The sequence below is a fragment of the Ovis canadensis genome, chromosome 18 (assembly GCF_042477335.2).
Source record: "Ovis canadensis isolate MfBH-ARS-UI-01 breed Bighorn chromosome 18, ARS-UI_OviCan_v2, whole genome shotgun sequence".
NCBI classification, from domain to species: Eukaryota; Metazoa; Chordata; class Mammalia; order Artiodactyla; family Bovidae; genus Ovis; species Ovis canadensis.
In genome coordinates this window covers 73029781-73101869 of record NC_091262.1, presented here as the reverse complement: position 1 = coordinate 73101869, position 72089 = coordinate 73029781, and the positions used below count along the sequence as shown (strand labels likewise).

The 72089-nt window shown below is 46.5% G+C and overlaps 1 protein-coding gene across 1 annotated transcript in view; it reads left to right on the top strand.

Moving 5' to 3' along the window:
- GSC (goosecoid homeobox) overlaps positions 1–605 on the top strand; it is a 1716-nt gene extending 1111 nt beyond the window's left edge. Inside the window, exons 2-3 of the mRNA XM_069559427.1 lie at positions 1–67; positions 393–605. The exon at positions 1–67 is cut by the window's left edge and continues 193 nt beyond it. Of these exons, the coding sequence (XP_069415528.1) occupies positions 1–67; positions 393–548 (223 nt within the window). The 3' untranslated portion in view covers positions 549–605. The remainder of the gene's footprint in view (positions 68–392) is intronic.
- Positions 606–72089: the final 71484 nt, after the last annotated feature.

The following is a 72089-nucleotide window of genomic DNA, read 5'->3' as shown; positions in this document are numbered from 1 at the left end:
GTACCCAGACGTTGGCACCCGCGAGCAGCTGGCCCGGAAGGTGCATCTCCGCGAGGAGAAGGTGGAGGTAGGCTCAGGACCCCGCCGGGGCGCGCCCTCTCCAGCGAAATAAGCTCCCCCACTCCAGCCGGGTATGCTCGGCTCTCCCTGGGTCTCCCGGCTCTTTGGAAACATCCCCGGGGAGGCCCGGAGGCTGCGGGAAGGCGTTTTAGGCCCAGGAAGTTGAATGAAAATACGGAAGCGAGAACGGGCCCCCATCTGAGAGCGTGCGCGCCGGGTCCCCCCCGGTTCCCTGGGCGAGCCCGGGGGGTGAGTGGGGGTGCCCGGGCCTGGCGGGGGGCGGGGGCACGCCTTCGATCCTCACCGTTGTTTTGTTCTCCCTGGCGCAACAGGTCTGGTTTAAAAACCGCCGCGCCAAATGGAGGCGGCAGAAGCGGTCCTCTTCGGAGGAGTCGGAAAACGCTGAGAAGTGGAACAAGACGTCGTCGAAGGCGTCGCCCGAGAAGAGGGAAGAGGAAGGTAAAAGCGATTTGGACTCGGACAGCTGACGGCCGCGGGCCGGCCGTGGCCCTTGCCTAAACTCGAAGGACTTGCACACCAGACGATGCTACTTTCTTGCACACGCGCTGCCTTGCGGGAGGAGGGGGGTGGGGGTCGAGGAAGAGGAACTGTAAATAGTGTACCGTCCGAAGGGTGGGCGCCTGGGGTCGGGCCGCCCCGGGGCTTGCAGCCCCGAAGTCCAAGGCCGCCGGCGACTCGCTCCCCACCGTAGTATTTATAGTTAAATTAACGGTGACAGTACAATAAAGTGACGGCGATGTAGACGGGCCGCATTCTGTATTTCCTACCCTACCGCCAGCACCATCCGAGGCCCCCGCCCCCCACACACAAAAAATGTAGTTAGTCGGTAGCTTCCAAAGGAAAACTGGACAGCTGTGATCTGCCTCCCAAAAAAGGGAAAAAGACAAAAGAGAGAAAAACAGAAAGTCTGGGTACGATGGTCGCAGGACCGGGTGTCCTGGTTTACGCTTCCTGCGGAGGTTTCCGGGTATGGTGGAGAGGGGCATTGCCCGCTGCCTAGAGGAGGTGTTGTCCCGGAGAGGAAGCAGCCTGGGGTCCTGTTCTCGCCCTCGGGGATAGTCAAGACCTTCTCTCTCCTCGATGCCGATAGATAGGGCAGCGGGTAAGAAGGATCCTCTCGAGCTGAGGGATCCCAAGTGCGTCTCCAGAGCCCGTTTAGCCCTTTCAGCCAGCCCTGGAGTTCCCCAGAAATCCCCAGAAGTAAGGCGGCGGGTCCGCGTGGAATTAGGCACGGCTTCTCCCGAGAAACTTTCCTGGATCTTTCCTGGCCGCTCTCGCGGCTCCCTTCCTCCCTGTTCAGTGTTTTTCTCTCACAACCCGGCCGGGAGGCTGGGAGCTGTGCGCCCCAGAGCTCAGTGGGGACCTCCGCCGCGCGGCCCTTCGCTCTTCCCAATGGGAGTTTGGGACGACTCTATGCTCCTAGCCTCAGTTGGTCACAGACTACTGGGCTCAAGATGAGCCTCTGACTTTCTCTGCCGGCTGTCTTGGGTCTACGCCATGGGGCCAGAAAAGGAAAAGCCCGCGAGTGGCTGGAGCCGGCGCTGGTCAGCAGCTTGGGAAGGCCTAGAGAAGCTTGCTGGTACCAGGGAGGCGCTAGGGATGAAGATGAGAGCCTGCCTTCTGTATGGCTCTCCAGACCACGGGAAGGATGGAGTGGAGGCCGAGGGCCAGCAGGAATAGCTTTTAACGTGTTAAACTTTATTGGTTTTGAGCTAAATGCCTTTTATAGAAAAGGAAGCTAAGGTTCAGAGTGGTTGCCTGCTGCCCAAGAGGTGAGTTTGTCCCTTCTCCTGGGAGGCCTCCAACAAGGTCCCTTCACCGCAAGGCTGTGCGTCCTGGCTGGGAGCACAGCACGTGCAAGAGTTACAATTTTTCTTTTCTTTTTTTATTTTGCAAGAAGCAGTAGTTTTCCCCAACTTTTGGGGGGAAGGTTTAAAAGACAGAAGTGACTCCTGGAGCAGGTGAAAGCACTTAGGATATATGGGCTCCCAAGCATCACCTTTCAAATAAAGAGAATCCCTACTATGAAGGGGCGGGAGGGTGGCAGGGAGCAATATGGAGACCAGGTCTGCCTCAATATTGCCTTGGTTTTTCACCAGACTATTATTTGTGACTTTGGGCAAATGATGAACCCCTCTGCACCTCACCTTCCATGACTGTGAAATGGGCACAGCAATGGCACCTGCTTCCTGGGGTGTGTGTGTGCGTGTGTGTGTGGACATTGGCCACTATCTCATTAAATTACAGGGACAGCTTTTCCAACTACTTTTTTTTTTTTAAATGTGATTATGACTTATAGTGTGTCAAACCTAGCACTTCAAGATTTATGTACGTTATCTCATTTTACCTTCCAAGTATTCTGAGATGGGAAATGTTTTCACCATTTTACAGAGGAGGAAGTTACGGTTCAGAAAAGTTAACTGCTTTTAACAACATTCAGCTTGTAAGAAATAAACAGGGGTGTGTGGGGGGATAATTGTCTCTTTGCTCTTATACTATAATGGTAAATGTTCCCACTAATACCAGTTCTGGTAAGAAATACTCAGGCTGTCCCATTCATTTCAAATGAATCCCCCAGTGGCCATTATTGTACCTCCTTAGACATCAGACTCCCGGGGGAGCGCCCTGCCTGTGCAGAGGCCCTTCAGTGTTCCTAGATGCTGTTCCCTGCCCTATTTGGAGAGGGAGGAGCCCTGCCTTCCACCCTTCCTCCAATACTCCCTTAGTCTAGAACATTTGGAAACACAGCAGAAACAGGCAGTATCATTCCACCCTGAGAAATCTGACATCTCCAGAACCGTATAATCACCTGTCTATCTTTTTCCATGACTTGTCCTTGGCCTTCTTATAAATGGGACCTTTTCATTTTTAAAAAAATTATATTTGTCTAGTCTGGAGAAGTGTTCACAACAAGTAACAGGAGGGGGTTGGAGGGAAGCGTTAAGTTCTCAGATACACCTCCCCCAGGAGTACTTGGCAAAAAGCCACAGCTAGTGGGGTGTGCAAGGAGGGGGCAGGGTGGGGAGCCAGAGAGCTGCTCCCAGCTTGGCTGGGGCAGGGCCAGGATGGCAAGAGAGAGCTACATGTCCAGGTCTTCATGCAAGAGGACCCTGCAAAGCACTTTAGTACTGTCCCAGCTCTGGAAATAAACAACACATATCTGGAGTGAAGAGGCAAATGTCGGGATGTCTAATTAGTCCTGCCACCTCCTTCTGCATTCCCTGGACAGCGATGGGCCTGACCTTTGCCTTAGCCTGCTGTCGGGGTCAGGGAGGGCCACACAGTGTCTCAGAGTGGAAGGCCTTCAAGAGCTGTCTTTGGACTTTGCCATTGTCTCGGATGGAAATTCAGATCCCTGTATTAGAAAAGTGATGTGTATGTATTGAGGTGGGCAGGAGGTAAACCAGGTGATGCCAAAGTGGTTCCCAGTCCACACAGCACATCTTCAGTTGAAGGTGTTCTCCCCATTTCACAGTTGAGCAAATTGAGGCACAAAAGGCCAGGGTAAGAACTGCCACCTGCAAGGGCCAGGGCTCTTTTCTATAAATCAGGCTGCCTCAGAGAAGCTGGGCTGTTCTTTTTGGTGAGAAGCTGCATTTAAGTGAAAGCAGTTGCCCCCAGGGGACACAGGAATTCATCTACTGCAAAGTGCCAGACAGGCTCTTGCAAAGAACAATGACGACCATTTAGAACCCCTAACGTAGGTCTGGCGCTTTCCACTGTCAAGCTCTTCTACACACCTCTTAGGCCCTCAGTAGGTGGGGGTCACAGCCCATTTTGCAGATGGGAAATGGAGGTTCAAAGAGAATAAATGCCTTTCCCTGGACACTTAGTAAAGGGCAGAACAGACCTGAGCAGACCTCTCCCACACCTCTTGGGATTAGTGGCAAGATATGGGGTGATGACTTCCGGTACCCCAAATCACCTGAGCCAAAGAGGATCTTAGCTGTAAAACACTGACCAGTAAAAGACCATGGAGTGGGTGGCGGAAGGTGTGAGGAGTCTTAAATTCTGCTTGTGTTTCAGAGAGGGTCCGTCCAGCTTAGCTGTGGGGTGGGGGAGGGGGAAGGGCTCAAACAATTGCCTTGCAAACCGTACCCACGGAGAGTATATCTCAATGACAGTTCTTCAATCAAGTTTGCCTTTTACTGACTTTGGAACTTTGAGTTAACATGCTGCGTCTAGTATAAAGGATGTCATTTTAATGGGTGTGCATGAGATCCAAGTTGGCAGATTCCTCTTTCATTTCTTGGCGTATGGGAGAAAACGGGGACTGAGAGGTGGGAGTGACGGGGAGCACTCTTTCTGAATTTTGCAAGGTTTTAAGTAAAGTAATTCAGGCCCCCACCCAAAGAGCCCCTGGATCTGTCACCTCAGGCCCCCCAAATGAACTCTTCTTTGTTCAGTGCACATCCAATTAGTGGGCTCTTTAAGTGAAAAAGATGCTAGCTTTCACCTGTATGAAGATGGAATTCCAGCCCAGGGCAACAAGAAGTGGTGAGTGGACAGCTGGGTGGCTGACCCTTGAGTCACACTGGGCCAAGCCTCCAAGTGGATGGGACCGTGGGTTCGCCAAGTGACCTGGGACAGGTTCCTTCCTCACCTGCAAAGGGGGCTCCGGTAGAGGATTAGAGATAATGCAAGAACCCAGCAGAGTGTCTGACACATTTATTATTGTGTGTTTTGAAAAACCACCTAAGTAGATTGGAATTAGAAATTCAGGAATGCACCTTGTTTTTAATTGTTGCTGGTTTAGGAGTTTATGTGTGACCACAGGACACAAATTCTAATGAAATTAAATGTGATTGCCCTGGATTTAAGACAAGGAAGTATCTGATAAGGTATAATAGGTTACATTCTGCCCAAGAGCTTTAGGAAAAGGCGACTGACAGCGGAGAAGGGGCGAATTGGGAGTGGATTCAATTTCCAAGTTTTGTGAAATGACCTTGAAGTTTTTCAGAAGGAAAACGAAAACCAAACACAGCAACTGGTGCAAAACTCCTTGAGAATTCTGGGAGAAATGGATCCAGCTGGATCTTTGCGCTGTGGGGGTTTCTCACTTGCTGGAGGCGGGGGTGGGGAGGGACCTGGGGTATCCCCGAGGTCCATCCTCTGAGTCATGTGGCAACACGGAAGACCTCTGTCACGGTTTTAAATCTGGGTAACATAAAAAGCCATTGTCTTTACCGTCCAAATGACCCACAGAACAAACAGGATGAATTATGGCATGTTGTGGTATTTTCAAGTGGCTCTATAATTTTTGGATTCCAGGAGCTCTCATTTGTTCTCAAGTGTCCAGCCCTGGGAAGCATCAATGAAGAGAGATCTTAAGAATTCCTCTCCCTGCCTCCTCCCCTTAGACATTCACTCCGCTTACACTTTCTGTTTTCCTAATTTTGAGATCCTCCGGAGTCTGCTGACCAGATCAAGTGGCTGGGTTCAATCAGATGAACTTCGTTTAGCTGGGGGTTCGCACACCCTCCCTTAAGCTGAGCGGATTTATAGAAGCTGTAGTTAGTGAGATAATGTTAGCAGGGATGGACAGTTTTAACCTGTCCGTATCATTTCCTCACTGATTTACTAGCAGCATAATGCTGAGCCCAGGAGAGGCCTTGGCCTGGCTGTGTGATGAGCGGGACTGACCCGGAGGGGGCCTGCATGGGTAAAGGAGACACCTTCTCCTTGTGGACCTGGGGGAGGCTGAGCATGCTTCCTTGGCGATTGCCATGGCCCCCCATCCCCCTACTCAGAAGTAACACAGGGGAGCTGGTTTAGAGTTGGGAGGAAGGCACAGAAATATCTAAAAAGTAAGAAATATTTGGAGAAAAGACCCGTGTTTTCCAGCAGCCTTCAGTGAGAAACACGGTGTGTCATAGGTGTGGTGTCGGCCGGTGCAATGTCCACAGGCCGCCTAGCACACAGTGGCAGCGGTCCCACGAGGCTGCAGGGCTGCCCAGAGGATGAACAGGCTGCCACAGGCATCCTTCCTGGGAGGGACAGCTTGTGGTCTTGGGAGGCCTGTCCCAGCCAGGTAGGAGCTTGGTTGCAGAAATAGCCCTGGGGCCAGCGTAGTCTGAATCGCAGCAGCCAGCGTGTGACCAGCCAGCCTCATGGTGACTGTGTCTGTTTTATTTGTGTCCTAAAGACATTCTTGACGTCACCCGGCAAGACCAAGCGCTGCTTCTCTCCAGATGGAGTAGGGCTAATCCTCCTTTGAAAATCCTCAAAGTGCTAACTCTGGGACCAGAAAAATCAAACTGCCCTTCTCCAAGAAACAGGGAGGCTCAGAGCATTTGGAAAGATCCCCCCTCTGTGAAGAAGACTCAGAACTCTGTGAAGTCGGAATCCCAGCTGCTCGTTTCATCTGAAGATGTTTCGACCGAAGGCCAGATGGCTGGGACATTAGGGGATGTGCCTGTTCAACATTGTTTTGTCTTTGAGGAATAAATATTTAAATCTGAAACCAAGTGAATCACTTTCTACTCAAGTGGGCAGGGATGGAAAGGGGTGTGTGTGTGTGTGTGAGGATGCCCCCTCCGCCTCCACCACCCATCCTAACCATAACCAGGCGTGAGTGATCTCTGCCTCGCTTGGAACCTTCAAAGAGCTGTCCCGTTCTGCTGGTGCAGGATGTCAGAAGCGGGGTGGTGCTAGCTATCTCTGTTTCAGGGTTGCCGTTTTTGTTCCGTGTCTGCTTTGGCTGCAAGAAGATTCCTAGTGTGCATGTTTTGAAATGGAGACCCCATCCTTTTGTCCTTAGCGTGGTACTAAGGACAACCTGCCCCCTCCCCACTTGGTTTCGTTTCGGTTTCAGCCTCTATGGTAACTGGACTCTGATATAAATGTGAGCGGATGGAAACGAAACCCTTTTCTTGACTACAATTAAAGCTCTGAAAAGATCATAGGTCTTTATGGTTTATTTTTGTCTTTATGGAAGAGGTTCCTATGTAGTTTTTTTTTTTTCTGCTTTTTTGTTTTATTTGTTTTTGTAAGGGGGGGATATTTCTGCAGTGCTTGGAGGGTGTGGTAAAAAAAATGCATCTTATGTTTGGGGGAGGAATGACAGTTTCATAATCGTGTCCTTATCTGATCCCTTCTTAGCCTTATGAGGCTGGGTGGAGGTGGCTGCTGTCATCTTGTTATATAAGGACAGCTACCTCGATGGCTGTTGCCACGTCCAGCGCTGTTCTGACTGCCTAATCGCCTGTGTCTTATTTAATCCTGTTCCTGCCTTTGTGAAGTTGACATTATTGTCGCCATTTTGCAGAAAGCGAAGTGACATTGTCCATCAAGTAAGGTTGCATCTGAGACTCCACGTCCAGTGCTGTCTCCACACTGCCAGGCGACCTCCCTTAGGAAGGACCCACCAGGAGGTCTGGGTTCCAGTTTCTCTCCGGTCACCAGCAGGCAGTGTCACCTGTGAACTGCAGCCTCCTCATGTCTGATGTGGGAGGCTAACCAGGTCCTGCAATGCATGAGAGTCAGCCGGGGTATTGCAAACACAGATGACTGATACGGTGAATGCATCAGCCCATTAAGACTAGAAGCGCATGAAAAGTATTATTTATTGGAGACTTTCAGCAATGACAGTAAGAAAGATAATGGCCTCCATTCAGTGCACAAACATGAAAAGTGTGCCCCGTCTGAGCCAGGCACTGGTCCAGGTGCTGAGGATACTGGAGGATCCCGGAGTTCCTGGTACGTGGGGGAGACGTTTAGTCCCAAGCAGACAGGCTGTGATTTCAGATTTCAGAGGTGAATGCTGGGAAGAAAGTCAATACTGCTGCAGAGATTCAGGGAGCTGGGGTTGAGGCAAGGTTTGGGATGTTTTACTGTGTGGTCTGAGGTCTGTGTGAAGAGAGGATTCAATGTCGTCTCAAGTAACTCTTCTAGAAAGCCAGGATGGTTAGGACTTCCCTGGCAGTCCCGTGGTTAAGACTCTACCTGCCAATGCAGAGTACATGGGTTTGATCCCTAGTCTGGGAAGATCTCACATGCTGCAGGGCAACTAAGCCAGTGAGCCACAGCTTCTGAAGCCCAGGCACCCGGGGCCTGTGCTCAGCAACAAGAAGCCGCTGCAATGAGAAGCGCACCCACCACAACTAGAGAGTAACTCCTGCTTGCCACAACAGGGAAAGCCCACACACAGCGACGGAGACCCAGCACAGCCTCCCACCAAAAAAAGAGCTGGGGTGGACAAATCGCAACCAGAGGATCAGTCTGGCCCACTGTCTGTTTTGTCAATAAAGTTTTATTGGAACACAGTCATGCCCATTCATTTATGTGTTGCCTACATTTGCTTTCCCCCCAATAATGGCAGAATTGAGCAGCTGCAGTGGACACTGTAGGGCCTGCAGTACTGAAAATACTTACGTCTGGTCTCTCATAGAAAAAGTTTGCTCCTTGTTGGTCTAAAGTTTAGAATTTCAACCAGAAATGGAATCTGCTGTTAATAAGAGACAGAGGCAGGGTTTACACCTGTTTGCCTAATGCTTTGTTCTTTTTCTCAGGAGTCTTAGCACAGTGTGAGGCCCACTGTGATGGGGTGGAGGTGGGATATGAGGCAAGATGTGGAAAAACATAATATGGCACCTGCTGCCTGGGAGCTGCTGTCTTGAGGATGCAGTCTGTGCAAGAAATGACTCCAGGGCAATAGAAAAAAAGGATGTAGGGAAGCACTCTGTTACGTGACTCTGACTTGAAGACCAACAAGAGAGACGACTGCAATCCCAGAAGACTTCCTGGAGGAAGTGGGAATTGCAGGCCAGTTAGTATTGATATTTGGCCAGACTGAGCAGAGGCACAAAGACAGGCAGATATGGCAGCAGTAAGGAGACCACCCTGCTCAGACCAGAGAGGAGGCTGTCACACTCCAGCATTTTCATGTGCAGACTGGCTCCTCCTGCACGCATCCAACCAACTTGCCAGTCCGACTGAGTGCCGGGCCCCATGCTGCATTGACTCACAAACGTGAACGAAGTGGTGTCCATCCTCAGGCAGGAGAAATAGAGTGATTCAGCAAGAGATGGCCAGTGCTGGGGTGGAAGGTGGGTGGGCAGAAAGGAGGGGTCCTAGAAGGCTTTTGGTGGTGGATGGCTGGAGCTGTCTGGGTGGAGGCACCTGGTGATTTGCAGTGGGACAGGGTGGGGGTGTTTCAGGAGAGGAAGCAGCCTGACCAAAGGCTTGGAGGGGAGTAGGCAGGGTGCCACCAGCGATAGCACTTGGCTGGGCACAGCAAGGAATGAATGGAGTCCACAGTCCAGCACCGTGTCATGTTCAGTTCACAACGTATGGCCCCACCCCTCCCCACCTGCAGAACAGGCTTCTTCCCACTCCCAGATGTCGGGAGAGAGTCAAGGAGATGACCAGGGTTCTGCAAACACAGCATTCACGTCCACCATCAGCCACAGGCTTTCTGGTCCAGAGACCTCTGCGCACTACATCCCATCAGCATCTGCTCAGCGTCCTCTCCACCTGCTCTCATGGAAGGAGAGGAAAAACATCTCACTCAGGGCCTTCTGCAAAGATTTTTTTTTTTTAGATTGGGTTTTAAAATACAGTGATTTGTGGCTAATAGTCCAGTTCATCAAAGTGATTTTTCCAGATGCTGTAATTCTTGGGCTGCTGACCCATCAAGGCTGCCCCTACTCCCATTCCTGAGCTCCTAGTCCCTCTATGACCGTAGATTCCAATCCTCATCCCTGGGCACTGGCCCAGGCCTGAGTGCGGCAGCTTCCAGTTTCTAGAAGCCCCTTCACAGCTATTCACTCCCTGGCTTTACAGCAACCAAGGGAGGTGGGCATGGCAGGGGTTGTTCTTCCCATGTGACAGAGGAAGGGATTACCAGGCCTTGGGCAAGTGCTCCTGGGGACGGGGAGGAGCCAAATCCTCTTCTGGACTCGACAATCAGGCAGAGAGGGTGGGGCCGCCCCCAGAACAAAGCCAGAGGACGGTTGGCAAGGATTTCCCAACCCCTGCCCTGTTGCTCTTTCTGGGGGATGGAGGGCAGCTCTCACGCCCGAGAAACGGGGCTGGGCACGGGGTGATGGAGGCCAGGAGCACGTCTGCACCTGGGTCCTGTGAGCTGGGCCCTGGCAGTGCCCATCCCACTCAGCCCTCTTGGTCCCTCTCGTTGCCAACGACTCCAAGTTGGGTGGGACTGAGCCTGGGGGTGGGAGGAATGGGAGAGGACTGGGTCGGCCTCTGCCACCTCCTGGTTTGGTGACCTCGGCCACCACACTCAACCTCTGGGTCTCAGTGTCCCCGTCTGTTAGGGAGAGCCACTCATCCTGCCTGTCCACCTGCCAGGCTTGTCGAGAGGCCCACCCGGTGTGATGGACGTGAACCTGCTGGGTGACATTGCCGTGATCACTTGTTGATCAGTGTCCCCGGCAGCTTGAGGACTTTCAATTCGACCTGGCGGTGTTCCTCTCAGCTCCGACGTTCCTTGCCTCTTATTTTTTCGGCTTCTCCCACATCCAGACAGCTTCATGACGTGTCTGGTTTTCACCTGGCCTGTCCCTGGTCTGGCCTGAGATGCGTGGTCCCTGACAATGTGGGCCACAGAGCTAACTATCCCTTGTGGGCCATCTATTAAGAGCGTGTGTCCTCTGAGGAAAGCATAGGGCTTCTAGAAGCATTTGGCTTCCTTTTTCCTGTACTGGGTTGAAATGTGTCCCCCTCTCCCCCCCCCCCCCAAAAAAAAAAGATACATCCAAGTCCTGACCCTTGAGACCTGTGAATGTGACGTTATTTGGAAAAGGGGCTTTTGTGGATGTAATTAAGATAAAGATCTCGGTATCATCTTGGATTTCACATGGATCCTAAGCCCCATGATAGGTATCCTTATAAGAGAAAGGAGACGGGGATTTGACGTAGGGGAGAAGACACACCAGGAAGAAGGCCACTGAAGCAGAGGCAGATCGGGTGATGCTGCCACAAGCCATGGACATCTGCAGCCACCTGGAGCTGGAGAGGGCAGAGAAGGGATAATCCCCCATACCCCCCACCCCCACCCCAGACCTTTCAAAGCTACCTTGGTCCTGCCAACACATCGGTTTTGGATTTCTAGCTTCCAGAGCTATAAAGATAATACACTTCTACTGTTTTAAGTCACCAAGTTTGCGGTAATTATTGCAGCAACCCTAGGAAACGAATATCCTGCTTTGCCCTGAAATGATGTCCCTAAACCCAACTCCTTCTATAGTTATTCATAATGATGCAATGACAGGACAGGGACTTATTCTTTCCCACCCCCCAGCTGAAGCATTTCAGTTCTTGTTCGTGTTCAGTCATTCAGTTGTGTCTGACTCTTTGAGACTTCAGCAAAGAAGTCCGACTCTATGTCTGACTTCAGCACACCAGGCTTCCCTGTCCTTCACTGTCTCCTGAAGTTCCCTCAAACTCATGTCCATTGAGTCGATGATGCCACCCAACCATCTCATCCTCTGTCACCCCTCTTCTCCTCCCGCCCTCAATTTTCCCAGCATCTGGGTCTTTTCAAATGAGTCAGTTCTTCACATCAGATGGCCAAAGTATTAGAGTGTCAGCTTCAGCATCAGTCCTTCCAATGAATATTCAGGATTGATTTCCTTTAGGATGGACTGGTTGGGTCTCCTTGCAGTTCAAGGGACTCTCAAGAATCTTCTCCAACCCCACAGTTCAAAAGCATCAATTCTTCAGCGCTCAGCCTTCTTTATGGTCCCACTCTCACATCCATACATGACCAGTGGAGAAACCATAGCCTTGGCTAGACGGACCTTGGTCAGCAAAGCGATGTCTCTGCTTTTTAGTAAATTGTCTAGGTTGGTCATGGCTTTTCTTCCAAGGGGCAAGTGTCTTAATTTCATGGCTGCAGTCACTGTCTGCAGTGATTTTGGAGACCAAAAAATAAAGTCTGTCACTGTTTACATTGTTTCCCCATCTATTTGCCATAAAGTGATGGCATCGGATGCCATGATCTTAGTTTTTTGAATGTTGAGTTTTAAGCCAGTTTTTTCACTCTCCTCTTTCACCTTCATCAAGAGACTCTTTCTTTAGTTCCTCTTCGCTTTCTGCCATAAGGGTGGTGTCATCTGCATATCTGAGGTTATTGATATTTCTCCTGGCACTCTTGATACCAGCTGGTGCTTCATCCAGTTGGCATTTTGCATGATGTGCTCTGCATATAAGTTAAATAAGAGGGTGACGATATACAGCCTTGAAATACTCCTTTCCCAATTTGGAACCAGTCCACTATTCCATGCTTGGTTCTAACTCTTTTTTTCTTGACCGGCATACAGGTTTCTTAGGAGGCAGGTAAGGTGGTGTAGTGTTCCCATCTCTTTAAGAACTTTCCACAGTTTGTTGTGATCCACACAGTCAAAGGCTTTAGTATAGTCAATGAAGCAGAAGTAGATATTTTTCTGGAATTCCCTTGCTTTTCTCTTTGATCCAGCAGATGTTGGCAGTTAGATCTCTGGTTCCTCTGCCTTTTCTAAATCCAGCTTGTACATCTGAAAGTTCTCAGTTCAGGTGCTGTTGAAGCCTAGCTTGGAGGATTTTGAGTATTACCTTGCTAGCATGTGAAATGAGTGCAACTGTGCGGTAGTTTGAACATTCTTTGGCATTGTCCTTCTTTGGGATTGGAATGAAAACTGACCTTTTCGAGTCCTGTGGCCACTAGTGAGTTTTCCAAATTTGCTGGCATGTTGAGTACAGCACTTTAATAGCATTATCTTTTAGGATTTGAAAGAGCTCAGCTGGAATTCCATCACCTGCACTAGCTTTGTTCATAATGTTGCTTCCTAAGGCCCACTTGACTTCACACTCCAGGATGTTTAACTCTAGGTGAGTGATCACACCGTTGTGGTTATCTGGGTCATTCAGTTCAGTTCAATCGCTCAGTCGTGTCCAACTCTTTGCGACCCCATAAATCGCAGCATGCCAGGCCTCCCTGTCCATCACCATCTCCAGGAGTTCACTCAAACTCACGTCCATCGAGTAGGTGATGCCATCCAGCCATCTCATCCTCTGTCGTCCCCTTCTCCTCCTGCTTCCAATCCCTCCCAGCATCAGAGTCTTTTCCAATGAGTCAACTCTTCTCATGAGCTGGCCAAAGTACTTGAGTTTCAGCTTCAGCATCATTCCTTCCAAAGAAATCCCAGGGTTGATCTCCTTTAGAATGGACTGGTTGTATCTCCTTGCAGTCCAAGGGACTCTCAAGAGTCCTCTCCAACACCACAGTTCAAAAGCATCAATTCTTCAGTGCTCAGCTTTCTTCACAGTCCAACTCTCACATCCATACATGACCGCTGGAAAAACCATAGCCTTGACTAGATGGACCTTTGTTGGCAAAGTAACGTTTCTGCTTTTCAATCATTAAGACCTTTTTAATATAGTTCTTCTGTGTATTCTTGCCACCTCTTCTTAATCTCTTCTGCTTCTGTTAGTTCCATACTGTTTCTGTCCTTTATTGTGCCCATCTTTGCATGAAATCTTCCCTTGGCATCTCTAAGTTTCTTCAAGCTTTTCAGTGTTTCACTTAGTTTTAGGAACTGTGAGAAGACAGCAAGCAAAACTCTGAGCACTCCTTGAAGTTAAGAAATTTTCATTGCTGTTCTTCTGAAAACATTACAGGATGACATTAGAAGGAAATGCTTTGAAGCTCAGGGGATTGAGTGTGTGACTGCCAAGAAAGAAGTAGAAAGGCCAGTACCCAGTTGATCAGGCTGGTCCGGCCCCCAGATGTGCCTCTGAGCATCCATCCATGCTGTTCCCTCCATCAAGGATTCTTCTTTTCCCTATGATGCTGCCTTTGGAAAATTCTATCATCTTCCAGAAGCTCTCAGGAGACAGTCATATGAGCAGGGAAATAAACACTGGCCCCAGACTCAGAGCCTCACTGTAGCAAGAGAATGTGACCAGGCTCTTTGGAGGCTCAGCATCCTGGTCCCGTGTGTGAGCTTAGATTAGACTCCCACCTCTCTGAGCTTTGCTTTCCCCTTCTCTCAATTCAATCCAGTTCAACAGGTATTTATTTAGCATCTAATGTATATCAAGGAGGGTGCTTGCTGGTGGAGATTAAAGAGCATACAAGCTAGTTATGTAGTTATTGCTTCTACTCTCAGGGCACAGAGATGAGTGTAGAATGAGGGGGTGAATGAGGGAATAAGTGAGTGCCTGCCTTTCACCACTGGCTTGTGGCTGTTCTCGCCGGGCCCTGCTGTGTGGTGGAGCCACCTGCGTGCACGTTAGCCTTTCCTTCCACTTTCCTGCGCTGGAGGCAGCACCAAATGCAGAGTGAGGAGCAGACTGACCAGAAGCAGCTACAAATGCCGCAGAACTGGGACTGTTACTGAGTGACTGGGCTCATGCAATGAGACCAGGAGTTTGGGTCTTCGCAGGTCATCAGGGTACCCAAGGGTGTTATGATCATCCTTCCTGGACTCTTGAATGTTCAGCGAGATAAAATCCCCCTTCTCCCAATCTCAGAGAACTGCCACTTCTTTGTGCTGGGGTGTGTTACATCAACTGTTTGCAGTCATCACGCCGTGGGCTGGGGCTCACAGAGTATCTTGCTGCTGTTCCCTACAGATCCGACTCAATGTCCCACTGACTTTGACGTTGGACTGACTTATTTCTCATTCTGGCACAGCCAGGTGTGAGCTTTATGACTTGGGCAAGTCACCTTGCCTTTCTGAGCTTCGTTTTCTTCATGTGGAAGGAAAGAATGGATGTCATACACTTGAGCCAGGGTCTACAAGGAGCAAATCCTCAAGAAATGGGAGCTGTTGTCATCAGGCACTTTGTGCTATGACGTAGGCACTTTGTGTTATTTGCTACTTCTGATCTCACTGGTCTGTGGATCTAAGATTAGGGATTGAACTGGTTGGGGACGGGGACGCATACCAGCTTTCTGTGGCTGTCGTAACACATTTCTGTAAATGTGGTGGCTTAAAACAACAGAGATTAATTCTCTCGTGATTCTGGAGGCCACAGTTCTGAAGACAAGGCGCTGCAGGGACTCTGAAGGCTCTTGGAGAGGCTCTGTTGCCTGCCTCTGCCAGCTCCCAGTGGCTCCAGCCAGTCCTTGGTTTGTGGCTGCATTAACCCCAATCTTGTCTCCATTTTCACAGGGCCACCTCCCCCATAGCTCTCTCTGTGTTAGATCTCTCTCTGCTTGTCTTATATTTAAAGGACACTTGTCATTGGTTTTATTCTTTTTAAAATATTTGTATTTATTTATTTGGCTGCATTATGCAGGTGCAGTGCATAGCATGCAGGAACTGCGATCTTACATGCGGCATGTGGGATCTAGTTCCCTGACCAGGGATTGAACCCAGGTCCCCTGCATTATGAGTTCAAGGTCTTAGCCATGGCACCACCAGAGAAGTCCTCATTGGTCATTAGTTGGAGGCCACCTGAAATCCAGGGTGATTTCATCTTTAAATTCTCAGCTTAATTATATCTACAAAGACCCTTTCAAATTAGATCATATTTATAAGTTCTCAGGATTAGGGCATGGACATATCTTTGGGAGAGCCACCACTGAACCCACTCCTGGAGGGAAGGAAAAGGAAGGATTGCTGTGAACCCACTTCTACTTCCACATCATTCTGAGGTCTGCAGCAGACCTCTTGCCCTGGCACTCGCTGTCCAGTCATGCTGAGGCTCACTTACATGTGCCTGTGATGCTCTGGGGTGGGGCCTGAGCGCTGTCCCTGCAGGTTCCAGGGAGATGAAAACCCTGGAGGCAGCAAGTGACAGATGAGGCTCAAGACGCCCTGTTTTGGTCCCCATAACAAAATATCATGGACTGGGTGGATTAAAGAATAGAAATTTATTTATTCCAGATCTGGAGGTTGGCGGTCCAAGATTAAGGTGCTGGCAGGGTTGGTTTTCTTGGCTTGCAACTAGTCACGTCCTCTCCTTGTCCTCACATAGCCTTTCCTCTATGTGCAGACCCTCCTGGTGTCTCTTCTTCTGCCTATGAGGACGCTAATCCTACCAGATCAGGGCCACACCCTTATGACCTCATTTAACCTTTACTACCTCCTTGAAGGCCCTTTCTCTGGATACAGTCACATACTTAGGATTAGGGCTCCAACACTGAATTTGAGGGGATACAATTCAGTCCATACCACCTCTTTGATTAGCTTCATCAATGGAACCAACATTTTGACCAATCTGGCCTATTGGATGTTGGATTTCCTAGGTTACACATGAATTTTCCCAGTTTTTTTTTCTCCTTAATGTTGGAGTATTGTTTAATATATGTTTAAATATTTTAAAATATTTTTTTAAATATTAGAGTATGATAGCTCAGTGGTAAAGAATTTGCCTGCCAATGCAGGAGATATGGGTTTGATCCCTGGGTTGGGAAGATCCCCTGGAGAAGGAAATGGCAACCCACTTCAGTATTTTTGCCTGGGAAATTCCATGGACAGAGGAGCCTGGCAGGCTACCGTCCATGGGGTCACAGAGTCAGACACGACTTAGCAACTAAACATTAGCCATATGGTTGGTTTGCCATGTGTTAGTTTCAGGTATACAGCAAAATGATTTAGTTGTACATATATATGTATCTTCCTGTATTATTAATCAATACTGCCCTTCGGAACTTCTGCCGTCTGTAACATTTCATTAAGACCTTCACGAGTTTCTGCTTAATAACATCCTAGTAACAGTCCCACACACTGAACACTGAAAGCAGGTCAGAATTAGGGACCATGCTGGACATTTATGCTCTATAAGTCCAGGCCTCACGTCACCCTCCCCCTATCAGCAGAGACGATTATTCCATTTGATTGATGAGGAGCTTAAGACTCAGAAATGGGAGCTCTCCCAGCTAGGAAGTATCAGGGAGTCACCAAGAAGCCCAGTCTATCTGACTCTGGCAGCTGTCTTCCCTACTTCTCCCCACTCCGCTATTTCTTACCTCTCTTGTTTCAGAGAAGAATCTTCAACACCTAACTTGGGCACTGCCACCCTTCCTTTTACCCCCCAAAAGGCCTGCTTTTCCCCATCCTGCAGAGTCTTCATCTCTCTTTGGAAGGCTGCAGGCCTGGCCAGATAAATTGCAGTCTTTAATAATCCAAAATCCAGCTCTGCGGGGACGTCCGCTGGCTCAAGCAGGCTTCTCACTGCCTGCTATTACGTTCAGTGCTTGAGAGAAAAACCTTCCCCACACATAGCAACGGTTTCCAGGCCAAGTTGAGCTGAGGGCTTCCAAGTAGAGGGGTCATTTGGATACTGACCAGCATCTTCATGGGATGGAGGTGACCGCCAGCCAGCCAGCAGGCCATGAAGAGTGGGTGTGTCTCTTTGCAGCGAAGCAGGGTTGACCTCAAGGATGCTCATTCTTTCCAACGCGTGGGGCGTTCTCGTCATGGCCGCTGGAACTCTAGATGCATTTGCCTGCTACGAAGAGCGGCTTGTCCCCAGAAGCATCCGTTGCCAGAATGACAGAATGCTCTCCGGTTGGCTTTTGCTTTTGTTTGCATCCTCGCTGGAAATGAACGGCTTTCAATCATTTTGATCCCCTTCATTTGAATTGTTGAGGCCACCTCTCTCTTGCTGTCTTGAGGGGCTGATCTGCATTTGGTCCAAGTGTTGTGCTTGCTGACAGACGTCACTAGGAGTGCTTAGCAGGCAGGGCAGGACAAGGTGATGGGAAGAGCTCTCATCTGCGGATGGAGAGCCAGGCTGACTGGCTCTGCTTCCCGAAGCCCCTTGAGCCTGGTGCCACAGGCAAGCATCTTAACCTCTCAGGGGCATGGTTACCTCCAGCAGAAAGCAGAGTTAATGACTCACGTGTGTTTGTTCTTTCCATGGTGAAGTACTGCAATCTTGGAAGCACAAAACTTTCCCCTGCCTTTTCCCTCTGAGAAGGAGGGCTGAGTGGACTCTTCAAATGAATTGGATGTGAAGTGGCAGAATATGATGTTGATAACAGTCCATACTTTTGCCTGTGGACTATTGCGTCCAAGTATTCTGTTTCTAGACCCACCATGGAACATCTGGGAAGTCAGATGCAGCTGTAGGAACATGGTCTGCATTCTTGAAAAGAAAATAACCACCCTGCATGGCTTGGCAATTATGAGCAAGGCATTTTCCCATTTATTGCTGATGACGATGGCGGAAATGTAGCGAGGAATATTCCAGATAGGGAACGGAGGCTTGGGGAGAAGGGGCAGGTCCTGGATCTCATTGGAAATGGCTGTGTCTGTGAGGTGAGGGCAGCTGAGCTTGGAGTCCAGGGCAGGGGCGTCCCAGGCGTGGCCAGAGCGTGGGTAGAGGGGGTTGGGCAGGCAGGGATGAGAAGCGATCCAGAGCCTCAGGTCGCGAGGGGCAGAGAGGCCGCGGTCAGGACGCCTTCAGTCCAGGGCCAAGCTGGCCAGAACAGCTTTTGCACACTGGGTGTGGGATGCGCCGAGGCCAGAGCTTTGGGGCCTCGATGTGAGCTGGGTAAGAGGTCAGCATCCAGCCCCTGGCGGCAGTCAGGGGACAGGCCTGCGGATGGGAGATTCCGGGTCTGAGACGCACTCAGGCAGCACACGGAGAACCCTGGATTGACATCCGTGTGCCGCTAAGACGCCACTGGGGGCTGTGTGAATGCAGAGTCCCCGCCGGGACGGTGCTATTTTTAGCTGACACTGGGACGAAGGTTCCTGATGAAATGTGACCACTTCTGGTCCTGACCGTAGTGGCTGCTGTTCCCTCCCAGGGGGCCACCCAGTCCTGCCGCCGTTCAGGCTCGCTCCCAGGACCCTACACTGTGCCCTCGCTTCTCTCCTCTTTTTAAAAAATAATTTTATTTATTTGTTTCTGGCTGTGCTGGATCTTCACTGCGGCATGAACTTTTCTCTAGTTGCGGGGAGCAGGGGCTACTCTTTTTGAGGCATCCTGGCTTCTTCTCTTGTGAAGCATGGGCTCGAGGACACATGGGCTTCAATAGTTACAGTTCCCGGGCTCTGGAGCGCAGGTTCAGCAATTGTGGATCACAGGCTTAGTTGCTCCATTGCATGTGGGATCTTCCCAGACCAGGGATCGAACTCGTGTCTCCAACATTGGTAGGCAGATTCTTTACTGCTGAGCCACCAGGGAAGTCCTCTCTGTCCTTTTTGAATCTTTCTCCTTGCTGGTCTCTCCCACCCTCTGTTCTGTCTTCTCTTTTCATGCCTGCCCCTCCTCCAAAGCCTGTGCTCTTTGCTAGGAGCTGGGGCTTCAAAGATGAACAGGGCAGAGCTCCAGACAAGGCAGGACACAGACTCTGAAACAGGAATTCCATGAAGACAGTGATCAAGGTCGAGCCAGCCATTGGTGCAAGGCCCATCAGGGGACTCAAGGGACCTGGGGAATGACATCTTCCCCAGGAGGATTGGCTTCGCCTCAGCTTTCACATCTTTGTCCTGAACCCATTGATACCAGCTGCTCTGGGGGTTGCCCAGGACTGAACTGGATGCCACAGAGAAATAGAGCTCCCATCCCAGCCCCTGAGCAGGACACACGCCCAGCTCATGCTGGCTGCTCTATCATCCTCATCATTGTTGTTCTAGCTGGGAAGGGAAAGAGATGGAATCAGGAAAGACTTCAGGCTTAATGCAGGTTTTAAAGATTCATGCCTGAAGCCTTTCCCAAGGAACCACATTCCGCACAAAGGAGGGTGTCCAAGCGGAATTTAGAGAGGCTGGTGTGAGGGAGCCCAGGGGCCACAAGAGACGAGCTGAATCCAGGGGTGGGGGCCGCAGGGCGAGATTAGTGGGGCTTTAGTGAGACAATGCTCATTAGCAGGGGCTCATCCTCAGTTTTTCTTCTCCTTGTAATGATGCTCCCTGCGTCCTCCCTAAGACAAAGATGTTGCTGGATCCTACTAAGGAGGTTGACTGTGCTTAAGTTACTGACAGCTCTATTCATGGTTTAGGACATACAATTCTGTAGGTCACTTGGGAAGAGCTCCTAGGTTTTCAAGACAGTGAATTTTTTTTTAGATTGCCGTGTAATTGCTTTGTGTTAGTTTCTGCTGTACAGTGAAGTGCACCAGCAGTAGGTATACATATATCCCCTCCCTCTTGAGCCTCCCTCCCACTCCCCCATCCCACCCCTCTAGGTCATCACAGAGCACTGTTTGAGCTCCCTGCGCTACACAGCAGCTTTCCAATAGCTGTCCGTTTTACACACAGTAGTATATATATGTCAATGGGACGCTCTCAGTCTGTCCACCCTCCCCTTCCCCCACTGGGCCCACATGTCTGTTGCCTATGTCTGTGTCTCAATTCCTGTTCTGCAAATAGGTTCATCAGCACCATTTTTATAGACTCTGTATGTTGCTGTTGTTCAGTTGCTAAGTCATGTCCAACTCTTTGAGACTCCATGGAGGACAGCATGCCAGTCTCCTCTGTCCTTCACTATCTTCTGGAGTTTGCTCAAACTCATGTCCATTGAGTCAGTGATACTATCTAACCGTCTTATCCTCTGCTGCCCCTTTCTTCTTCTGCCATCGATCTTTCCCAGCATCAGGGTTCTTTTCCAAAAAATCGGCTCTTTGCATCAGGTGGCCAAAGTATTGGAGTTTCAGCATCAGTCCTTCCAATGAATGTTCAGTGTTGATTTCCTTTAGGATTGACTGGCTTGTATCCTTGCTGTCCAAGGGACTCTCAAAAGACTTCTCCAATACCACAATTTGAAAGCATCAATTTTTTGGCACTCAGCCTTCCTTATGGTCCAACTCTCACATCCATACATGACTGCTGGCAAAGGAGAAAGGAAAGATATGCCCATCTGAATACAGAGTGCCAAAGAATAGCAAGGAGAGATAAGAAAGCCTTGTTAAGTGAACAATTCAAAGAAGTAGAAGAAAATAGATTGGGAAAGACTAGAGATCTTTTCAAGAAAATTAGAGATACCAAGGGAATATTTCATGCAAAGATGGGCACAATAAAGGGCAGAAACAGCAAGGACCTAATAGAAGCAGAAGAGATTAAGAAGAGGTGGCAAGAATATATAGAAGAACTATACAAAAAAGATCTTAAAGACTCAGATAACCACAATGGTATGATCACTCACCTAGAGCCAGACATTTTGGAGTATGAAGTCAAGTGGGCCTTAAGACACATTGCTACAAACAAAGCTAGTGGAGGTGATGGAATTCCAGCTGAGCTCTTTCAAATCCAAAAGATGATGCTATTAAAGTGCCATACTCAATATGCCAGCAAATATGGAAAACTCAGCAGGGGCCACAGGACTCAAAAATGTCAGTTTTCATTCCAGTCCCAAAGAAGGGCAAAGCCAACAAATGTTCAAACTACTGCACAATTCCACTCATTTCACATGCTAGCAAAGTAATGCTCAAAATCCTCTAAGCTAGACTTCAAAAGTATGTGAACTGAGAACTTCCAGATGTATAAGCTGGATTTAGAAAAGGCAGAGGAACCAGAGATCAAACTGCTGACATCCAATGGATCATTGGAAAAGCAAGAGAGTTCCAGAAAAACATCTACTTCTGCTTCATTGACTACACCAAAGCCTTTGATTGTGTGGATCACAACAAACTGTGGAAAATTCTTAAAGAGATGGAAATACCAGACCACCTTACCTGCCTCCTGAGAAACCTGTATGCAGGTCAAGAAGCAACAGTTAGAACCAGACAAAAAACAATGGACTGGTTCCAAATTGGGAAAGGAGTATGTCAAGGCTATATATTGTAACTTTGCTTATTTAACTTCTATGCAGAGTACATCATTCAGAATGCTGGGCTGGATGAATCACAAGCTGGAATCAAGATTGCTGGGAGAAATATCAATAACCTCAGATATGCAGATGACACTACCTTAATGGCAGAAAGTGGAGAGGAACTAAAGAAAGAGCCTCTTGATGAAAGTAAAAGAGGAGAGTGAAAAAGTTAGCTTAAAACTCAACATTTAAAAGCTAAGATCATGGCATCTGGTCCCATCACTTCATGGCGAGTAGATGGGGAAACAATGGGAACAGTGCAGACTTTATTTTCTTGGGCCCCAAAATCACTGTGGATGCTGACTGCAGCCATGAAAATAAAGACAGCTGCTCCTTGGAAGGAAAGCTATGACACACCCAGATAGCATATTAAAAAGCAGACACATCACTTTGCCAACAAAGGTCCATCTAGTCAAGGCTATGGTTTTTCCAGTAGTCATGTGTAGATGTAAGAGTTGGACTGTAAAGAAAGCTGAGTGCTGAAAAATTGATGCTTTCTAACTGTGGTGCTGGAGAAGACTCTTGAGAGTCCCTTAGACTGCAAGGAGATCAAACCAGTCAATCCTAAAGGAAATCAACTCTTGAGTATTCATTGGAAGGACTGATGCTAAAGCTGAAGCTGAAGCTCCAATACTTAGGCCACTTGATGCAAAGACCCAACTCATTAGAAGAGACCTGATCCTGAGAAGGCTTGAGAGCAGGAGGAAAAGGGGTGACAGAGGAAGAGATGGTTGGATGGCATCACTGACTCAATGGATATGAATTTGAGCTAGCTCTGGGAGATAGTGGAGGACAGGGAAGCCTGGTGTGCTGCAGTCTATGGGATTGCAAAGAGTCAGACAAGGCTGAGTGACTGAACAACAGCAATGTTGAGAACACATATGATCTACTCTCTTAACGAATTTCCCATATACAGTACAGTATTACTAACTATAGTCACCATGCTGTACAGTAGGTCTCCAGAACTACTCATCCTGCATAACTGAAACTTTGTACCCTTTGACTAACATCTCCCCATCCCCCCCCCCCACCCCCAGTGCTTGGCAAACACCATTCTACTCTCTGCCTCTATGAGTTTGACTATTTTGCATTCCATTTATCAGTAAAATCATGCAACTATTTGTCTGCATCTGGCCTATTTCCCTAAGCCTATTGTCCTCATCAAAGTTTTCCCAAGTGACAAAATTTCCTTCCTTTTTTAAGGGTGAATAATATTCCATTGCATACACATACCAAATTTTCTTTATCCATTCATCTATTGCCAGACACTTAGGTTGATTCCATATCTTAATTAACATGAATAAGCATCTCTCCCCATTTTTAACAATAAATTAACAATGTCTGTGCTTCTTCCTTGTGGGGCTATTGGGAGAAAGCCATGTATTGTTTAATATGAAAGTATCCTTTGTCCCATGGTTATGTAATTGCATAATTGCTGTGTTGATTTCTTATGCTCTTTTCTTTCCCCTCCTCTCCCTCCTCTTTCTCCCTAAAATACAACTTGTTTCCTCATCATGATAATAAAAAATGTACACTCTCATTGTAGGGAAAAAAAAAGAAAGAAAGCCAACACCAAAAGAAGACAGTAAAACATCCTGAATCCTGCTGTTAGCACTGTGTCATGAACTGGTTGGAACCTCAGGTTTTCTTTCCTTCCCCACCGCCCCCCCCCCACACCTACATTCACTTTTTTAAAAAACAGAAATAGAATCATTCAAGGGACATCTTGGTGCCAAGTGTTTCCTCCCCTGGGGACTGAGTGTGAGGGGCGTTTGGAGGTAGAACCATCAGGGACCCAACATTTTAGAGCAGAAATGAAGAAGGGTGAGGGCAGAAGCAGGCTGGACATCTCACACTGTCCTCCCTGTCCTTTGTGGGCTTTCCTTCCTCCCTCCTTGCAGGTTCCTTTGGGGGCCAAGGGACTGCTGCTGGGTGGGTGTGGGGTGCAGAGCAGCCCCCCACCCCCAGCCTCTCAACATGCATCTACTCAGCCTCCCCACCTGTGAGGCAAAGCTCCACCTGCCTCCCTCTTACCTCCAGACTCTGCCATCGCTCTGTGACGTTTTTTTCACCAAGAGCACTCACTCAAGTTAACTTAACCCACTGAGACTGTAGGGACATCCACTGGTCGGGAGACCCTGCAGGGGACCGGACTTGAGCAACAAAGTCCCCTCCTTCCTGACTGTGCTGAGGATCTGTCAGAGGCCACGGGCCCTGCTGGTAGAGCTTTATTTCGACCTCCTGTCCAGGCTGCTAGAAGAGAGGAGGTGGGGTCCCAGGGGCAGCTGGTTGTTGGGAAGGGGGATGCGCTTTCCAGGAAGGTGGTTTCTCGGGGAACTGCCCATCTTATTGGCTGGTCCCCTTCCCAAACTCACCAATCAGGTAGCCAGGGCTGATATGCCAAAAAAGATTCAACAACAAAGACAAGGCATGAAACATACCCTTTCCTCTTCTTTCCAAGAGGCAGTGTAGCCTTACCACTCGAGGCATGGTCCCTGGGTCAGCAGCATCATCGGAGCTTGTTAGACACGCACCCCCACCTGAGACCCACAGAGTCAGATGCTAGATCCCCAAGGATGCCTGTGCGCATTCAAATTCTGTCCTGGAGGAAGCAGATGACTCCCACGTGGAGAGGAGTAGGGACTCGTGGATGATGAGAAATGTGAGTTCCCCAAGGGTGGGGCTGGTCTGTTTTGTATTGTTATTAACAGCTTTATTGAAGTGCAGTTTGTATATTATAAAATACATCCACTTTAATTGCATAGTTCAATGATTTTTAGCATATTTACAGAGTGGAGTCATCATCACCACAATCTAATTTTAGAATGTTTCCATCATCCCCCTAAAGAATTTTTGTGCCCGGGTAGTCATTTGTAGTCCCAGCCTTAAGCGAACATGAATTCACTTTCTATATCCTTAACATTTTTTGGCATTTCATATAGGTAGAGTCATACAATGTGTGTTGTTCCCCCCCCCCATCTTTATTGAAATGTAATTGACCTATTTTTATATGTTTATATATTGCAAAAATGATTGCCCCATAGCATTATTAGCTAATACCTCCATCCTAACACTTAATTACCCTTTCAGCTTTGTGGTGAAGATGAGATCTGCTTTGGCAGCAGCTTTGAAGTATGTAATGCAGTGTTGTTAACTATACCTATGATGCTGTACCTCACATCCCTAAAATTTATTCATCTTATAACTGGAAGTTTGTACCTTTAACCAATATCTCCCCTTTTCTCCCACCTCTCAAGGGTTTGGTTTGGTTGTCCATTGCTTTATCCTTAAACAGTGTGGATGGAAATCAAGGCCAGTTGGTGTATTTTGGTGGAAAGGGCAGGGAGGGGCAGGATGTGGAGTCAGAAGCAGAGATTAGCATCCCTGCTGAGCTGCTTGCCAACTGTGGAAATTTGTACAGACATTTAATACCCGTGGGGCTCAGCATTCCTGTCTGTAAAGTGGGATTATCTATGACTGCCTTGATGGGTTGCTGTGAAAAGAAAGTGAGATGGTACGGCAGCTGAGAATACCTAGCTCAGTGACTGGATGGGGAATACACACACTATGCTCTCTATAAACCCTGTGCCCGAGGGAGAGTGACTCTGTGTTTCTTTCTCTGTGTGTGTGAGACTAGGTATGTTTCTGTTTGTGTGTTTGTGAAGCTGTGTATGTTTCTTTTTTATAATTATTCTATTTTATTTAATTTTTTGCCATGCCACATAGCATGTGGGATCTTAATTCCCTGACCAGGGATTGAATCCACAACCCTGCATTAGAAGTGTAGGGTCTTAACCACTGGACCGCCGGGGAAGTCCTGAGAGTTTGTGTGTTTGGTATGTTTCTGCATGTGTGTTTGTGCGTGCGGTGGGAGATGGGAGGGTGGAAGGAGTAGGGGCCAGTCAGAAAGTAGAAATGCCGGAGATTTGGGTTTGGGGAGCCCATCACATAAACTCAGGTCTTCTGGGTGACCTTTGGGTCCAGCTGCCTCTTTGGGAATTATGCTCCAAGATGGTTTTCATATTTGGAGGTTTCTTTCCCGTTCTGGTTTTCGTCTTCTCTCCTCGACCACAATTCGGCCACTGCTGCCGCTGTTGCAAATCTATACACAGGATCCTGACTGTTTCACTGCCTGGATCTCAGGGACAGAATTTTTCCCTCTGTTTATCCAGCAGTCACACCTGATTAATCTAAATCAATTTGCAAGCGTCTTTATTTACATGGAAAATCCTTTGGATAAACAAGAATTTTGTGATACAGTACACACTAGAACAACAACAACCAAAAAAAAAAAAATCCCACTCCCTTAAAAAAAAAGTTTCCTGACCTGCAGACACCCAGGCCATCGCAGACCGTTTTCAGCCTGGCCAAGTGGCATCTGTGTGTGCTTGGCCTGATGCAAGCGTAGAGGGAGTCCTTGTTTATTTATTTGGCTGAGTCAGATCTTAGTTGTTGGGGCTCAGTTGCAGCACACGCGCTATTTCGTTGTGTCAGGCAGGATCTTGTTGCAGTGTGTGGTATGCCCCTTGCATTGCAAGGCAGATTCTTAACCACTGGGTTACCAGGCAAGTCCCTCAGAGTGCGTCTGTTACAAGTTTCTCTAGAAACTGCTCCCCTTACTTCAGATTGTCAAGGTCATGATAAATCATCAGAAACGGGGTAGTAGTGCTATTTATTTCCCTACCATGTGAGCCGCTTTGGAGGTCAGAACTCGGGGATCCTGGCATAAATCAGTTTCCTAGGGCCCAGTAACAAAGTGCCACAAACTGGTGGCTTGAAACAACAGAAATGTGTTCTCTCATAGTTCTGGAGACTGGAAGTCCAAAATCAAGGTGTTGGCAGGGTCGTGTTCTCAGCGGCTCTGGGTTGGGGGGGTGGGTGGGGTCCCTCCTTGCCTCTGCTAGCTTCTGGTGCTGGCCAACAATCCTCAGCATCCCTTGGCTTATAGTCACAGCCCTCTACTCTCTGCCTCCATCCTGCGGTGGTCCTCTCCTGTGTCTCTCTCTCTGCATCTCTCCTTTTCTTATAAGGACACCAGTCCTATTGGGTTAGAGGTCTGTCCTATTCCATTATGGTCTCATCTTTGCTAATTACATTTCCAATGATGCTATTTCCAGAAAGGTCACACACTGAGGTCCTGGAGAAGAACTTCAACATATCATTTGAGGGGACACAGCTTAACCCATAACAGAAAGAGGTTTGGAGCTGGGACATCTGGTTTCACATCCCAGACATGACTTTTGCTGACTGTGGGCAGATGATTTTCTCCCTGAGACTTAATTTCTGTCTCTGGATGATGACTGTAACAGGCTGTGCCTGGCAGGACTGACCTGTGATCAAGTGAGAAGGTGTAAATTGCCCTGCCTAGATTTTCCTCCATAGCATTGCTTCTGTCTCCTTCTTACAAGCCAAATTGGGAGGTATTGGGTTGACCAAAAAGTCCTTTGGGGTCTTTCCATACGATCGTACAAAAAACCTGAGTGAACTTTTTGGCCAACCCAATAGAAAATATTTGTCTTTTAAGCTTCCAATGAGAAAAGTTTACAGAATTTGAAAGAGGTTCTGTTGCTGATAAAATCTGTGCTTACATTTTCAGAATGTACAGTGCCATGTGGATTGGATGGTAAGGAGAGTCAGTCCTTAAACGCCATCCTAAACTGACAACCATCCATCCACTTGTTGCAGATGACACAGGAGCCTACTGAATTCAGTGTGTTTCCAGAGTTCTTTAGTCTGCTAACATCTGTGCACATAAAGATGTGACTAAATACAGGGCTTTTAAAAAATGAAAGCAGTGAGATCCCTCATTATTCAGATCTGGAAGTCAGTCCTGCCTCTGTACTCCCCCTGAACCTTCAATACATTCTATCGGGCAGTGAGATGGTACTGAAACTGTGACTCTTTCTCCCCATAAACTGTGAGCCCTGAGAGCAGGGTGACAGTGCTGTGTATTTCCCTACCTAGAATGTTCCAGTTATTTATTGCTGTATAACAAACCACACTATAACTTAGTGGTTTACAATAACATGCAATTATCTCTAAGGTCCTGGGGATTGAGTGGGCTCCACTGGGCAGTGTTCACTCAACACAGTCATGATGGGAGGAAGGCTGGGGCTGGATTCATCTGAAGGTCACCCACTCCCATGTCTGCCTGGGAGGCTCAAATGCGTGGGCTGGGCAGCTGAAGCACCTTGGGCATTTCCATCTCTATGTGGACTCACATGTGTTTTCTCCCGCATGGTGACTTCAGGGTAGCTGAAGTCCTTTGGTAACTCAGGGACCCAAAAGAACATGCCTGAAAGAGACAGAGCCAAGCAGAGTCTGTATTACTTTTATAAATGGGCTTCCAGGGTCAAGCTGGGTTCCTTCTAAAAGAGTCACAGAGGCTGGCCCACAGTCAAGAAGGCAATCAGGCCTTTTTATTTATTTTTAACATTTATTATTTATTTATTTGTTTCTTGGCCATGCTGCATGCCGCAAAGCATGCCGAATCTTCATTCCCCAACCAGGGGTCTGACCTGTACCTCTGCAATGGAAGGACAGAGTCTATTGTGGTTTTTTTTTTTTTAATTGGAGGATAATTGCTTTACAATGTTGTGTTGGTTTCTGCCATACAACAGCATGAATCAGTCATAACTATATATATATATCTCCCCCTTCTCTTGAGCCTCCCTTCTACCCCACTGCCATCCCACCCCTCTAGGTTGTCATAGAGCACCAGGCTGGGCTGTCTGTGTTATACAGCAGCTTCCCACTGGCTATCTAGTTTTACGCATGATAGTGTATATATGTCAATGTTACTTTCTCAATTCGTCCCACCTCTCCTTCCCCCACTGTGCCCACAAGTCCTTATATCTGCATCTCCATTCCTTTCCTGCAAACAGGTTCATCAGTACCATTTTTTCTGGATTCCATATACATGACGTCTGTTTTTCTCTTTCTGCCTTCACTCTGTATAACCAGGCTCTAGGTTCATTCACCTCACTACAATTGACTCAAATTTGTTCTTTTTTATGGTTCAGTTATTCCATTGTATATACATACCACAACTTTATCCATTCATCTGTCAATGGACATCTATGTTGCTGCCATATCCTGGCTATTGTAAATAGGGCTGCAATGAACATTGGGGTACATGCACAGAGTCTTAACCACTGGATTTCTAGGGAAGTCCCCAAACCTGCCTTTTAATGAGAAAAGCATCAAAGAATTGACAGACATGTTTTACAACCTTTATGGAATAGATAGGGGGGTTGCTGTCTTATTTTTTAATTAAAAAAAAAAGTGACAATAATGCTTCTTAAGCAGTTCCAAATCCAAGCATTAGGTATAAATTAAACTATTATTGAAATTCTAAAGATGCTGATCCATGTTAGCATGCTGGATTTTTTTTTTTTTCCCAAGAAAATCAGAATTGGGCAATTAGTTAGATCTTAACCTCTAAGTCTTAGTAAGACTTCCCTGGTGGCTCAGATGGTAAAGCTTCTGTCTATAATGTGGGAGACCCGGGTTCGATCCCTGGGTTGGGAAGATCCCCTGGAGAAGGAAATGGCAATCCACTCCGGGACTATTGCCTGGAAAATCCCAGGGACAGAGGAGCCTGGTAGGCTACAGCCCATGGGGTCAAAGAGTCGGACACGACTGAGCGACTTCACTTTCATTTTCTTTCACTTAGCCTCTAAGGAGGCTTCTCTGGTGGCTCAGATGGTAAAGAATCCGCCTGCAGTGTGGGAGACTTGGGTTTGATCCCTGGGTTGGGAAGATCCCCTGGAAGAGGGCATGGCAACCCCTCCAGTATTCTTGCCTGGAGAATCCCCATGGACAGAGGAGCCTGGTGGGCTACATACAGTCCATGGGGTTGCAAAGAGTTGGACACGACTGAGAGACTAAGCGCCCACAGCCTGTAAGGAAATTATCAGACACACACACAGAGTTATGTATTATAACTGGCACTCATGGGCCATTTTCACCACTCAGTGAAAGGTCTAATTTTATTGCAAATACTTGAAGGATTAATCTAATATGAAATTGCTACAACTACAAGCATACACGTTTTGTTTTTTACCTTATCTCAAGTTTCTCTCTCTCTCTCTTTTTTTTTTTTTGTCATTATACAAGAGGATGATTACTAGCGTAGGGGCAGACCTCACAGATAGCACACAGTAAGTAGGTGCTCAGTACCTGTCTGCTGAATTGACTTGCTGTAAAACAGCATCCATGAATTCCAATCTATACTGAGGCAGACATTGTTTAAGTGATGCCCATAGAAACAGCTGGTCCTCAAGTCTCCAAGTCTGCTTTATCATAGAGCTGGATTGAGAATAATTACAGTGTATTAATATTAAATTTCCCTCAGAGAAGCACAATAGCTCTGAGCGTCATGCATGCATGCGTGCTAAGTCACATCAGTTGTGTCTGACTCTTTGCATCCCTATGCACTGTAGCCTGCCAGGCTCCTCTGTCCAGGAGATTCTCCAGGCAAGAATACTGGGGTGGGTTGCCATGCTCTCCTCCAGGGGATTTTACTGACCCAGGGATTGAACCTATGTCTCTTATCTCCTGCATTGGCAGGTGGGTTCTTTACCACTAGTGCTACCTGGGAATCATAGGAGACTTATTACAGGCATTTAACCGTACACATTTTGAGAATCAGTTAACCTTCTACAACAATGTGTTGTCCCCAAGTCTGCTGTGGGTATGAGGCCAGCAGGGATGGCAGCAGGAAAAGAAGATAACTTTGCAATGGGGAGAACAAGGTCAACCTGGAAGCCAGAAGGATAGGCTGGATCTCCAAGGAGGCTGCGTCTTATTGGATCTCCAGCTGGTCTGTTATTTCCTCCAAGCCCGTGACCCTGATGCCTTAAGACAGGAGTCCCCAACTTCTAGTATCTAATGTCCGATGATCTGAGGTGGGGCTGTTGTAGTAATAATAGAAATAAAGTGAAAGTGAAGTCGCTCAGTTGTGTCCGACTCTGCGCCCCATGGACTGTAGCCTACCACTCTCCTCCGTCCATGGGATTCTCCAGGCAAGAGTATTGGAATGGGTTGCCATTTCCTTCTCCAGAGGATCTTCCCAACCTAGGGATCCAACCCGGGTCTCCTGCATTGTAGGCAGACGCTTTACCGCCTGAGCCACCAGGGAAGTCAGTGCACAATAAATATACTGTGCTTGAATCATCCTGAAACCCTGCCCCACTCCCCATTCGTGGGAAATAGTCTTTCATGAAGCCTGTCCCTGGTGCCAAAATGTTGAAGACCACAGCCTTAAGGTGAGCCACAGAAGAGCTGGTGCTTCCCCACAGAAGCACAAGGCCCAGGTGGACACGAACAGGTTCATTCACATAAAGTGACCCAGGAGTCGGGACCCTTGAGCAGAAGCTGCGGGAGCTCCGGGCATGAGTTCTGCTTCCCCCACGAAGGGAGCCAGGAGACCCGTGGCGATAGGTGTGAGCCCGACACCCGTTATGGGGGCTGCGGGTGCAGACTTCTTCATGTTCAATGGGTGGCATCTGCTTCCTGGGCGGGGAAGAGGATACGCATGCTCACGGTTGGTGGACATGCAATTGCTACACCCTCTCCGGGAGTAACTTGGGAAAATGTATTAAAATTAGGCACACAAGGCCTTTGACCCAGAATCTCACTCCCAGGAATCATTATATTAATGATGTATGGATACATGTTCAATGTTGAATAAATTGTGAATAATTCATACTAATGGATCATTCTAAATATTTCATTAAAAATAGTGAATTAGCACAATTTCTGGGAGCCTAGAGTAGTCTGCATGAGATATTAAAAGAGAAGCTGGAGCAGACTGTGTATGCCTTGGACCCACTGTTCCCCTAAAATAATAACAAATATCTTGTGTATGTATATATACACATGTGTGTGTTCTTATATGTTTAAGAAATGATTTTGCAAGCATCAGGAAATATGGAAAAGGTAAGTGCTAGGTTGCTAAAATTGGTTAAGTGGGGTGGGTTGGGGTGAGGAATTGGACAGGGGGACACATAAAGAGAAAAAGGCAGATATAAGAGTGGGCCAAACACAGATCTAACATCATTTGATGGTTATCTTTCTTAAATCATCAATCAAAGTTGTTTATGTGTGTTTATATGTAATTTATCCTTATGAATACTCTACTTTGAGGTGTATTTAGCTTATTATTAATGTAGACATTTCATCCTTCTTAGGTTTACTTTTTGTATGAGAAATTATTTTTCAACCATTCACTTTCTTCTTTTTTTTTTCCACTCACTCTCAAGCTGTCTTTATAATTAAGGTGCATCACTTGTAGACAATATATAGTTGGGTCTCTTTTACCCATTCTGAACATACTGCCTTTTCTTTTTAAATGTGTTCATTTATTTCTTTGGTTAGATAGCGTCACAGATTCAGTGGACATGAATCTGAGCAAACTCCAGGAGACGTACAGGAGAGGGAAGCCTGGGGTGCTGCAGTCCATGGGGCTGCAGAATGGGCACGCCTTAGTGACTGAACAGCAACAGCAACATGTATTTATTTTAGGCTCTGCGGGGTCTCTTGCTGCACGATGGTTTTCTCTGGTTGCAGTGACTGAGGGCCACTCTCTAGTTGCAGTGTGCAGGCTTCTCATTGCGCTGGCTTCTCCTGTTACAGGGCACAGGCGCTAGAGTGCAGGCTCAGCGTTGTGGGGCACAGGCTCAGTTGTCCTGTGGCATGGGGACTCTTCCCGGACCAGGGATCAAACCCATGTCCCCTGCTTTGGAAGGTGAATTCTTAACCACTGGACCTGCAGGGAAGTCCTCACCAATCAACTTTTTAATTGGAGTGTTTAGACCATTGACATTTAATAGGATTATTAATAGGATTGGATTTATTTTATTTATTATGTGTTTTCTGTTTGTCCCATTGCTACTTTTTAATTAATTATTAAGAGTAATTTTAAACTTACAGAGAAGCTACAAAGATAGCTACAGATGGGATGTTTTATGACAGCTGGCACCCTGATCTTGGACTTTCAGCTTCCAGAAATGTGAGAAATCAATTTTTACTGGGTGTAAGCCCCACAGTTTATGGTATTCAGTTCCAGCAGATTGAGACACTAGTACAGAGAGTTCTGGTTCCCCTTAGTGTTAACATCTTACACCCTACCTTACCATGATACATTTGTCACAAGCAAGAAACCCACATGGGTACGTTACTGTAAACTCAACTCCAGACTTGACCTGAATCCCATCAGGTTCCCACTAGTGTCCCTCTCTCCAGCCCAGGGTCCACGCTGCATTCTGCCATCACGCCTTCTCAGGCGCCTTTCGTCTGCGGCAGTTTCTCAGTCTTTCCTTATGTTTTATGACCTTGATTGACAGTTTTGAGGCGTTCTGGTCAGGTATCCTGTAGAATATTTTCCGACGTGGACTTGTCTGATGTTTTTCTCATGCTTAGACTAGGGTTTTGAAGTCTTGGAAAGACTACCATGGCTGTGAAGTAACTTTCTCATCACATCGTATCAGGGGGTTCAAGACACCAACATGACGCATCACTGCTGATGCTGACCTTTAACCCCTGGTTAAATCAGGTGGTGTCTGCCAGGCTTCTCCACTGTACAGGTAATATTTTCTCTCTTTATGCTCTTCTCTTTGGAAGCCAGTTACTAAATCTAGCCCAGCCTCATAGGAATTAATCTCTTACCTCTTAGAAAGGGAGCACCTACATATATGTGTATATATGGAACACCTGTATATATGTATATATATATAATATTAACTTTTTTGTAAGGAAGATTTGTTTCTTGTTCCTATTTATTCCATCATTTGCTTATATTATATAATGATATATGCATGTATATTTATTTTATACTTTGTATTATAATTCAACTCTATGTTGTTTACTTTGCTGTTCAAAGTGTTCTAGGTTTGGTCACTGGGAGCACTTCCAAGTGGGTTCCCGTGCCCCCTTGACTCATCCCTATTCTCAAGTTTTATGATTAGATCTACCCTGAACTTTTCAACTTTTCATATATATGAATCAGTAAGAATCCCCTCCCCACTTTTTATTGCTTAACCTAGTTGAGTTGTATATCTGCCAATGGCAAGCAAAAAGTGACCCGATATAACATATACTCTATATATCTGCTATGTAGCAGATACAATATATACCAGACTCAGATATAATATGACTATTATAATTATTATTGAGGATTATTAAGCAAATATTGAAGTAGAAAAATGATCATATCTCAAATTTAGGACAGTAGAGTTACTGGTCTTAGACAGAGAATTGAACTTTGAGTTTCCTGGCAGCCAAAAATAGAAATGTGATGAGTTGTATAATGTTTCTCCGATTAAAGGAAACATACCAATCTCCTAAGAGAGATAAAGTTATCCTTGATTCAATCATCCCAAATATTTTCTCTTGAGAATCCTTACTCGTGAGAATTTGAGCAGTGTGTGTGCATGTGTGTGTGCACACACAATCTCTTAGCTGTGTCTGATTCTTGTGACCCCATGGAATGAAGTCCGCCAGCCTCCTCTGTCCGTGGAATTTTCCAGGCAAGAATACTGAAGTGGGTTGCCATTTCCTACTCCGTGCAATCTTCCCAACCCAGGGATCAAACCTGTGACTCCTGCATTGGCAGGCGAATTCTTTATCACTAACGTCACTTAAGCAACAGAAAGATTTTTCTAAAGATGCCATAACATTCCAATACAAAAGCAAAAACCTTGTTAATGCAGTGCAATTTAGTAAAGGCATTTCTGTAAGAAGTTAAATGCTTGTGGCCTAGAAACCAGCTTTTTAATGCTGTAAACCTGATACACACCTAGCACTTAGGAAACTGGAGGAATAGATCAATTGTCTTAGACTGTCTTTTCCAGATACCCTTAGATATTTGGAGGCTAGCAGCCAAAATATTTCTTTAAAATAATACACACACTTAACACACATGTATTACTTGGAGTGTAGAAATCTCTAGGTCAGGATTGCAACTCTAGTATTTGACCTGAGTTAGCACTGCAATTTCCACTGATGCTAGTGAGTTTTGTATCTATTTCTCTATCCATCAGCCCAACAACTTTTCTAACTTTATTGCAGTATTTAGTGAGATTCTTCCAGAAGAAAGTGCTCCTAACTCACTAAGGTTAATAAGCTTGAATGCAAGGGGAAGTGTTGTTATTGTTTAGTCTCTAAGTCATGTTCAACTCTTTGCAAATTCATGGACTGCAGCATGCCAGCTTTCCCTGTCTTTCACCATCTCTCGCAGCTTACTCAAACTCATGTCCATTGAGTTGGTGATGCTATCCAACCATCTTGTCCTCTGACACCCCGTTTTCCTCCTGCCCTCAATCTTTCCTAGCATTGGGGTCTTTTTCAATGAGTCAGCTCTTCACATCAGGTGGTCAAAGTATTGGAGCTTCAGCTTTAGCACCAGTCCTTCTAATGAATATTCAGGATTGATTTCCTTTAGGATTGACTGGTTTGATCTCCTTGCTATTCAAGGGACTCTCAAGAATTTTCTCCAACACCATAATTTGAAAGCATCAATTCTTTGGTGCTCAGCCTTCTTTATGGTCCAACTCTCACATCCATACATGACTACTGGAAAAACCATAGCTTTGACTATACGGACCTTTGTCAGCAAAATGATGTCTCTGCTTTTTAATATGCTGTTTGGATTTGTCATAGCTTTTCTTCCAAGGAGCAAGAGACTATAAATTTCATGGCTGCAGTCACTCTCCACAGTGAATTTGGAACCCAAGAAAATAAAAGCAGCCATTGTTTCCCCAGTGGAAACCCCCTTCTAAGGAGTTCCTGGGCTGTCCAGTTGTTAAGACTCTGTGCTTTCACTGCCAAGGACCCAGGTTTTAGCCCTGGTAGGGGAACTAAGATCCCACAAGCCACGCAACACAGCAAAAAAGAGAAAGAAAGAATAAATATCCCCTCGCAGATATTTGCTTTTGTTTTTGTTGCTTCCTCGCCCCCCCTTTGTAACTTCAGATGTGCTGTGCCTTGGCATTTTGGGGCTAAAACTGACTTCTAGGCATTCCCTACCTGGCCTCTTTGGATCTACATCAGACCTCCAAACCCACATTTTATTTGCATCCAAGAGCCCACCTGACTTCAAGCTGGCCCATCTCCTGACTTGGATGCTATCTACAGAAAGGTTTACCTTCCAGCAGCTAAGTAAGTTAATCTGCTTACTGAGGGTTGGGCTGCTTCTTACCTTCTGATGGTATTTTCCTGTCACCAACCCGCTCTCTCTTTTGTCACTGAGTTTCTGTAGTGCGGGAGGATTTAAAGCAGGATGGATTAGCCTAAGTGAAAGACTTTGAATCCCATCGCTCCAGTAGAGCACAGGAATTCCAGCCCCCAGGGAAGCTGGTGGCTTGGAAGGAACCCCAAATAGTATCCTGAACCCCGGCCTTGGAGGAATGGTTTGTTCAAAACACTTGGAGGCCTGATTTAAGTCAGTGTGGCAAAAATGTGGACCAACCATATGCCACACAGCCAGCAGCTTAACACCTGTTTATTGATACTTCTTCAAGTCACTTTGTGTTTTAAAACTTAAATGCATTTGTTTCAATTTGACACCTCCTGGTCTTGATCTGTATTGCAAAATTCAGACTTAAATTGAAGAAAGTAGGGAAAACTACTAGACCATTCAGGTATGACCTAAATCAAATCCCTTACCAATATACAGTGGAAGTGACAAATAGATTCAGGGATTAGATCTGATAGACAGAGAGCCTGAAGAATTATGGATGGAAGTTTGTGACATTGTACAGGAAGCAGTGATCTAGACCATCTCCAAGAAAAAGAAATGCAAAAGGGAAAAATGGCTGCCTGAGGAGGCCTTACAAATAGCTGAGAAAAGAAGAGAAGTGAAAAGCAAAAGAGAAAAGGAAAGATTGAACACAGAGTTCCAAAGAATAGCAAGGAAAGATAAGAAAGCCTTCCTCAGTGATCAGTGCAAAGAAATAGAGAAGAACAATAGAATGGGAAAGACTAAAGATCTCTTCATGAAAATTAGGGATACCAAGGGAACACTTTCTTGGCAAAACTCTATTAGCCTTTGCCCTGCTTCATTCTGTACTCCAAGGCCAAATTTGCCTGTTACTCCAGGTGTTTCTTGACTTCCTACTTTTGCATTCCAGTCCCCTATAATGAAAAGGACATCTTTTTCGGGTGTCAGTTCTAAAAGGTCTTACAGGTCTTCATAAAACCATTCAACTTCAGCTTCTTCAGCGTTATTGGTTGGGGCATAGACTTGGATAACTGTGATATTGAATGGTTTGCCTTGGAGACGAACAGAGATCGTTCTGTCATTTTTGAGATTGCATCCAAGTACTGCATTTCGGACTCTTTTGTTGACCATGATGGCTACTCCATTTCTTCTGAGGGATTCCTGCCCTGCAGTAGTAGATGTAATGGTCACCTGAGTCAAATTCACCCATTGCAGTCCATTTTAGTTCTCTGATTCCTAGAATGTTGACATTCACCCTTGCCATCTCTTGTTGGACTACTTCCAATTTGCCTTGATTCATGGACCTGACATTCCAGGTTCCTATGCAATATTGCTCTTTACAGCATTGGATCTTGCTTCTGTCACCAGTCACATCCACAACTGGGTATTGTTTTTGCTTTGGCTCCATCCCTTCATTCTTTCTGGAGTTATTTCTCCACTGATCTCCAGCAGCATATTGGGCACCTAATGACCTGGGGAGTAGAGAAGACTCTACACATGGACATCACTAGATGGCCAACACTGAAATCAGATTGATTATATTCTTTGCAGCCAAAGATGGAGAAGCTCTATACTGTCAACAAAAACAAGACCAGGAGCTGACTGTGGCTCAGATCATGAACTCCTTACTGCCAAATTCAGACTTAAATTGAAGAAAGCAGGGAAAACCACTAGACCATTCACATATGACCTAAATCAAATCCCTTATGATTATACAGTGGAAGTGAGGAATAGATTTAAGGGCCTAGATCTGATAGATAGAGTGCCTGATGAACTGTGGAATGAGGTTCGTGACATTGTACAGGAGACAGGGATCAAGACCATCCCCATGGAAAAGAAATGCAAAAAAGCAAAATGGCTGTCTGAGGAGGCCTTACAAATAGCTGTGAAAAGAAGAGAGGCGAAAAGCAAAGGAGAAAAGGAAAGATATACGCATCTGAATGCAGAGTTCCAAAGAATAACAAGAAGAGATAAGAAAGCGTTCTTCAGCAATCAATGCAAAGAAATAGAGGAAAACAACAGAATGGGAAAGACTAGAGATCTCTTCAAGAAAATTAGAGATACCAAGGGAACATTTCATGCAAAGATGGGCTTGATAAAGGACAGAAATGGTCTGGACCTAACAGAAGCAGAAGATATTAAGAAGAGGTGGCAAGAATACACGGAAGAATTGTACAAAAAACATCTTCACGACCCAGATAATCATGATGATGTGATCACTAATCTAGAGCCAGACATCTTGGAATGTGAAGTCAAGTGGGCCTTAGAAAGCATCACTATGAACAAAGCTAGTGGAGGTGATGGAATTCCAGTGGAGCTGTTTCAAATCCTGAAAGATGATGCTGTGAAAGTGCTACACTCAATATGCCAGCAAGTTTGGAAAGCTCAGCAGTGGCCACAGGACTGGAAAAGGTCCGTTTTCATTCCAATTCCAAAGAAAGGCAATGCCAAAGAATGCTCAAACTACCACACAATTGCACTCATTTCACATGCTGGTAAAGTAATGCTCAAAATTCTCCAAGCCAGACTTCAGCAATACATGAACTGTGAACTCCCTGATGTTCAAGCTGGTTTTAGAAAAGGCAGAGGAACCAGAGATCAAATTGCCAAATCCGCTGGATCATGGAAAAAGCAAGAGTTCCAGAAAAACATCTATTTCTGCTTTATTGGCTATGCCAAAGCCTTTGACTGTGTGGATCACAATCAACTGTGGAAAATTCTGAAAGAGATGGGAATACCAGACCACCTAACCTGCCTCTTGAGGAATCTGTATGCAGGTCAGGAAGCAACAGTTAGAACTGGACATGGAACAACAGACTGGTTCCAAATAGGAAAAGGAGTACGTCAAGGCTGTATATTGTTACCCTGCTTATTTAACTTATATGCAGAGTACATCATGAGAAACGCTGGACTGGAAGAAACACAAGCTGAAATCAAGATTGCCAGGAGAAATATCAATAACCTCAAATATGCAGATGACACCACCCTTATGGCAGAAAGTGAAGAGGAGCTAAAAACCCTCTTGATGAAAGTGAAAGAGGAAAGTGAAAAAGTTGGCTTAAAGCTCAACATTCAGAAAACGAAGATCATGGCATCTGGTCCCATCACTTCATGGGAAATAGATGGGGAAACAGTAGAAACAGTGTCAGGCTTTATTTTGGGGGGCTCCAAAATCAGTGCAGATGGTGATTACAGCCATGAAATTAAAAGACGCTTACTCCTTGGAAGAAAAGTTATGACCAACCTAGATAGTATCTTCAAAAGCAGAGACATTACTTTGCCAATCAAGGTCTGCCTAGTCAAGGCTATGGTTTTTCCTGTGGTCATGTATGGATGTGAGAGTTGGACTGTGAAGAAGGCTGAGCGCCGAAGAATTGATGCTTTTGAACTGTGGTTTGGAGAAGACTCTTGAGGGTCCCTTGGACTGCAAGGAGATCCAACCAGTCCATTCTGAAGGAGATCAACCCTGGGATTTCTTTGGAAGGAATGATGCTAAAGCTGAAGCTCCAGTACTTTGGCCACCTCATGCGAAGAGTTGACTCATTGGAAAAGACTCTGATGCTGGGAGAGACTGGGGGCAGGAGGAGAAGGGGACGACCCAGGATGAGATGGCTGGATGACATCACAGACTCGATGGACGTGAGTCTGAGTGAACTCCGGGATATGGTGATGGACAGGGAGGCCTGGCGTGCTGCGATTCATGGGGTCGCAAAGAGTTGGACACTACTGAGCGACTGAACTGAACTGAACTGAAGGGAATATTTCATGCAAAGATGGGCTCAGTAAAGGACAGAAATGGTATGGACCTAACAGAAGCAGAAGATATTAAGAAGAAGTGGCAAGAATACATAGAAAAACTATACAAGAAAGATCTTCATGACCCAGATAACCACAATGGTGTGATCACTCACCTAGAGCCAGACATCCTGGAGGGTGAAGTCAAGTGGGCCTTAGGAAGCATCACTATGAACAAAGCTAGTGGAGGTGATGGAATTCCAGTGGAGCTATTTTAAATCCTGAAAGATGATGCTGTGGAAGTGCTGCACTAAATATGCCAGCAAATTTGGAAAACTCAGCAGTGGCCACAGGACTGGAAAAGTTCAGTTTTCTTTCCAATTCCAAAGAAAGGCAATGCCAAAGAATGTTCAAACTACCACACAATTGCACTCATTTCACATGCTAGCAAAGTAATGCTTAAAATTCTTCAAGCCAGGCTTCAACAGTATGTGAACCACGAGCTTCCAGATGTTCAAGCTGAATTTTAAAAAGGCAGAGGAAGCAGAGATCAAATTTCCAACATGCGTTGGATCATCAAAAAAGAGAATTCCAGAAAAACATCTACTTCTGCTTTGTTGATTATGCCAAAGCCTTCAACTGTGTGGATCACAACAGACTGTGGAAAATTCTTCAAGAGAAGGGAATACCAGGCCACTTTACCTGCTTCCTGAGAAATCTGTATACAGGTCCAGAAGCAACAGTTAGAACCGGACATAGAACAACAAACTGGTTCAAAATTGGGAAACGAGTACGTCAAGGCTGTATATTGTCACCTTGCTTATTTAACTTATAGGCAGAGTACATCATGCAAAATGCCGGGCTGGATGAAGCACAAGCTGGAATCAATATTGCCGGGAGAAATATTAATAACCTCAGATATGCAGATGACACCACCCTTATGGCAGAAAGTGAAGAAGATCTAAAGAGCCTCTTGATGAAAGTGAAAGAGGAGAGTGAAAAGGCTGGTTTAAAACTCAACATTCAGGAAATGAAGATCATGGCATCTAGTCTCATTACTTCATGGGAAATAGATGGGGAAATAGAGGCTGACTTTATTTTGGGGGGCTCCAAAATCACTGCAGATGGTGACTGTAGCCACAAAATTCAAAGACGCTTGTTACTTTGAAGCAAAGCTATGACCAACACAGAGAGCATATTAAAAAGCAGGGACATTACTTTGCCGACAAAGGTCCATCTAGTCAAAGCTATGGTTTTTCCAGTAGTCATGTATGGATGTGAAAGTTGGACTATAAAGAAACCTGAGCACTGAACAACTGATGCTTTTGAACTGTGTTGTTGGAGAAAACTCTTGAGAGTCCCTTGGACTGCAAGGAGATCCAGCCAGTCCATCCTAAAGGAACTCAGTCCTGAATATTCACTGGAAGGAGTGATGCTGAAGCTGAAACTCCAATACTTTGGCCACCTGATGCAAATAACTGACTCATTGGAAAAGACTCTGATGCTGGGAAATATTTAAGGCAGGAAGAGAAGGGGTTAACAGAGGAAGAGATGGTCGGATGGCATCACCAACTCAATGGACATGAGTTTGAGCAAGCTCTGGGTGTTGGTGATGGACAGGGAGGTCTGGCGTGTTGCCTGTCCATGGGGTCGCAAACAGCTGGACATGACTGAATGACCGGCTGAACTGGGTCTGATCAGTTGTGGCTGTAGGTCCTCTCAGCTCCATGGGGGCATTGACTGTGGAGCTGGAAGGCCTTCACGAACAAAGGATGGATGTGGCTATGAACTCCAGGGCCTGTCAGAGCCCAAAGGGGGTCCCGAGGGAAGACATGGGAGAGGCCGAGCCAGCTGGGCCTAGGCAATGGACCTCTCATTTCTCCACTGGGCCACATCACAATTTCCCACACCCAGGCTTGCACAGCGGCCCCAGACTCAGGGACCAGGGAGAGAAACAGATCGTTAGAAAGCAGGTGAACTTGCAGTAACGGAGGGTGGGCAGTACTGGAAGCCAACCTGTGGAAAAGACATGGGCCCCATCCACCACAATTGAAAAAAAGAGCTGTCAAACCTGTCTCCCTGATTCGGCTCTCTGCAAGTCCACTAGAATTTCCCAAACCTGGGGTGAGGCAGGGTGGTGTATAATGGAGACCACAGCTGCCCCCATCCTGGAAGGCCACCTTGGGAAGGCCACCCTCATCTGAAAGGATTTCTGCAGTGCGTGTGTGTGTGTGTGTGTGCATGTATGTGCCCTCGGTTGTGTCTGACTCTTTGCGACCCCATGGACTGTAGCCTGCCAGGCTCTTGTGTCCATGGGATTTCCAGGCAAGAATACTGGAGTGAGTTACCGTTCCCTTCTCCAGGGGATCTTCCCATCCCAGGGATCATATCCATGTCTCTTGCGTCTCCTGCCTTGGCAGGTAGATTCTTTACCGCTGCCCCACCTGGGAAGCCTGCAGGTGAACCGCCAACTTCTTTGGGGAGTTTGATGATAGCCTTGTCAAAGCACAGGCCTCTCAGATGCTGCTAAGATCCCATTGGGGCAAAATTGAGTATGTCCCCAGAGGGATTCAGCTTCCTTCATTTCTTCCTGAACGGTTTGTTAATAGTAGAGAACAAGTTTGAGATGAAATCATCTTGAATTCAGAGACATTCCTTTGTCCCAGCAGCGATTTTGCAGCCAAGAATGTACACAGGATTATAAACTGAGCAGGCCACAGCGGTGAGTTTGGGTGGACATTGGAAGACATCGGTTGTGATCCTGGCATTTTCCAGCCCCTGGATATAGGCGAGGTGGGCTCTGAATATCAGACCCCTCAGAACAGCCCCTTCTGTATTCGTTCATGAAGGTATGAGACTGGGCTGACTCAGAAACCTTGCAAGGAAAGACATTGTTACCTTTGTTGACGCTAACAGTTGATGCTGCTTTAGGTACTTTAAAGGGAGACTTTGTAAAAATGACCGAGGGTGGAAGGACAAAGGTGCATGGATCCATTTCTGCAAACTTGAGGAATAAAAGTGCCTAAATGAAGCTTCTTTTCTAGGCGATTACCCTGATACCTTTATTCAATGAGTTGGTTGAAGGTCTGCCCTGGTAAAAAGCCTGGATGGCTTCATTACAGGGATGGACACAAACATCTGTGATAATGTGCAGTCCAGTGGACCAGGTATAACTGGGCCAAGGAAAGGCTCCAATCCATGGGGGAGGGGGTGAGGAGCACGCTGAGATTCTCATCTTATGCTGGGGAGGGGGAGACATCGAGGTGTGGAGGGCTAGGAAGTGACCGCCTCGGCATCACTTGAGACATTCTCAGTTCAGGGTATAGTATAATTTTAATTGTCTATACTTTAGTGATTTTTGTGACTCTGTAGACAACCGATAAAATGGGCTTTTGCTAATCTGAGAATGATGCAATGCCTCTTCTGTGACTGACTGTTTGGGTCCTGCCTGCCCTGTTATGGCAGGGCTTCTGGGTGTTTTGTAATAGAGAACACTGTGATGGAGCTGTGGCTAAACACAAGGTCCCAGAAGCACAAATCCTGAAATACGCATTTAGAAAGGCACTTTCTGAAATGCATAGGAATGGAAGAAGAAATGCAAGGGGTTCTTTACGTCACTACTGTCAAAGGAAAACAGGTTTGCCTTCCCATGCAGGGATGGAAGCAGCCCCACAGTGGACATGACCAGTGAAAACTCTGCAATTGCTCAGTTTTAGCTCATCAGGGGAGGGTTCTCAGCCCCAGGAGTGTGTTCTCTCGGTTAACAAGGATGATCTTTCTTCCAGAGATCATCAGCTGTACTGTAGGGGGTTGAACAGGGAGGACCTTTGCTGTTTAATGCCCTCTCCTGTGTCCCAGTTCTTTGGGGGCCACTGAGTGCTGGAAGGAGGCTAGACTTTGTCCACAAATCACCCTGGATTCCAGCCCCAACTTGGCTCTTCTTTAAAAAAAAAAAATTATTTATTTATTTGTCTGCACCAGGTCTTAGTTGCGGAATTTGGAATCTTTAGTTGTGACACTGGGAGTGCAGATGCAGGGGGAAGCCCCTCAGCTGCTAACTGCTTAGTTACGTGACCCCAGGCAAGTTCCCTTCTCTCTTAGTCTCCCTTTTCCCGTGGGTCTGATACTGACTCCTCCCTTTGAGGCTTGTTCAGCAGGGACTGGAGGTTCCTGTGATCATAGGAGAATGTGCCTGACCCGGTGCCTACTAGCATGTAGTAGGTGCTTAGTAGGTGGCTTCAGCTGTAAAAAGACCAGGCGGTCCATGGCTGGACAGACTCCAATCTGAATTTCACCTGGTGTGCAGAATGAAGCCTTTCCCTCTGATGCGAGTGTATCATAAAAATCACAGAGAAGGAAATTTAAAGTCAACTTTAATCTTACAGTTCTGGCAGAGTCATTTTCATCCTGCTCTTGATCCCTCGTTGCCTTCATAACATTGCTTTTTAGACTTAACACTATAGTGTGAATGTTTCCCCTTTTGCCTCCCAGTCTCTCCCTGGTAGCTCAGTTGGTAAAGAATCCACCTGCAATGCAGGAAACCCGGGTTAGATTCCTGAGTCAGGATGATTTGCTGGAGAAGGGATAGGCTACCCACTCCAGTACTGTTCGGCTTCCCTTGTGGCTCAACTGGTAAAGAATCCACCTGCAACCCATGGTGGATTCATGTCAATGTATGGCAAAACCAATACAGTATTGTAAAGTAAAATAAAGTAAAAATTAAAAAAAAAAAAAAAGAATCCACCTGCAATGCGGAAGACCTGGGTTCGATCCCTGGGTTGGGAAGATCCCCTGGAGAAGGAAATGGCTACCTACTCCAGTATTCTGGCCTGAAGAATTCCATGGATTGTATAGTCCATGTGGTCACAAAGAGGCAGACAAGACTGAGTGACTTTCACTTTCATTCTTCTGAGTACCACTGAGTTCAGGGTGCCTCATTTCTCTCTGTGTCCTGACATCCAAAAGTAACAAGGATAACGAACATTTTTAGTAGGCCTCCAGGCAATTGGGAAATGACAACCCACTCCAGTGTTCTTGCCTGGAGAATCTCAGGGACGGGGGAGCCTGGCAGGCTGCCATCTATGGGGTCGCACAGAGTCGGACACGACTGAAGCGACTTAGCAGCAGCAGCAGCAGGCAGTTGGCAAATTGCTCTCGGCTCAGCAGTTCACCAAGCATACATGGGGAGTCCACGCAAGACATGATTTCTCACCTGTAGTGACAAGACTGGCCCATCAGTTTGAATGTGTTTTGTTTTACTACAGCTAGGGCAGCACTACATATTATTGTGTTTATTTTTTTTCCTGGTTAAATTATATCCTCTGGTTTGGACTAAATATCTGTTTTTAATAAGTTTTCCCTTGGATTTGATTAATGGACTTATATCTCAGCCAGCCAGAGGAACCTCCCAAAGCAGCACTGTGCTGCAGATCAGTTCTCCTACCCAGACTTCAGGTTTGTCATGCAGAGAACAAAGGGGAAGAGAGGCCCATTAACTCCCATGTAGCCGCTCTAGGAAAGAGGTGGTGTCGTTATCCCATTTTTCTGATATGAAAACTGAGGCTCAGTGGCATTGGGTGAGTGGCCCTAGGATGCGTGTGTGGTTAAGTGTCAGCTCCACCTAAATTATGGGTTCTTCACCATGCTGCACGATCCATACTCCAAGATACTCTGGGGGGAGAATTTTTGAAAGTATTTGTTTATTTTTATTTATTCGGCTGTGTCAAGTCTTAGTTGCTGCATGTGGGATATAGTTTCCGGACCAGGGATCAAACCTGGACCCCGTGCGTTGGGAGTCCAGAGTCTTAGCCACTGGACCATCAGAGAAGTCCCACTCTGGGGAGAGAATTTTGTCAGCAAATGTAGAAGTCTTGCAGAGATTAACTGAGAAGGGGTCAATTTCATCTGCAGGATGGGCCAAAGTGTGTGTGTCTGCCTGACACCCCTGAATCATCGCTTAAGACCACCTGCTTCCTGAAGGTCTGCTTATGCTTGGTGAAAAAAGTTGGGGGTCACCAGGAGGGTCAGATTCATACTGCTACCTAACGTGGTTGTACCCAGGAGTACTTGGAGACCACCAGGTCCCTGCGAAGCATCCCAGTGCCCTTCCTCTTCAACCCTGGCCCTGTCCACTATCTTCATGAGTTTTGCAAATCAAAGGATCCTTTTAATGAACTTGAATAAGTTAGCTACAGAATTTTTTCAAAAGAGACACTCCTCCCCTTGTTGGAAAATGGAATCAGAGTCCAGGAGAGCTTCTGTTTTAAGTAAAAGCTGTAGCAAATCATCAGTACTTAGATTCTCCTCTGGTAATTTATCAAGAAAATTTCCTCTTTGAGTAGCAGCTCATGGTTTCCAGGATTCATTGACCAGGAGAGATGAAAGGAGCAGGGGAGCCCATATATCTTGAGAATTGTAAAGTCAAATGTCTACAGAAGCTGTAAGTGATATGAATGAGTGAAAACAGGACAATAGGGAGTAGTGGGGATTGTGGGGAATAGAGAACACATGTCGCCTCTCTGGAGAAACACTGCTCACTGGCCCCAGATTGTAGCCATGAAGGAAACAGGCCCAGTATTGTTAAACCTTTTATTCTTCAAGAGATAGGAGATCTACCAATTTTTTAGGTAAAATATCCCATTTTTACTTTATTAAAAAAATTTTTTTTTAATGTGGACCATTTTAAAAGTCTTCATTAAATTTGTTACAATATAGCTTCTGTTTTTATGTTTTGGTTTTTTTGGCTACCAGGCATGAGGGATCTAACCAGGGACTGACCCACATTCCCTGTATTGGAAAGAGAAGTCCCACCACTGGACTGCTAGGGAAGACCCCCATTTTTATAAGTGAGAAATAGATTTGAATTCTAAGAGGCAAAACAAAAGCACCTGCAGGCCAAACACCAAACATATCTGCAGACTGACCAGCTGAGGGCGAGCTGTTTATGAGATTGTATTTAGTGGCACCATGTATTTCAGAGATGCAGAAGCTGAGCCCCAGAAAGAGGGACTGGCTGTTATTTTTTTCTCTTAATATATACATTTTCATGAAGTATAATTGACTTACAATGTCTCAGGTGCACAGCAAGGTAGTTCAGTTATATATATATGGACTGTGGTGCTGGAGAAAGCTCTTGAGAGTCCCTTGGACTGCAAGGAGATCCAAAGAGTCAATCCTAAAGGAAATTAGTCCTGAATATTCATTGGAAGGACTGATGCTGAAGCTGAAGCTCCAATACTATGGCCACCTGATGCGAAGAACTGACTCAGTGGAAAAGACCCCAGTGCTGGGAAAGACTGAAGGCAGGAAAAGGGGACGATGGAGGATGAGATGGTTAGATGACATCACCAACTCAATGGACATAAGTTTGAGCAAGCTCTGGAAGTTGGTGATGGACAGGGAAGCCTGGCGTGCTACAGTCCATGGGGTCACAAAGAGTTGGACATGACTGAGTGACTGAATTGAACTGATATACATATATTATTTTCAGATTATTTTCCGTTATAGGTTATTACAAGGTATTGATTATAGATCCCTGTCCTATACAGTAAACCTTTGTTTCTTGTTGCGTATGTATTTTTTCCAATTAGAAATCTAGCATTCTATTCATACTAAGTCAAATAAGTGGAATCAAAATGGGGAATAACCATTATTGATCACTGTCTGCCAACAGTTCAGGGACCTTTAGATAGAAGAAGCTGTATCACCAAAGTACAGAATTGTAAAGTCACTTGCAAGCAAATTTGGATGCAGTAAGGGTTAACTGCCGGAGAAGGCAATGGCACCCCACTCCAGTACTCTTGCCTGGAAAATCCCATGGACGGAGGAGCTTGGTGGGCTGCAGTCCATGGGGTCGCTGAGAGTCGGACACAACTGAGCGACTTCACTTTAACTTTTCACTTTCATGCATTGGAGAAGGAAATGGCAACCCACTCCAGTGTTCTCGCCTGGAGAATCCCAGGGACGGCGGAGCCTGGTGGGCTGCCGTCTCTGGGGTCGCACAGACTCGGACACGACTGAAGCGACTTAGCAGCAGCAGCAGCAAGGGTTAACTGCAAAAGTTAACTTTTATTGACTACTTGTTACATTCTGGGCCCTGTGTTGGGATATACCTTGTATGGTGATCATAGCTATGTACTTTATCCATTTTACAGATGAGGAAATTGAGGTTTACAGATGATAAGTCAGAATAAAGGGTGGACAAGTGTATGCGAGTGCCTGACTCCAATGTCTGTGTTCCTTCCACTATTGTTACCTATTTTCTTATGTAGTGAGCCTCCTGTTCCTGAGTGTACCCAAGCAGAGAAGGTATTGGGGGAAAGATTCTTGTATTGGGAAAGAGACAGGACCAGATGCCACTGGGGTTTCCTTCAAGGTGGGACTTCCTGGGTGGTTCAGTGGTTAAGACTTTGTTCTCCCATGCAGGGGGCCTGAGTTTGATCCCTGCCCAGGGAACTGGATCCTACATGCTGCAACTGGGGGTTTGCATGCCCCAACTAAAGATACCTCCCACATGCTGCAACTAAAGATATACACACAGACTTCCCTGGGGGTCCAGTGGTTAGGAATCACTTGCCAATGCAGGGGACACAGGTTCGATTCCTGGCCCAGGAAGATTCCACATGCCATGGGGCAACTAAATCCCTGTGCCACAACTACTGAGCCGGTGTGCCTAGAGCCTGTGCTCCACGACAAGAGAAGCCACCGCAATGAGAAGCCTGTGCACTGCAGTGGAGAGTAGTCCTTGCCCCACACAACTAGAGAAAGTCCGTGCACAGCAACAGAGACCCAGAGTAAAAGTAAATAATAAAATAGGCAAATCGATAGGCTTGTCTTCTGTGCGTGACTTACCCTTGGTTATTGAAAATAAATAAATAAAGGAAGATACCTCATGCCGCAAGGAAGACCTGATGCGGCCAAGGGGAAAAAAAAGTGGTTTCTCAATTTTGGCTCTATTGATATTTGGGGCTGGATAGTTCTCTGTTGTGGGGGCTGATCCTGTGAATTTTAGGAATGTAGGATGTTTAGTAGTGTGCTCATCCTCTACCTAGGGACCTTCCCTAGATGCCAGTGGCGCCCCTTTCCTCTCTCCCAGTTGTGATGATCAAAACTGTCTCCAGACATTGTCAGATGTCCACTGGGAATCAAGACTGTCCGCAGTTGGGAACCACTTTTTAAAAGTTTGAGATTTTCATGAATCTAGGATTAGTGGCTTTAATTAGCTTTGGAACAAGGGAAGGGAACCAACATCCGAGGATCCCGCAGGTGCCTTCTGTGGATTATCTCCTAACATCCTCACACAGGTGCCTGGGAGAGAGGGCCATCGACCTCACGCCACAGTTTAGCATACAGACACTCAGAAAAGTGAAATGGGTCATCCAGGTCTCACAGCCAATTCATGGAAGATGTGATCTACAGCCCATCTATGTCATAGCGCACTGGGCTTTTTTATTGTATTAAGAATTTCAGGGACTTCTCTGCTGATCCACTGATTAAGACTCCCTGCTCCCAGCTCAGAGGGCCCAGGCCAGATCCCTGTTCAGGGAACTAGATCTCACATGCCACTGTGAGCTGGTGCAGCCAAGTAAATAGATAAATATCTTTCTAACAAGAACTTTAATGTGAAAAAAGCATGTTAAGCATTCAAATCAAGAGATTAGAAAAAGATAATAAAGAAATACCTGATAATAGAGACAATAGTAATAAAGATAAGGGGGAAATAGCTAGAGAATAGCTACAATTTACAATAACAAAAATAGAGAAGAGTAATGACACCAAAAGGTGGTGTTTTTAATATGTTACTAAGATCAACAGGAGAAACATTTTTGTAAGGCTGGTGAGGGATTGATGCAAATAAACAAAATAAATGGTACAGAATGAATAAGCAACAGTCACAAAGACACACACAAACGAAGAAAAGATTGGGGACTTGCTTGGCTGTCCAGGGGTTAGGGCTTTGTGCTTCCACTGCAGGGGGCTCAGGTTTGATCCCTGGACAAGTAACTAAGATCCCACACGCCTCGTGGCCCAAAAGAACAACACTGCTATTAGTAACAGATATTTACTAATAAATTTGAAAATTTAGATGACATGTACATATATCTGGGGGAGTGGTACCATCCTGCATGGCCTGTGGAATCTTCATTCCCTGACCAGGGAGCGAACCCAGGCCCTCAGCAATGAAAGCATGGACCATCATGGAATTCCCTGGGCATATATCTTGAAAAAATATAAAATGCTAAGTTTTGGCACAAGGGAAATTTTAAAAGAAAACTTGAATAAACTTTAAAGTATTAAAGAATTTGAAATGTTAAGCAAAGACTTTCCTCCTAGAATGCTTCTGGCACAAATGTTTTGGTAGGTGAGTTTTTAACAAACTTTAAAAAGAACGAACCATCTAGATCTCCAGAAAGATATTACAGAAAACGTAAGAGTGAAAACTTCTTGGCTTGTTTCATGAGGCCAGGATAATATTGGTTCCAAAACTAGATAAAAATACAGAAGACTAATCACTCAAGAAATGTAAATGTAAGAAAATAGATTGCAGGTCAGTTAATGTAATGGATGTAAACACAGATAACCAAAATAAAATAGTAGCTAAAAGCATCCAAAAGCCTTTAAAATAAATAGTACATCATAATCAAATAGAGCTTATCATGTAATATCAGTATTATATCAGATAATTTATTTGAAAAAAAAAACAAATCTAGTTGAAAAAAATCAGATATAGGCAGGAAAATATATCATAAATTGATAAAAGCTGTTATTAAACCACTAAGCAATAAAACAGAAGTTTTCTTAAGCTGGTAAAAGTCATTCTCTGTCTAATATCACTTACAAAGGCAAGTTCCTGATGGATTGAGACTTAAGTTTGAAAGGTAAACTAGAATATCAATAGAAGATAATATAGGAGTGCATTTTTATAGGTCACTGTGTGTGTGTGTGTGTGTGTGTGTGTACATGTGTGTGTCCCAAAAGCACAGTCTGTAAGAACAACAACAAAAAAAGGGATGGATTTGATCATAATATAATGAAAGATTACTGTTCAGTGGAGGACACTTTGGAGCAAGTTCACAGATGCTTAGCAAACTGAGAGATGCTTGCACCCTCAGAAGCAGACAAGGGACTAATATTGAAAATATCCGAGAAACTTCTGTCAAACAGGAAAAATAAAACCAAAAGCTGCAAGGGAAAGTTGGGCAAAAGATACAAGCAGGCAGGTCACAGGCGAGGAAACCCCAAAGACAAGGAAGCCAATGAAGAGCTGCCCAAATAAAGAGAGAAATGCTAATTAAAGCAACAAAGAGATAGCACTTATACCTGTCAAATGGGCAAAGACAGAAACATAAGGTAGGGTAAATAACAAAAATGTAGAGTAGCATAAAGTTGGCAGGGATGTGGGGAGATAAAAAATCATGTGTAGGGCTGGTGGGAATGTTTAGATGGATGCAGCCATCCAGGACAGTCCCCTGGCTTGCCTTAGTGTAACTGGGGTGTATATGTGTACCCCATGACCCAGCAAGTCCTTCCTGGATACTATTCTCACAGCAACTGTTACACATCTCCAGAGGGTGATACATACGAGCTATTCATCATAGGGTGGTTTGTCTCAGTGTTTGTCCATCTCCCCAGGAACGCGTACATGAAACGTGACGGACAAACCCCGTGGAATACTATGCACCAGTCAGCACCACGAATATAGATCTTTAAAAAAAGGAGTGCTGAGTAAAAATGTAAGGAGTAAGAGATTTATAGCCCAAGACCATTTATATAAATTAAGGACTTTCACACAAATATGTATGCAGTGACACAGGGCTAGAATGATTGCCCATGAGAGGGGAATGGGGTAGGAAATGAGGATAAAAGGGAAGGAATAAGGAAATGAATCAAGACAGCTGCTTTGAATGGACCAATGTGGAGAGTGAGTCATGAAATGAGGGGTGCAATGAACTCAACCAGCGCCTTTCCCCAAAGTTAAAAAAACATTTTTTTTTTTTTAAGGAAACCAAGTGTTCTGCCATTATGCTGGCCAGATTCCTCAGCCCACTTGTTTGCAAGGCCAGTTCCCTGGGCTATACATCGCAGCCGAAGGCCTGATCCTGATTTTGTGTCTTCCCACCACAGCCCCTTCCGACATCACGCCTATCATGTTGAATTTTCCCAGCCTTGCATGTCGTGCAGAAAATCAAGCCCCATGTCTGCACAGGGAGGGGGGGTGTATTGTCATGAACAAGCTCAAGAAATTCAGAATGATGTAATGGCCACGGGCCCTTCTGGGCGAAAATGAGAAAAAGTCCTCACTTCACATCCCTGCCAACATTTGCAGACCATAAATAGGAACATTGGAGGTGAAAAATAGGGAATCGCTGTGAAACTACCATGGAAACGTTTGTCCTGGGAGACATTTGGAAGAATGGGGTAGAACAAAGGACTGTAAGACATACTCGCGCTGGTATTTTTTATTCTCTCTCTCCACTGAAGGCTTCTGGGTTTTGTGTGCTGCAGCGCAGAGCATGGAACATGGAAGCAATGGTGACAATGACATCAAGAGCAACTGCTGTTTATTTACTATTTACGCATTTATGACCCTGCTATTTATTAGAGTGTATTTATTATACATTTTGTGCCAAACACCAGGCTGTCCATCATGATTCTTATGACTCCCTATGTGGAGAAGGAGTTTGGGTCCCATTTTGACCTAAGAGATAAAGCAGGTTGCTGAGGTCATTTAAAAAATTTATTTCATATTGGAGTATAGTTGATTAACAATACTGTTAATTTCAGGCGTACAGCAAAGTGATTCAGTTACACATATGCCTGGGTCTATTCTTCAAACTGCTTTGTCATTTAGGTCACCGCAGAATATTGAGCAGAGTTCCCTGTGCTATCAAGTAGGTTGGTTATCTATTTTTATTTTTTTAGCTAGAACTTTGAAAATTCTCATAAAAATGCTCTTTTTACCACCAACATCTGGCAAAAGCTTTGTCACCTCCTCCAAGAACAAATTTTTTTCTCCATAGTCATCATTCCAATAATAACAGGCTTTATTTATTTTTTTATTGGAGTATAGTTGCTTTACAATGGTGTGTTAGTTTCCACTGTGCATCAAAGTGCATCAGCTATACGCGTGTGTGTGCTCAGTCATTCAGTTTTGTACAACTCGTTGCAAACCTATGGACCATAGCCTGCCAAGCTCCTCTGTCCATGGAATTTTCCGGGGAAAAATACTGAAGCAGGTTGCCATTTCCTACTCCAGGGGATCTTCTCAACCTAGGGGCTGAACCCTCATCTCTTGCATCTCCTGCGTTGGCAGGTGGATTCTTTACCACTGTGCCACCTGCATCTATCCCCTCTCTTTTGGATTTCCTTCCCATTTAGGTCACCACAAAGCACTGAGTAGAATTCCCTGGGCTATACAGTAGGTTCTCATTAGCTCTCTATTTTATACACAGTATCAATGATATATATATGTCAACCCCAATCTTCCAATTCATTCCATCTTTAAAGATTCTCCAGAATCTTCCCTTCTTGAAGGCATCTACTCTCGGTGGACAGAGCAGGAGGCCTGACTCCTATTCCTAAAGCAGGCTGCTGTGTGTCCTTGGACGAGGTACGCAGCCTTTCTAAGCCACAGATTTCTCACCTATGTAATGGACATTGAGTCCCTGCCCTGACCACTTCAGCAGGCTGTTGGAAGGGTCACATAGGGGCTTGCAAAGTGTTTGAATGAAGGAAGCTGTAAATAATTTTCTTTCAGGCTTTGTGGCATCACATGGGTTTGCCTCCATAGTTTCATTCCTTTTAAATCACTCCCTCCTACCCTCTTATGTCCTATGCGCCTCCTCCTTCACCTTTGACATATGACCATTTCATTATCATAAACACATCATTTATAGTTATTATTATAACAACTGCCATTGTTCCAATATGCATGAAATAGACACGTACTCCATGGGCACCTTGTATGCATTATCTAAATATTCCCAGTGCATGTGTGAGTGAATGTGTGTGCGGGTGTGTAAGAAAGCAAGAGGGGGACTGGTGGGAGAGTGTTGGGGAGCAGGAACAGAGCTTGCAGGATTCTCATGCCTCTGATTCTGTGCTGGTCCCTCTCTCTGGGTGGCCTCCCTCCTTTCTCTAGTGTCTTCCAGGGAGTCGACAGAGCTCAGGTTTGGGTTCAGGAGAGACCTGAGTTTGAATCCTGGTTCTGCCAAAGGTTAGCTGTGGGACCCCGACTAAGTGACATAATTGTCAGATGAGTACACCAGTGTTGCCCTCGCAGGAGTCAAGTGAGGGTAACGTGATTGTCGCTGCAAAGATCCTGGTGCACAAAAAGCAGTCAATGAATACTAATTGCCTCCTTTTGATGTGAAACCTTGTGGATCTTCCTTCCCAGCATGTTTGTTCATTGATCTTTCAGAGAGAGAAAAAAGAAATTGAAAAAAAAAAACAAAAAACCTTGTGAAGGTTAATTTTATGTGTCGCTTGGCCAGGCCACAGCACCCATATATTTGTCTGTGACATCACTTTGTTTTGCTTGGGGATGAGATTAAGATTTCCATTGCAGAAACCAACACAACATTGTAAAGAAATTATTCTCCAATTAAAATAAATAATAAAAGGATTTCAATTGGGGGGCTCTGAGTAAAGCTGAAACTCCAGTACTTTGGCCACCTCATGCGAAGAGTTGACTCATTGGAAAAGACTCTGATGCTGAGAGGGATTGGGAGCAGGAGGAGAAGGGGACAACAGAGGATGAGATGGCTGGATGGCATCGCTGACTTGATGGACGTGAGTCTGAGTGAACTCCGGGAGTTGGTGATGGACAGGGAGGCCTGGCGTGCTGCGACTCATGGGGTTGCAAAGAGTCGGACACGACTGAGTGACTCAGTGAACTGAGTAAAGCAGATTACCCTCCATAGTGTGCATGGGCCATGTCTAATCAGCTGAAGGCCTGAACTGACCAGACACTGACCTCCCTCAGGTGAGAAGGAGTCCTGCCTGCAGACAACCTTCAGACTCAAAACTGCAGCTCTGTCCTGTGTCTCCTCCTATCAGCCTACCCTGCACATTTTACTCAAGACAATTCCTTAAAACAGTCTCTCTGTATGTATGTATGTGTGTGTATGCATATAACACACATACACATATATAAATATATATATACACACACACATATAAATATATACACTCACATATATAAATATATATCTACACACATATATAAATATATATATATATACACACACACACATATTAACTGTGGCTCAGATGGTAAAAATATCTGCCTGCCATGTAGGAGACACTGGTTCAATCCCTGGGTCAGGAAGATCCCCTGGAGAAGGGAATGATAATCCACTCCAGTATCCTTGCCTGGAGAATTTCACGGACAGAGGAGCCTGGTGAGCAGCAGTCCATGGGGTTGCAAAGAGTCGAACATGACTGAGTGACTAACACACACATATTAACACACACACACTGGTGGTTCTGTTTCTTGGGAGAACCCTTAAACAGATCCCCAAGTCAAAACACTGTGTTAGCCGATGCCTCTCTTTTGAAAGAGTCAGACCTGAAAGGGATTTGGGGCAGGTTTGCCCTGGACACCTTAGAAGGCAGGTGAAGCTGGTGTCTCTGAGCAGCTTTGCTGAGCAGCGAACAGTATCTGGGTCCTGATACTGAGAAGCTGAGCACGAGACGGGGGGCATCATGGGAATTTCCCCAATTTGTCTGACTAATGAAGTGTTGCCCACTGCCTGCATAGCTGACTAGGGACAAAAATCTACGTTCCGTGCTGTATCCACCATTGGGAAAATGAGAGAAAACACACGTGGATTTTTTATGAATGCTCTCATGAAAGTGTGTGCTGTGTTCGTCCACTTCTTCTCTACCCCAAAGCCTTGCTAATTACCAAAAGTTATGTTCCCCCAGTGTTGTATTACAGTGTTGCTTTGGGAGCTCAGACACTAGGCTTTGACTTTCTAGAGTTTTCCTTTATAACAGGTTTCTCAACCTCAAGACTATCGACATTTGGGACTGGATGATTTGTTGCTGTTAGGGGCTGTTCTGTGCATTGCAGGATGTTTAGCAGGCTCCCTGGTCTCTACCCAGGGCCCACTTGCTCATTAGTCATAGTAGAATCAGTGCCTTAGGTACATGGTACTTTTAGGGGCTTACAAAAATGTTTTAACTTGATTTTCAAATCAGAAGGAAAAATGAATGCAATAATAAAGAATATATACTAATGAATCTAGCCTGGATTATATTTCTCTTCACACCAACTTAGTTTTAAAATGTAATTTTTAATGTATCTTTTATGGAGGAAAGGGCTCATGATGGAGAAAGCGTGTAGGGCTCAGAGAAGTCTTACTGTATAACTGTGCCTCTAACCACTAGATGCCAAGAGCATTCCCCTTTCCAATGATGCGACCAAAAATGTCTCTAAAAAATCAAATGCAACCAAAAGATCAAGGCCAGGTGTCAGGGCAGGTAATGCAAAAACTGGGCTTCCCTGGTGGCTCAGATGGTAAAGAATCTGCCTGCAACGCAGGAGACCCAGATTTGTTCCCTGGGTCAGGAAGATCCCCTGGAGGAGGTTGTGGCAACCCACTCCATTATTCTTGCCTGGAGAATCCCACAGACAGAGGAGCCCAGTAGGCTATAGTCCATGGGGTTGTAAATAGCTGGACATGACTAAAGCAACTTATCACACATGCATGCATAAGTACTAAGTACTGTACACTGTAAAGGAATCATTCAGTCAACAGGCATTCAGAGGGCATGTCCTGGGATCTGTGTGCTTGCCTGGGTGACTGTAGGCAGAATGGAAGAATATATTCTTCCTGCCCTGGGATTGCTTCCCGAGTGACAAAGGAACCAGGTGAGGCGGGTAAGCATGCTAGGAAGACCTATCAGGGCACATCAGACCCTTGGTTACCGAGGAAGAAGCAGTGAGTAATTGATGAAGGGAGTCGAGAAGGATGCTCAGAGGTGGGCATTCTGAACTGAGTCTTGGAGGTTGAGTAGGAGTTTTGCGGGCTGGAATGAGAATGAGGGGAAGGCCCTTGGTCTGTGACTAAGCAGTGTCTGCCACTGGGGTCACTGCAAGGTTTGAAGGGCTGGACATAGGCCCCTTTGTAATAAATAGAATAGGTGGGCATTTAGTTTCCCTGGAATCAGGGAAATACTAATTTCTCCTTGAATCTCCTGAAAGATTCATTTCCTCTGTCAGCACCAACAATAACATACGACGTGAAATACCACGGGCTCTGACACCATGTCTAGGCCCCGTGAAGTCCAATTAGAAAAATTAACATTGATTTCAGATTTATCAGATTCGAGTTTTGACTTTTGTCCAGAGGAGAACAGGGGCATGGTGTTATTATAGGCTTGTATTTCACCTTCTCGAGGAAGGAAAGGAAAGACACACGTCGTTTTGACGGGATCCAGAGCCAGGCTTGGAGAGAGGCACCCTATTTCATAACGGGGCTGCTGTCTAGCAGGAGTCCTGCCCCAGGGATGCTGTTTAGTTTCTGGGCCGTCACGCCAGAGATGTGAAATAGAACACGGTCCCGGCGCTGACGCCGGCCCTCTCAGGCAAGGGGACTGCTGGCTGCGAGGCTAAGAGGTCCTGGCATAACGACCACTCTCAGCCTGGCACTGGGGGCCTGGGAAGGCGGGGGCTTCTGGAACTTTCAGATTAGCCCCAGTGTGCACTCTGCCCAGGAGGAAAGATGCCTGCCTTTCTGTATGCTCTCGTACACAGTCGCTCAGTCATGCCTGACTCTTTGCAACCCCATGGACTGTAGCCCACCAGGCTCCTCTATCCATGGGGTTTTCCAGGCAAGAACACTGGAAATACAGTCAGGCCCTGCTCCAGGGGATCTTCCCAACCCAGGGATCGAACCCGGGTCTCTTTCGTCTTCCTGCATAGGCAGACGGGTTCTTTGCCACTGGCACCCCTGGCCTTTTTGGGTGGACTCATAAAGCAGACTTGGAAACACTGGAATTGGGCACAGTTGGAGTGACCTTGCCTCTCCAGGCTGTGTTTCTGTGTGTGTGTATGTGACCAACCCTGAGCAGCTTGCGGGATCTTAGTTCCCAGACTGGGGACTGGATGCAGCAGGGCAGTGAAACCACCGAGTCCTAACCACTGGACTGCCAGGGAATTCCCTCATCTTCTCTCTTAATAGCAGAGCGCCCCCTCCCCATACCCCCTTCCTTTCCAGGGGCCATGCAGCATGGTGAAAGGACAAGGGTGTGGGGACTGAGTTCTCTTCATCAGCTGAGAGAGGCAGGGCTGTGGAGACTGCAGTCTCTCTTCTGCCACTCAAGTCCTCAAGCCTTGGGGAAACGGCTTGACCCTGTTGGGTGATGGTGGACAAGGACACTGATGTATATGCTGTTCATGTCTTCACCTTTGCAACAACCTAGGAGGTGTGCTGGGCATAGCATGAACACTTGGGAAACATTAGTTCTTGGTGCTACCGGGATTTTGAATGATCACTGTGGGCATGAGAGGTAACACACATACCCTGCTGAGCCCTGAGGCTGACGAGGCTGAGACCCCAGTGTTCTTGTTCAGTCACTAAGTCATGTCTGACTCTGCGACCCCATGAACTCCAGCACGGCAGGCCTCCCTGTCCCTCACTATCTCCCGGAGTTTGCCCAAGTTCATATCAATGGACATGGGCCCCAGATATGTTCACAAATAGAAGTTGGTACCAGTATTTCCTGAGCTATTCTTAGCTTCTGTATTACGATTGGCGTTATAGCTGGAGGAGTCCAGACACAGAATTGTGGTCACCTTGCAGGAGAGGAGTCCAGCCTGTGAGACCCTGTAAGGAAGGAGGGTCCATTTTACAGATGTGGAAACCGGGGCTCCTGAGCTGGCCTGAGACTTCCCAAGGTCACACAGGAGGTGTAGCAGAATCAGCAGACTACAGACTCAGGGCCACCTGCATCTGTCTCACGCAGCCGTGGGTTCCCAGCCCAGGTCCCTTCTCAAACCCCTCTGCTCCATCGGCCCCCAAACATCCTCCCTGCTCCCTCCTGGACTAGTGACTTATCAGGCCCCTGTTTGCTGGGTACCCCTGAACAGCCCCACCCAGCATCACTGCGGCCACAGAGGGATCAGAGCCCATCGCCTCCAGCACCATCTTAAAAAAAAAGAAGAAGAAGAAGAAGAAAATAATTTAATACTTGCAAACGCGGCCCTCAATATCTCTCCGGGCAACCAGATCTGTCTACAAACCTGAGAAGTTCAGATTACCAAGTTTCCAGGCCTTTTTTACCAACCCAATCCAAAAACAATTCTGGTTTTATAACTCAATAAAAAGGACTCAAGAGCTTTCATGCAGAGCAGAGCAGGCGGCCACGCAGGCCTAGGGGCAGATGGGGGAAGTGATTGGTCCCCGAATTAGGGGGAGGGGGACTGCCAGGCAGGGGTGGGGTGGGTGGCGCTGGGTGGGAGGGGGCGGGCAATCTTCAGGTCCAGAATCCTTGAATGGGATGGAAAAAAAAAAAAAAAAAAGCCAGAACAGGCAGCTTCCTTGTCTTCGATGGGATTCATCCTCAAGACAGGTGACAACCACAGGCCCGAGGGGCAGCAGGACAGACCGCCTCCTCTCTGATGGATGGGGAAACTGAGGTCAGGGGCAGGCGTCAGGCAGGGCCTCTGCGCGCTGTGGGGCAGGTTTCCTGGAGGAGGTGCGGGTGGGGTGGGCGGCCAGTCGCCCCTAGAACCTGCCCCCTGGCGCGGGGCGGCCTCCGCCTGAAGGGGGCGCCCTGTCCCACTTAGTGCATGGCCGTCCCACTGGTGCTCACTTGGCCTCCTCTTCCCGCACAGCAAGTTTTCTCCAGGGTTTCTGTGGAGTCCTCCGGTGTGGAACCCGGAAAGCCCAGAACACCGTTTGTCCCAGGCGTGCATGCTTTCTGCTGCAGACAGATGGTCTTGGGTGGGTTGTGGGCTTGGTCAAATCTCAGCCGGTAAGGATTGAGCCCCAGTTTCCTCTGGACCAAGGCCTTTCCTGGTGACTCAAACGGTAAAGAATTTGCCTGCTGTACAGGGAGAGAGACCCCGTTCAGTACCTGAGTCGGGAAGATCCCCTGGAGAAGGGAATGGCAACCCACTCCAGAATTCTCAGCCCACTTCAGTATTCTCAACCCACTCCAGTATTCTTGCCTGGAAAATTCAGAGGACAGAGGAGCCTGGCAGGCTACAGTCCCTGGGGGCTTAAAGAGCGGGACAGGACTGAGCGACCAACACTTTCCCACGTGCCTCCTGGATGTGGAGGAAATGAAGCTCTCTCTTGTAGGGCTGCTGCTGCTAAGTCTCTTCAGTCGTGTCCGACTGTGTGCGACCCCATAGGTGGCAGCCCACCAGGCTCCCCCATCCCTGGGATTCTCCAGGCAAGAAGCCTGGAGTGGGTTGCCATGCCCTCCTCCAGGGGATCTTCCTGACCCAGGGATCGAACCCACATCTCTTATGTCTACCTTCACTGGCAGACAGGTGCTTTCCCACTTAGCGCTGCCTGGGAAGCCGCACTGTGTATAGAAACTGACAAATACCCAGCTACTGATGGAGGGCAGGTTCAACAAAGAATGTATTCACCCCTCAAAACAAACAAACAAACAAAGAAAAACTGCCTGTACTCTGTGAAGAAAATCAGGTAGATCTACATTCAGTGACCAGGAGTGAAATCTAAGTTAATATACACACACACACGCACAACAGATTATGGAACACTATGGAGGGTATTTGATTTTTGTATTGGTTTATATATTTTCTAAATAGACACAGATAAATCTGAAAGTACATACCAACTGAATTGTCAACAGTGTTTATCCCTTTGGGATAAGCATATAGGGACTATTTGTAATCTACAGAATCCATTTTATAGTGTATGTTTTTTTTTTTAAAGATGTAGCCTGCATTAATTTTATAATCAGAACAAAAAGTATTCCAGTTTGGTTAAAAACAAACACACAAAGCCTGAGAGAAGCAGGATAGGCATGAGAGTGGCCATCACAGCGTAGCTGCTCAGTACAAGATGCTCTGCCCGTGGGGCCTCTCGACCCCGTCAGCCCCAAGAAGCAACTTTGAAATTTATATGAGAATCTGTCCCCTGCTGAAAGCCCACAGGTTCAGGTCAGCAATGTTTGGATAAATTACAATGGAAATATACAGGCAAAAGTAAGTCTCACTGAAAGACAAAAAAAAAAAAAAAAAAAAAGAAACGAAAAAAACCTGACTATACATGTATATAAAATCCATATTACAACATGCTGGGCTGGAAACTATAAATTGGAAACATGTGAAGTAGCCCTATATTGGCCTATAGATCTCATATTTAATACATCATCTTGAAATTGAGCCATCTTCATAGAGCATCTGAGGATGGGAAGGTGAGTGCCAGCCCTCAGGCTCTGGGTGAGGGAGAGCCTGCTGCCCCCTGCCCGTGGGCACAGTCATGGCCCCTCACTTCAATGCAAAGAAGTTGAAAAGGAGCTTACTCAGTGCCACTGCCCACCTTCCCAATCCCACAAGGCAAATGCCAAACAGATGTCCTCAAAGGGTGGAAAAATGAAATGAAAGGCACATTTAGGATTTATAGAGCTGAAAACCAAAAACCAGGAGAAATTAGGACTCTGATGAGCACAAAGCTTGCCGTTAATGCATTTTTTTTTTTTTTTTACCGTGGCGCTTGCAAATTGGCTTCCAGATTTTCAAACAAGCAGCAGGAGATAGAAGAGAGACGTGAGAAAGAAGAGTGTACGATAAAGCGATGGGTCTGAGTCAGGCAGCCAAAGCCTGCAGGATCTGGCAGAAATGGACCTGTGCAGCCTAGATCCCCTATGCCTGCAGTCTTGATCCCTCACTCTCCAGCATTCCCATCTTTGGTCCTCCACCTTCTACATTACTCATCTTTGGTCCTCCACTATCTTAGCATACCCTCCTTGGTCCCCCACTCTCTATCATATCCATTCTTGGTCCTCTACTCTCCAGCATACCAGCCTTCATCCTCCACTCTCTAGATTACCATCCTTGGTCCTCCACTCTCTATCATACACATCCTTGGTCCTTCACACTCTCTCATACTCATCCTGCATCCTCCACTCTCTAGTATACACCTCCTTGATCCCTCACTCTCTACCATACCTATTTTTGATCCTCCTCCCTTCTCTAAGAAATTTCATCAAACCATCAACTTTATCACAGTCCCTTCCACATTACCCCAATGTTTAAGACTCTGTATGATGCTGAGATATATACAAGCCTCTATCTGAACCCATCATGTCTTTATAATGTTTTCCCCTTTATCTAAAATGTTCTCATAGGCTCCAAAAACCCCTGGGAAACTTGGAGCCTCAGGAGGATGTTCCCTCCTCCTGTGGGCATCCCTCAGCCCAGGAGAGGCCTTTCTTCTGGCACTGCTTGTACCTTACTGCCTTTCCTGTTCAGGTCTGTCTCCCCAACAGGAGCTTCTCTTCAAGGCAGGGACTTTAGTCCCTTTAGCTCTGGCCCAGAGGATAGTGGTTTTCAGTGATGAGGATTGCACCAGCTTTTCTTTCCCACCCTTCACATAGTGTGTACTTTATTGAATGAATGATGATATGAGGTCTTTCCAAGATACCCCCTACACCCTCACCCCCACCTCACCAGAGAGCCTCATGGGAACTTTGGGTGCTGGAAAGAAAGTGATTCCAGGAAGAAGCTGCCTGTCCTTTTATCTACTGGATTGGCCAAAAATTTCTTTGTTTTTTTTCCAAGTAAAAATTTAAGACATGGTTTTCATTTTCACCAAGAACTTTATTGAGCAATGTCTTCACTGTTTTGTTCCACTGAACGTGAAGTGTTAATCACTCAGTCATGTCCAGTTCTTTGTGACCCCATGGGCTGTAGCCCACCAGGCTCCTCTGTCCATGGAATTCTCCAGGCAAGGATACTAGAGTGTGTTGCCATTTCTTTTCTTCTTTTCAGGCAACTTCATAATTCCATCTTCCTCAAGCTTTTTATCTTTTTGAGCAAAGAATTGTTCCAGGTGCCTTTTACTGTCTTCCAGGGAATTGAAATTTTTTCCATTAAGGGAATATTGTAAAGATCAAAATAAATGGACATCCAAAGCTGCAATGTCTGGTGAATACAGTGAATGAATCAGAACTTCCCAGCTAAGTTGTAACAGTTTGTACCTGGTCATCAAAGAAGCATGCAGTCTTGCTGTATTCTGATAGAAAATTACAGGAATTAATTGTTTGGCTTTCCAGAAGGAGCTCTTAATAGAGGACTCCCTTCCAGTCCCACCATATATACCGCACCATCTTCTTTGGATGAAGACTGGCCTTTGGTATGGTTGATGGTGGTTCATTTTGCTTGCCCAGTGATCTCTTCCATTTCTCATTATTGTACAATATCCACTTTTCATTGGCTGTTACAATTTGTTTTAAAAACAGAACATTTTTGTTATGTTTAAGTGGAGAATTGCATGTGGAAATACTGTCAAGGAGGATTTTTCTTGCGATTAACTTAAGGAGAACCCAAAATCAAACCGATTAATTTAATAAGCTGGTGCAAATGATTTTCACTGCTTGATTTGGATATTTTGAGTATTTTGGCTATCTCCCATGAGGTATAACATTGATTGTTTTCAATGAATGTCTTAATTTGATTGCTATCAACTTTAATTGGTCTGCCCGACCGTGGAGCATAGTCCAGCAAGAAATCTCCAGTACAAAACTTTGCAAACCACTTTTGACATGTTTGATCAGTCACAGCACCTTCTTCATACATGGCACAAATCTTTTATTGTGTTTCAGTCTGTTTTTTTCTTTTTTACCTTTTTTGAAATAATAAAGCAGAATATGTCAAAAATGTTGCTTTTTCCCCTTCCATCTTCAATATTAAAATGGCTACACAGAAACCAATACTTTGGCCACCTGATGTGAAGAACTGACTCATTGGAAAAGACCCTGATGCTGGGAAAGACTGAGGGCAGGAGGAGAAGGGGACAACAGAGGACGAGATGGTTGGATGGCATCACCGACTTGATGGATAAGAATTTGAGCAAGCTCTGGGAGATGGTGATGGACAGGGAAGCCTGGAGTGCTGCAATTCATGGGGTCGCAAAGAGTCGGCCACGACTAAGCGACTGAACTGAACTGAACTCAAAGTCACGTTTTGTCAAGACACAGGAACCTGGGGTAGGGGACAGAGGTGGGGAGAGATTGAGACCCTGGGCTGGGCGTGACGGAAGCAGGAGAAAAGGACGGGTAGCAGGCTGAGCTCTTGGAGAAAGAAGCCTGCTGATCACAGAAGGAAATGTTAGTTTTAAGTTCATCATTGTTTTTGTGAGCAAATGTCTGCTTATCTTCCAAGACTGGGATTCCGGGAATCCATGACCTTGGTGTGATTTCCCTTTTAACAGGCTGATAGTAGCCCAGTGATACCTTGTCCTCATAAACACCCAATTACGTAGATACTCTTTTATTTCAGATGAAAAAAACTGAAGCTTAGAGGAATTATTAGGTTCCCCTAATTTTAGGTCACTGAGTCAGGCTTTGAAACAGAGGGTCTGACTCCCAGCCTGGGTGCATCCAACTGTCCTGCAAGGCTTTTATTTCCCTCTTTAAGGTTGGTGACCCCAGCTGAGGCCAAGTATGGACGTCCCAGCTTGGTCTAGGAGGTCACATGATCCCTTGGAATTGGAGCCAGTATAGACAAGGGTTCAAATCCTCCCCCAAGGCACTGTGCCTTTCAGAGGTTCACTCAGTCCATCAGCAAACATGGACCCACTATTTGCTAGGTGGTGTACTCAGCACTGGGGAAATGTCCTTGTCCTGAGACCCATGGCGCTTACAGACAACGAATGACTGAACAGACACACGAACAAGATCCCTGCAAGTAGCGATAAGTGCTATGAAGGCACTTCAGCCCAAGCTACCCAAGGGATGCCTTGATGAATAGGATTATTGCCACCCTGCATGCCAGGGAACACCAGGGTGCTGCCTCCAAAGACCCGGGCACATACTGTGTCTGAAATCAAGGACATAGCCCACAAAAGAGACAGGCACATGCCTCTTGCCTAGAGCAGTGACCGTGAATGGGTCGTGGGTTTCTTCAGAATGAGGTGGGAAGTAATTAATCACCTAATGGACCTTAAATGAGGCACTGACAAGGTGCTGTACTCTTCTAAGTGCTTTCCCAATAGTCTCTCGTTTAACCCCATCACAGTCTGGGGAAATAGACGTATGCCATTATGCCCATTTTATAGATGAGGACACTGACAAGTAGGGACACGCAACTTGTCCAAGGTCACACAACCAGTAAGATTCTGTAGATCAGCATTGCCAGCCTCATCCAGGAGCTTGGAAGAATGCAGAGCCCACTGGGGCCCATTGTCCTACACTGCCCCCCCCCCCCCAAGTACAAACCAACACAAGGATTTTGTGTGTACCTTGGGGCTGGGGCCAGGCTGTCCTGGCAGGTGTGTGACAACCCCAGGGGTGAGTACCAAGTGAGGGGGTGGAGGAGAGTCTGAAGTCTCAGCCAGAGAAACCCTCGCTGGCCGCATTCTTCAAGGCCCAGCCTTCTTTTATTTCCCTGTTTTCTATTCCTGTGTGTGTGTGTGTGTGTGTGTGTGTGTGCGCGTGCGTGCACATGCACGTGCACACATGTGCAAATGCTTTAAGTCCTCTGAAGGCAGGGAAGTGGGATTCTTGGTTCAGTGTGAACTCTCTAGCTTTCCATACAGTGCGAAACGTGGTGAAATCCTTGACTTGTGATCCATAATTTGCCAGACATCAAACATTTCCCCTCTGACATTGATATGAACTGGGCAGGCGCCCTGGGGACTGGCTGACCCAGGAATTTGGCTGTAGGCAGAAGGAAATGCTGGTGAAACACACCTGAGCTGGGGTTGGTCGAGAAGTAACGACAGGGTAAAAGTAGGAAAAAAGAAGTGACGCAGCTTGGCCGCAGGGAAGCCATCTCAAGCCTGCATTCTGATTAGGCCCTGCCGCTTCTTGCTGGGTGATCTGGGGCAGGTGGCCTAAGCTCTTGGAGCCTCAGTTTTTATCAAGTTTTGGCTTATCTCTCTCTCCACACACAGAATTTTATCTGCTGATAAACAGGGATAATATCTTTTCTTTAAAAATTTTTTTTTGGCCTGTACACACTGTTGCTATATTCATTTATTTGGCTGTGCTGGGTCTTCATGGCTGCACACAGGCTTTCTCTAGCTGCGGAGAGTGGGGACTACTCTCTGGCTGCAGTGAACAGGCTTCTCATTGCGGTGGCTTCTCTTGTCGTGGAGCATGGGCTCTAGAGCACACAGGCTTCAGTAGTTGGGGCACATGGATTTAAGTGTTCCACACCATGTGAAATCTTTCCAGACCAGGGATTGAACCTGTGTCGCCTATATTAACAGGCGGATTCTTTTCCACTGCCCCACCAGGGAATTACCTATATCTTTCTTGTATTTCTCTTTTGTTTCCCTTACCACTTATGTTCAGACTCAGTTTGAGGTAACACCTATTAACTCAGTTTAATTCCTTTCATCTATTCCACAATGGTAGAAAGCTTATTGAGGGGTGAGCACCATCTAGGCACCAGGAGGAGAGAGGAGAGAGGAAGCAGACTCTGGCCCCAGGGAAGAGGCATGTAGGTGAAGACCAGCCTAGGAGGTGGTCCCTGAAAACAATGATAGAGGGAAGGTTAAAGCTATGCGGCTGCTTTGAGATCCCTGAGCAAGATCCAGGAGGCCTTCCTGAAGGAGGTGGCCCTTGAAGGATGAGTAAGCGTTGTGCAGGGGAAAAAGAAACCAGTGTTGCTTTTGAGGATGATAATGGTTGCTGACAAGAGGGAATCTATACTGGCTTCCCTGGTGGCTCAGATGGTTGAGAATCTGCCAGCAACACGGGAGACCCAGGTTCAATATCTGGTTTGGGAAGATCCCCTGGAGAAGGAAATGGCAACCTACTCCCGTATTCTTGCCTGGAGAATCCCATAGACAGAGGAGCCTGGTGGGCTCCACGGGGTCACAAAGTGTTGGACTGGACTGAGTGCCTACCAACACTTTTTTTTTTTCATACTGTCTGCCAGGCTTCTCTGTTAGTGCTCCACATGGGTTGTCTTATATAATCTGCGCAACAAACTGATTAAGTAGGCACGATTTTATCGGCACTTACAGATGAAACAGAAGCACAGAGAGGGCAAGTAACTTGTCCAGGATCACACAGCTCATTAAAATAGCCACAGGTATAATTTCTTGTATGCTTTTTATATACCAATTAGAGGGTTAACTCTTTGCCAACTCTTACACCATTTCATATTTTTTTTTTTTACCAGTCCCATGAGGTAAGGACTGGTCCTTTGGTTCATGTTTATGATACTTATTTTACAAATTTTGAAAAGAAGCCTTGAAAGGCCCGTCCTTGCCCACTGTCACACAACCGGTGAGCAGGGAAGCCAGGACTGGAACCTGGGTCCTGTCTGCCGGAGCCCGCGGCATTCCTCATCTGCTCTGCGGTGTGAAGACCCGGTTCTGTGCCAGGCACTTTCCCTGGAGGCGTTATACTCACAGGCACGAGGCAGGTGCCCATCCACCCGGGAACAACGCACGAAGCACCCACTCACTGCGCGGAAGAGGAGCAGAGTCCCTCCCACCCCTCCTCACTGCGCCCCCTGGCGGCAGAGGGTTTTCTAGCCTCGGTGTCAGTGCCGGGCCCTGTTCCCAGCCGGCCCGCCCTCTCTGGCTCGCAGCGGTCCGTTGGTACATTCATCTGAGCGCTCCTGGAGGGGCGCCCGTGAAGGTCTCACCGGCCCAGGGCTGAGCAGATGCACCTGAACGTCTGGAGAAACGCAGTGAGGGGCGCGCTTGAGTAATGAGGCCGAAAGCACTTGGAGTCAGCGGTCTTTGGGCTTGATTAGCACGGCCTCGCACTTTGCTGCAGAATTGGCAAATAAAATAGTGTAACTTGGAATGAACGCAGGGCGAATTTATAGAACGGTTGGAACAGTCGGTCAGGAAAAGCCAGCCTTTCCCCCGCCTGGCAGGGACCCAGACAGAGCCCTGGGAAGTGTGGTGACCCCCCGAGGGGGTCTGCTGTGTGAGAAAGATTCTGGAGATGGAAATTCCAGTATTGGCCCCAGCAACCCTTTCCTGTGATCCTTTGTCCACGTTTCCAGACCTCTCTGAGCTTCAGCTTCAGCTTCTTCATATAAAAGAGCAGATGTCTCCTCCCTCAAAGCATGCTGGGAGAATTAAATGAAATACTGACCCTATTCCCAGGTGGCTCAGTGGTAAAGAATCCACCTGGCAAGCAGGAGACTCCAGTTCCACCCCGGGGTCAGGAAGGTCCCCTGGAGAAGGAAATGACAACCCACTCCACTGTTCTAGCCTGGGAAACCCCATGGACAAAGGAGCCTGGCAGGCTACAGTCCATGGGATCGCAAAAAGTTGGACACGACTGAGCGACTTCACTCACTCACTAGCGGCTAAACAACAGGTGTCCATAAAGCACACACCGTAGTCAGCTTTTGAGCTCTTCATTTTCTTTCTTTCTTTTTTTTTTTTTTTTTTTGTCATCTCGTCTCCTTCCCATGCCCATTGCCTGTTGCTCTATGCCTGGACTTCATTTCCCAGGTTCCCCTGCTCTGTGGTGTCAACCAATAGGGGGCCCAGCAGGAGCTCCAAGGGTGGGAGCAGAGAGAGGTTGGAGTATTTGTTCCCCAGCCCCTTCTTGCTTCATGGCTAGCACCCAGGGGTCCAGTCTCTCTAGAACTGTTCCCACCAGGCAGTCCCTCTGCCAGGCTCCAGCTGTCCACAGGGCTCCAGGCGCAGTTTTCTTCACATCTGTCCTGCTTTAGCCCCTTGTTGTTGTTCAGTCACTTAGTCGCATCTAACTCTTCGTGACTCCGTGGACTGCAACACGCCAGGCTTCTCTGTCCTTCACCATCTCCCAGAGCTTGCTCAGACTCATATCCATTGAGTCAGTGTTGCCATCCAACCATCTCATCCTCTGTCATCCCCTTCTCCTCCTGCCTTCAATCTTTCCCAGCATCATGGTCTTTTCTAAGGAGTCAGCTCTTCGCATCAGGTGGCCAAAGTATTGTAACTTTAGCTTCAGCATCAGTCCTTCCAATGAATATTCAGGATTTATTTCCTTTAGGATTGACTGATTTGATCTCCTTGCAGTCCAAGGGACCCTCAAGAGCCTTCTCCAGCACCACAGTTCAAAAGCATCAATTCTTTGGCACTCAGCCTTCTTTATGGTCCAGCTCTCACATCCATACATGCCTACTGGAAAAGCCATAGCTTTGACTAGACAGACCTTTGTTGGCCAAGTAATGACTCTGCTTTTTAATACGCTGCCTAGGTTTGTCATTGCTTTTCTTCCAAGGAGCAAGCTTCAGCCCTAAAGAGCGGTAATTCATCCTCTTTTGCAGGTCCTCTCATCCTGCCCACATTCTGTGACCAGCCCCTTCATGACCCTCTCCCCAGATTCCAGTGTGGACCAAGCTATCTCCTGCCAGGTCTCTCAATTTATGTTGTGCTCGACAAGGTCAGTTTTTCTTTTCCTTCTCGTTCCAGCTCTGCCGCCGACAGCCCACTCGTGATCTGAGACAAGTCTCTTCTGTTAACTCTGCTCTTCTCAAGTGGCTGTAGAGAGGAGACTTTTTGCCCTCCCCTCTGCAGGATTAACCAGTGAGAGGTCAACAGTCTGGCCCCCCACCAGCCCCTGACTGAGTCTTTTCTTTGGGAGGAGGAGTAACTTAGCTGATGGTGACTTTGGAATGGGGAACCGAGGGGGCACCACCCAGCCCTTCCTTTGGGGAGGAAAGAGGCCTGTGGTTGTGTGGTTGAATTTAACTCCGTGCAGGAAGTCTTAGGGATTTCGGTTTGGCCGCACATCTAAGCCTCACTCCTCAATCAGTTCTTCCAATAAACCTGACGCTGCAATTTACGTTGACATGATTTTGCGCCTACTTCCTGCTGCTTCCAAATCCAGAAGGGCGGTGAACATTGGTCTTCAACATCTGTCTGAGAAGAGCCTCTTCCTCTACAAATAGCAAGAGTGCTACCAAATACTGACCTCACTCAGCTGGAATATTCTGCATGTCTGTGAACACTGGAACCCATGGGACTTGGTGCCTGGAATGAGGGAGGGGGTTGACTGCCCCACCTTTCAGACAAGCTCTCAAGGCTGTGACCAGATCTGTTCATCTTGAGACAGATGGGTCCCCACCCCCAGCTCCTAGCCCAGTGTTCCTTATACAGTAGGTGCTTGATAAATGCTCGCTGAGGTATTGGTCTGCATGGCAGTTCAGGTAATACCTGTGAAAAATGAAGGGAGGGGAAACAAGTTTGGCAGGGGGACCCTCAGACCCCTGTGAGAATCTGAAAGTCTTGACCAGCCCAGTGCAGAGGTCTGGATCAAACACTGCACGTTAAGACGTCCTGTGCCAGGTACCAGTGGCCAGACCCTAAGACCCCTTGTTGGCTCTAAGACCCCTTGTTGGCCCTAAGACCCCTTGTTGGCCCTAAGACCACTTATTGGCTGGGGACTGGCCTGAAATGTCTGGTAGAACCGAACGGTACCCACGGCTGAAGGTTGTCAGCTAATCACTCTTGCAACTGAACTGAAAAATTACTTCTTTTTTAATTGAAATATAGTTGATTTACAATGTTGTGTTAGTTTTAGGTGTATGGCAAAGTGATGTGGCTATACATATATATAATCTTTTTCAGATGTTTTTCCACTATAGGTTATTGCAAGAATTGAGTAGAGTTCCCAGAAAGTTGTTGTCACGTATTTTATCTCTAGTAGTGTGTATATGTTATTAATAATCCCAAACTCCTCTCTTCCATTTCCCCTCTGGTAAACACTGATTTGTCTTTTATGTCTGTGAGTCTGTTTATGTTGTATAAATAAGTTCATTTATATTGTTTTATAGTTTCCACATATAAGCAAGATCATGATATTCATCTTGCGCAAATTCCTTCTTGAAGACAGAGCCGAATGGCACAGCTCCATGACCACCAGTCCTGGGCAATCTGCTTAATGAGAGTCAAAGACTTGTGGGTCATGGGTCTTGAGGTGACCCCATTCCACCAACTGTGATCAGCCATCAAAGCAGGCAGGGCCTTCAGGGATTCAGTCATTCGTTCTTTCACCTAGCATCTAGGATAACTTGAAGAGTCCCTTGGGCAGCAAGGAGATCCAACCAGTCAATTGTAGGAAATCAATCCTGAATATTTATTGCAAGGACTGATGCTTGAGCTGAAGCTCCAATACTATGACCGCATGATGCCAAGAGCTGACTCTTTGGAAAAGACCCTGATGCTGGGGAAGATTGAGGGCAAGAGGAGAAGAGGGTGACAGAGGATGAGGTGGTAGAATGGCATCACCGACTCAACGGACATGAGTGTGAGCAAACTCTGGGAGATAGTGAAGGACGGAGAAGCCTGGCATGCTGCAGTCCATGGGGTCACAAAGAGTTGGATATGACTTAGTGACTGAACAACAAAAGGGGAAGCTTACTAGATTTCCTGTTCTAGGCTCGGGGAAAATAGCTGTGAACAAAGCCAAGTCTGCCCAGATCTGCTAGGACAATGTGTGGGAAGTTTTAAGGGCCAGAGAGTAAATGTTTTAGGTTATCACAAATATTCATCTGTGCCACTGCAGGGCTAAGGTGGCCAGGGATGATATATGAGTGAAGAGGTGCGGCTCTGTTCCTATGTCTTTAGCAAAGTGTCTGGATTCGATCCCAAGGCTGTAGTAGTCTGATCCCTGATCTAGAATAACATCTACGTGTTTACTGATGAAAATACTGAGGCTCAGAGAGGGCAGGGATTGGACCAATATCACACAGTAGGCAGTGGGGAGTCAGGGCAAGAAGTTCAGGAGCTCGATTCCCGTCCCAGCACTGGTTGTGATGTGTTTAAGTGTGCTTCTGACAGGAAGGCATCATTCTGCCAGTAACAGAGAAGGATACCCTGGCTGGAGTGGGGCTGGCACTGACACCAATCAAATCCTGACCTACTACTTCTAGTTGTCCCATGTGGATCCCCCTTCCTCAGTCTCCACCTCTGTAAAATGGGTAGACCAATAGGACCTCCCCCTAGGGGTGGTGAGCATTAACTGAGTTATGCACCTGGAGAACCCTGGGACACATAAGAAGCATTCTGTTGCTGTTTATTGAATAAATACATGGAATAATTAAATAAATACAATACTCCTCCAGCTCATCTGGAGGAGAGACCAGACCCAGGCCCAGAAAGTGTGTCTCCTGGAGTTTGGGTACTCCTCATGCAGGGGTGCGTCAGCACTGTCCCCACACAGCAGA